Raw genomic sequence first — 70,810 nt, 5'->3', positions numbered from 1 at the left:
TTTAACTGTCTTGTATTATTTTAAATATATGTATATATATATAGAGAGAGAGAGAGAGATCTCTATCTGTGTGTTCCCTTCTGATCATCAGTCTCTCTCCTTTTATTTTCCTCTTTCTCTCAGGGCTCGTGTTTTGGAGCGGAGGATGAAGGACGTCTCTCTGTCCAGATCAGTCTGTCCGAGCGAGGTGAGAGGCCGGCTCACCTGGATAAACTGAAGCCCTATGTGCTGGAGAACATCATGGTGCTGCTCGTCCTGCCTCCACCAGGGGGCGTTTCATGTACGTAATCTCACGCCTTCAACATGGCCTAGACCACTTCTTCTTTCTATTTCTCCTTTATTCAAAACTCTGGACCTTTGTACTGTACCGCTACATAACTTTATCTTTCAGTACGACAGCTTACCCAGAATGCACTGTGATCCGATGTAGATTTATTTCCGAAATTAGATCTAACTTGCGTGTTAGTCCTGTTCTGCTGATTTTTCTCCCCTTTCTCAGAAATCGTGTGGCCCGGTGCTGCCCTCATGTGGCACATGGTGGTGTGTTATTTGTGCTTTTGGTTGCATGTTAGAGAGTAAATGTTGGTTTTGCTCTTCTTCCCCATATCCCCCCCACCCCCATCCTCAGATCCAAAAATAGGAGTGTACATGCTGAACTCAGGGGTCAAACAGCTCTTTGTCAAGGTCAGTGCACAAATAAAGAGGACGTGGTTCAGTAATATGGCGAAGTCGAGTAGGTTAATTATGTCTGTTAGAATTATATCACCGTTTACTTTGGCAGAATGTTTGTAGTTATTACATGACCAAAATCTCGCTGAGCCCCACTTAGCGTTTGTCAGTAGCGTTTGTTAGGACATGTGAAGTACAGTTCAAAGAAATAATTAGACATTTTTCTAACGAATAAAGGACATTTTGTTCTTAGAATGTTAATGCAAAGTCTTTTTTTTTATTAGGATTGGTCGCAGTTTTTGGTTTGGTTTTTATTTGTTATTTATTTGTTTATTTGTTTATTTATTTGTCTTAGCCAGTTTCATCTCAGGCCTCCCCTGTTCATACCACAGCTAGCAACACTGGTGTGAGAAACCCATCACGGGTTTCCTCCAGGACACGTGAAGCCTCGTCATTTCGAACCGCTGCTCATTAGGGGTCGACCCGTTGTATTTTTCTTCAGGGCCGATACTCATACCCATCCATGCGTCCATTCATCCATCCATTTTCCGTACCACTTATCCTACACAGGGTCGCGGGGAGCCTGGAGCCTTTCCCAGGGGACTCAGGGCACGAAGCGGGGGACACCCTGGACGGGGTGCAGACCCATCACAGGTCGCAATCGCACACACACTCACCTCACACACTATGGACAATATAGAAATGCCAGTCAGACTACAACACATGTCTTCGGACTTGGCGGAGGAAACCCTCGAAGCACATGGAGAACACGACGGCCGATATTCGCTTACCATGAATTCGATGTTTGTATTGTGAAAACGTACAAGGAATGTACAAGCAATTCTTATAACGTAACTTTTATAATTCAACGAGCGTAACGTTTAATAACATTGTTAACATGACGAAAAAATGTATTACTTTCGAGCGAAAGTATAATGACGACAGTGTGTGGGAGAGCGAAATTATACGACCGAGTTATACGGACTGCGACGTGCTCTTACCTTTTAACCTCACTGTAGAAGCGAATGTAGGCGTGGCTTCATTCCCGCGTTTCTCACCAACACTGAAAAGGAGCGATTTAGTGATTTATGATTTATTCTTAAAAAAAAAAAAAAAAAGGAATACTTTTAGTTATAGTTATAACGAAATAATTAAGCATGTAACGAATACGGGGCATATATTATTTGGATGCAAATGCATAATCTTTTTGTTTATTTATTTATTTGTTTGTTTGTTTGTTTGTTCAATCATTCATTCATTTATTATAGCTCCAAGCCGAAATGTAAACCGATGCCAGTCACACTATTAGGAAGTTGTTCATGTCATAATGTTAGGCTCAGTAACTTAAGAACCTGTATTATTGTATTAATAACTCGAATATAAGCCATTTTTATAAAGCTGTGAACAGTTTACGTGATACAAAATGTTTTAAAAAAAATTTTTTTAAACCCATATTCATTAACTTATCCCTGTTGGGATCAGAAGGGTGTTTGTGTGGGGTTTAAAAAACAAAAATTTAAACACTAAATAATAGACACTGTGTAAGTGTTAGGCCGTAGTATGTGATTGGAGACAGGAAGTAGGCAAACAGGAAATTGACAGTAGTGAACTATATTGGCATGATTGAAACAGGGATGTGTTTTATCTTCACAGGAAATCCAGATCTTGTCAAGGACGGACATCTCTGTAGAAATCAGCCACACGCCACTGAAAGCTTCCGCCAGTAACCTCACTCAGGTGGCCACGCTGTCCTGCAGACGTGAGTTCTTCACATATATAGCGCGGCATTTTATCATGGGAGCACAAACGTCGTCCAAACACACTTTCTGTATTCTTGTCCCGGAGCCTCGTTTAGTTTCTAAATGCCCTATATAAAGAGTTTTTTTAGTTAACTGTTTGCCGATGTAGCACAGTGTTACTGACCGCTATTTCGGATTTAATTAACGCTGCATGTCGTCAGACTCGTCTGTCGTCCGAGTAACTAATCACACGGGGTTTATTTTCAGCTCCGGCACGTTGCATATTCAGATCGTCGCCGTGCTCGAGCGAAGTGAAAACTCAGGCCGGATGCGACTCAGCATGACCGGATGCTGTTGTTTGTTTATTGTTGTTTTGTTTTTGTTTACTTGGTTGATTTGGGTTTTTTTTGCCTGTGTGATTTCAGGATCTTTATCGTCTCAAAGTAAAAAATGCACCAGTCAGATCAGTGTGCAGATGTTGGGCAACATCAGCGTGAACATGTTTCCCTGGCTACAGCACACACACAGGTGTGAGACACACAGCTCTCTGACTGTTTGAAAAACCGGTCTGTCTGTCTGTTAGTCTGTCTGTTTCTCTATGTCTGTCTGTCTGTATCTCTGTGTGTGTCTTTCCGTCTGTCTGTCTCTGTCTGCCTGTCTGTGTCTTTCCATCTGCCTGTCTGTCTTTCCGTCTGTCTGTTTCTCTCTGTCTATCTTTCCGGCTGTGTCTTTCCATCTGCCTGTCCGTCCTGTTTGAAGCTATAGTCCTGTCTGCTCACCTTTCTGTCTCTGCGTTTGTCTGTCTGTCAGTTTCTGTCCAGCTGTCTATCTGTGTATCTGTCTGTCTGTCTGTTTCTCTCCAGCTGTCTATCTGTGTTTCTGTCAGTGTATTAGCGTGCTTCCTTTCTCTCTGCATATCTGTTCATCTGTCTTTCTGTCTCTGATTTTGTCTGTCTGTTTTTTTTTGTCTCTGTTGGAATGTGTTTGTCTTTGTATGTCTGTATGTGTAATGATCTGTCTGTTGGTCTTCCTGTTTGTCTGTGTTTGTCCCTTGACTGTCTGTCTCGGTTTTGATCTGTCTGTCTGACTATAATAGACTGCTTGGCCTGTATGATATAAAAAGCTCAAGTCTCTCTCTCTTTCTCTGTGTCTCTATGTCTCTCTCTCACTGTGTCTCTCTCTCTCTTTCTCTGTCTGTCTCTGTCTCTTTCTCTGTCTGTCTCTCTCTCTCTCTCTCTCTCTCTTTCTCTCTCTCTCTCTGTAGGCTCAGTGATTCTGCTGACTGGTTTCAGTTCGTACAGAAGCGGAAAAGTGCGGTGGATCAGGTGGAATTGTGGCTCACTAACCCGCTCCGTCTGAGCTTCACCATCACCAACGTCTCCCTGAGCCAGCCTTCGCCTCGGCTCTTCAAGGTAACAACAACGTACTTAACAAAACGACGTTTGTTTACTTTGCTTTTGCGTGAATCCTCGTGCACGTTTCGCTTCTGCGGGTTTATGGGCGGGTCTTAAATGGCACATGCCTTAAACGTCAGGCTCGACGTCCGGTATTAAAGTAAAACCCCACGTCTACGTTTACCCTTCTGTAGATCGTAAACGTCAGCAAGTCAGTGGGCGCGGCCTCTGGGTGCTGGAAGCTGCTGAAGCTCCACCTCCTCAACAAAACATTGCCTGTCAACGTGGTTGCTATGGTAACAATCAGCACCAGCCTGGGCTTCTCGCTGGAGCTGCGTGTACACGCCTCATCCACAGGGTCAAAGGTCAGTGTTTATTCCTGGATATTATAATGAATACTGTAATAATAGTGCTAATATCTGGTTCTCTCTCTGTTCAGAGGGGCGAGGTGGTGTTTGAGGGCGGTGGTGAGTGTGAACAGCTCTGTCCTCTCCGCCTCTCCAGAAGCGGTGAGTTAAGAAGGTCATCGATTTTTTTGCTGTAATTATAACGAGAGTCAAGGCACAACGTGTATACACGTAAATGTACACAAGTACAATGCGCTTTTGGGGTGTGTGGGTGGATGTGTGGGTGGGTGTCTAAGCTCACACAATAACCTCTCTTTGCTCTCTCTCTCTTTCTCTCTCTCTGTGTGTGTGTGTGTGTGTGTGTGTGTGTGTGTGTGAGACAGGGCGTTTTGAGTGGCAGCAGTCTCTCCTCCCAGAATCCTTTTCTTCTTTGTGGAAGACAGACAGCAGTTTAGCATCGGCGCTATGCAGCCGCTGGCACCGTAGTAAAGAGCTCTCCTGCAGGTACCCACGTGTGCGCGCACACACACACGCACACACTTGTTCATTGTGCTCTATTTGACTCTTGCACTATATAATACATACTCCCTCTCTTTTTGTGGTGTTGTGTGTGTGTGTGTGTGTGTGTGTAGATGGCCCAGGCTTCCCACAGAACGTGCTACCGCTCTAGATTTTGGAGCAACACCAGTCAATGAGAGCAAGGTATGTATACACACACACACACCTCATCATTCTTACCTAAGCCTTTAAAGTTCTACTCGGACTTCAGTTCTCCCTGTGGAATTATTGAAGAAATTAAACTCACCCCTTTATGCTTGTTTCCTCAGATTAAAAACTTCACCCTGAAAAACCCGACCGGTTCTGCGGTTTCGGTGGAGATCCGAACCCTTTCCTCCTATCCGGCTCCGCTTGAAGCGTTAGATCTTCTCACCAAGTGGTACGTAATCACACACGCGCGTTCTGCTTTATTAATTCGGCGATATTTGACACAACGTTTCCCTGAGGTTTATTCTGTTATTAATAAACGTACTTGAATAACCTTTCCAGGTTTAACATCAGTCCTCTGTCAGTGAACATCACCACAGCGGAGTTTTCTCTGCTCCCGACCGATCCGAAGGTAACGATTGGTTTTTATCCGTCCGGCAGTATAACGATTCAAATGTCAACCGGACAAACGTTTTGTCAAGAGAAATACCTTGTCGAGAAATTAAATGACCGAAATGTCCGCCCTGTATTCGGTTGCATTCGGCACTAGGTGTCTAACGGGGTTAATAAGTAATGGAAGCGTACGCTGAATAGTCTCTGGACTGTAAATGAAATCTGCTGCTGTTCACGTGTTCAGTCTCGGGAGGTTCACCGAAGCGGCAGAGTGCAGAGGATCGTACTGCAGCCGTGGGAGACGAGGAGTGTTTCCGTAGCGTACACGCCCACTGAACACAAACCTGTCACCTCCATTCTTCTCGTCAGGTATGTCCAGGATCGCCTTTATTTTTCGTTTTCCAGCAGCAATATTAACGTTAATAATCCGGATCTGTGATGTCATGCTAGAGTAATAGTTATGTTGTATAACTTTATTATAATTAATAAATAAATAAATAAATAACTATAAATTAAAAAAATTAACCGCACACGCTACCGGTCAAAAGTTTGTGGACACTCGACCGATCTTAAAAAGCTTTTGATCTGAAGGTATATGATTAAATGTGTGAGATCGGTGTCATAGACACGAATATAATCGTGCCGACGTATTCGTTTCTTTCATTAGAAAACTAGCATTTTATTTACTTTTTTAATTTTTTTAATTTAAACGGACGACTCGGAGCGGAATATCCCGAAAAGCAGCCGATAACTCCTTTTAATACTGTTTAAAAAGCATCTCGGGGAAGTTTGTCGAGAAATCGGGTGCGAAAACGCCAAGAATACGTTTCTGGAAATTTCTAGGCGAAAAAGGGCGTCTACTTTGAAGACGCTAAAATACTAAATGATTTGATATTTATTTCGGAGTTTTTATCACAGCGTAATTCCCATAGTTCCATTTGTGTTACTCCAGAGTTTTGATGACTTTATTATTATTGTTATTATAAAAAGGTGGATTTTTAAAAAAATGAAAATAAAGAATAAGTGTGTCAAAACTTTTGAACGATAGTGTATGTGACTCCTCTTCTACACTTTTCCCAGGAATAACTTGACGGTCTTCGACCTGGTCTTGGTGAAAGGATTTGGGGCGAAGGAGCTCCTGCGTGTGGGGGGGAAACTGCCCGGTCCTGGGGCGTCGCTGCGCTTTAACGTTCCTCAGTCCACCCTGATGGAGTGCCGAGACGGTGAGACTGACACTCGGTCACTTATGAACTATATTAGCACCTGGTGCGGTGCATTGCGGTTTGAATCCGCCGTCTTATGGCTGTTGTGTCTCTCAGGTTTGCGCGGTCACCTCAGCAAGCCTCTGTTCGCCATCCAGAAGAGTTTTAAAGTGGAGAACGCAGGCGAGCTTCCTCTCACCGTCATGTCCATGAACATTAACGGCTATAAATGCCAGGGCTTCGGCTTCGAGGTGCTGCAGTGCCGGTCCTTCCGTGTCGACTACAACTCTTCCTCCGAGATCACCATCTCGTACGTTTACACGAGCGACACCCACAGGATTTCCGAGAGACATCTTTTTATTTTAGATATGTTTGTAGTCTTTACGTCTGGTACTAACTAGCTGAGTAACGTGACACTCTCGGAGTCATAAAGTCTTTACTGCGAAAGCTAGCTAGAAAAGAAACTTTATGTATAATGGTAATACGTTAAAATAAATAAGCTCATAATGACACGACAGACTAGACTGTTCTCACTGTCTGTGGAGCTTCTTCTCCTTCACTCTCTCTCACCCTGTCGTTCCAGGTTCACTCCAGACTTCACGTCATCCTGGGTGATCAGAGATCTGACGTTAATAACCGAGCGCGGCTCTTCCTTCCCTTTCACCCTGAACGTCACTCTGCCACACCACATGCTGCCGTTGTGCGCTCAGGTCGTCCCCGGGCCCAGCTGGGAGGAGTCCTTCTGGGTCGTCACACTCGTCTTCACCTGGTTAGACGCTCTCTCGGACACACACGCACTCCTAGACACGATTCCAAGACAGTTTCGAGTTAAAGTGTGTGTAACGATGTGTTGTGTGTTGTGTGATTTAGCTTCTCTTTGGCCGGAGTGTGTCTCATGGCCTTCCACCAGGCTCAGTACATCCTGAGAGAGTTTTCCACTCCGACTCCACGCAGCAACCATAACTCGAACCCGCGTGATATCAGCAGCCATAACACTCCTAATAACACCAGGTAACACTCAGCACTCTGCTTTTTAATACACACACAATGCCACGATATTCCCCATACGCTGTTTGATTATCGTTCGTAATATGATCACGAAACCGTATCAATAAACAGGACACAGCAAATAAGAGGGTTCTAAATGAAAATCTGCAAATTAACCTGATTATTATTATTATTATTATTATTTATACTAATATTATTTTAAAAGGTTGATAAAATATTTAATGATGAACGTAAATACGAAATGTTTTCTGTGTTATGTATATACGCTTGTATACGGTTAGTATATATCGTAAGTTATAGATGTACAGACATATATAAACATAATTTGTGTTTTAATGGCCGCGTTATATGCACCGGATTATTTCCATAATAAATGAATAAAAAATACATTTTTAGATCTTTTTGTTCCGAATGTCTTCAATTAAAACGCTGAGTAACGTACTTTTAAAGCGCACCTATTATGGTTTTTCGAATATTACCTTTCGCGTAGCGTGTTATACAGCCGTTCGTGAACGCAAAAACGTCTGCAAAGTTGAAAAAAAATCATTAGATGGGAGTTATTTACTCCCAAAAGAAGGAACCGGTTCTGAACGGCTGAAACGAGTCGTTAGTAATTCCGGATTTACTTCCTGTACAAACTTACGTAATTTGGTAACAAAAAAACCCCGCCTCTGGTCTTCATCGGCTGCTCGCGAACAGACGGAGCTGAAACACGTTACGTTAGTGGGCGTTTCCTTTTCGACACACGCTGACAGAGGTAGACCAATCACAACAGACTGGGACATCTGACCAATCAGAGCAGAGTATGCTCTCTGAAAGGAGGAGTTTAGAAGGAATCCTTTAGAACGGATCATTGAACGAGTCGTCTGTGACACTGGGAGGAAGAAAGGTAATGCTGCAATTTAAATTATGAGCACGTTAAAGTGTTTTTTTGACCTCTGATGCGTGTAAATCTATTTTATGAGAGCTTTAAAACAAAATTAGGCACGTTTCAAAACCATAATAGGTGCGTTTTAAATCTCTACATTGCTCGTTTAAATTGGAGTGATTTTTTTTTAATGTCTTTTCAAGTCGGTACGCATCGTTAACATATTTATTTTCTTTCTTTCCTCCTGCAGTAAAGGCAAAGGCAGCTGCAAAAGTTACTCCGACACAAGCCACACCTCCGATAAAGGGAAAGGGCGGGGCTCCACCGCCTTAGCCAACGGGACGGCTCGTTCCCAAACCGCCTCCAGAAAGAGCTCCGGAGGCTCCACCCAGCCTCAGAAAAAACAATCACGAGTTTCGTTCCTCTACAGATACAAAAGCGGCTCTGCGGCCAACGCTAATGCTGCTAATGCTAATTCTAACCCTCCAATGGATGAAGAGAGAGAGGAACAGATGTTCGACCCTGACCCTGATGTCTGTAACAACAACAACAATAACGACGAAGCTTTAATCGAGTCGGTACACCACGCGGAAGAGCAGAAAGAGCAGATCAGGGAGGACAAAACGTTGCCAGGAGATATGTTTCCCATGGAAACGCTTCCTATGTTTTCTGAAAGCATCACAGCCAATCGCATGCCCCAGGCTCACGTTGATGCACAGGCGGAGAGCAGGTGCAGCCGAAGGAGAGACGAGGAAAAAAGGGAAAACATAGACACCGAGGTATGCCTTTAGATCTTAGCCATAGCTTATAATTCGTGATATTTCGATAGCTAACGCGTGTTCCCGATCTTCTCGTGTCTAGCCGAGAGAGAGCGACGGCTCTCAGAAGAAGAGAGCGGAGAAGGACGCCGAGCTCACAGTGTCCACGTCCAACACAAAAACGAAGAAAACCTCAGCAAAGAACCGCAGGAAGCCTGTCGAAATCGTACCGGGGTGAGTCGACTCACGCACTCGACTCTCAAAACTGCCGTCAGTAATGAAAAACTAATCCAGTAAAGCATCGTGATATCAGAAAATAACACACAAATATCGAAGAGCGTCCGTTATGTTTTGGTTATAGAAGCACCGTCTATGGGCGAAATCTCACATCTGGCACAAACGGAGCTTCCTTAATATTAAGAAAACGCATTAACGACTAATTTTGTTTGGGTAACCAACACACAGGCTTAAATGATTCGATCTCGGAATAGGCTGTTGTCTTGGAGGGCGTCATTACCTTATACTTTTAAGTTAAAAGAAAAACACCTTACGCACACTATAGCCTGCAATTCACGTCATCCGGAAATATCCGCCTCGCCAAAACGGTGATTTCATTCTTGTTGTCGAAGTTACGTACCAACACGCTATCGAGAGCACTGACCTCTGAAGAAAGATATTCGGTTTAATCCGGTGTTCAGTTATCGTCACAAAACAATACTAAAAAGTTACGTGCTTGCTTTAAAAGTGTTAGCTTAGCACTTAGAGGGACTTCTTAAGTCATTAACAGTCCTGAGATTCAACCTCTCAACCTTCCCGAGAGCCACGATCGGACCTTTAGAGCGCAACCCTGTCTTCGTGTCTTAACCTTCATTCGGATTCATTCATATCACCTACAGGCTCCCGGAGAGCGGCGCTGTGATGATGGTGGCGGAGATCGAGAGGGAACCCGAGTACAGAGAACCTCGGAACACGGCTAGGATCCGCAACCACTCGGCCAGCGTGAAGCTGGAGATACCCAAAGCGGCCGCAGCGGTGGAGAGCCCTGTTAAACAAAACGGTGAGGAAATGCTTTATTCAGCACTGTATAGCCAGTGTAGATCACGGTTCGTCACATCAGACTTGTATCCTGTATTTTAAGAGAAGGGTTTTAGGCACATGCAGGTGCAGTGAGTTACGTGTGTGTGTGTGTGTGTGTGTGTGTGTGTGTGTGTGTGTTTGTTCAGACGTGTGTTTGGCCAGACCCCGGCGGAAGGCCCCAGAGCGACGGCTTCAGTGGGAGTCAGGCTCGGATTCGAGCAGCTCGTCGGGCAGCGTCAGGGCCAGCAGGGGATCATGGGGCAGCTGGAGCAGCGTGGAGGGAGAGAAAGACCCCAGCAGAGCACGACAGAGTGAGACGCGCGCAAAATAGCTGCTTTTCGGAATATTTCGCACGCGTGCGTGTGCGTGCGTGTGTGTCCATTCTCACTGCTTTCTAACATAATTGTACTATTTGTTTATTTCAGGAGATCCAGTGCAGTACAATATGTACACCGCCGACCGTGATTGTTACCCACCCGCGAACTGCACCTTTAAAACTCAAAGGTAAAAGAAACATGAACCAGTAAAGACACCATTATTATTTTTTTTTATAGGTTTATTTTATTTAAAAGTGAGACGTCATGTCGCTTCACCAAGATCTCTGTGTGAAAGAGATCTCCGGATCTCCTGCCCACACGTTACACTTTATTTCGAATGACACGTTTTACGCTCGATATTTTCCGTTAAATGAACGTCACGTTAATGTTGTGTGTTACAGCATGAACAATCTGTACGTGAACCTTGAAACTCCTGCTCTGTCTCCAAGTTTCGCCGACGTGGCTGCAGGTGTGGACAGAAGCTCAGGTGAGCGCTCGTTGTTTTGTCGGTGCCCTTGTAGACGGTAACGATAGGTGACGATAAACACTGATTCGTAATCTCCACTGTGACGTATTTAACCGATGTCGAACGATGTTGCGTACTCAGATATGGGTGGTGCATACATGCCGGAGGAGACGTGGTCCGCTCCTTCTGTTCCTCTGACCAATGGTTTCAGGTACAACAGGCCAGAACCACGCAGCACTTACAACCAGAACTCCAACTCCAACCCCTTTACCGGGTACGGCGCACACACCTCACACACTCCGTTAGCATGCTTAATGGTATGAATGAACGGATACGTGAATAGATGTAAGGGCAGTAGCTGCGTAGATATGCAGAGAGGTGGATGGACTGATGGATGCTTGGATATTGATGGATGTAAATAGACAGGCAGATGGATGTAAGTAGATATGTACTTGAATGATATAAAGAGTTCTGTGATGGATAGATGGTGGTTTGATGGATGGTATTTGGATGAGTGGAAGGATGGATGGATGGATAGATGGTAGTTTAATAGATGGATGCTGGTTTGGAAGGATGGATGTAAATAGGTTTGAGATGGATGGATGCTGGTTGCATGAATAGAGAGATAGATGCTAGATGGATGGATGCTGGCTGGATAAATAGATGTGTGATAGATGGGTTGATGGATGTGTGGATGCTAGTTAAAAGGATGAGTGGATGGATGGATGGATGGTAGTTTTATACATAGATGCTGGATGGATGGATGTAAATAGGTTTGAGATGGATGGATGCTGGATGTTGGTTGGATGAATAGATACCAGCTGGATGGATGCTGTGTGTGTGTTAATCTTAGGTTATTATCTGCTCTTTCTAGAAGTTTCCTGTGGAATAACGCAGCCAGTCAGTGCAGCAACCCATATTCCTACTGCCCCCCAAATAACTACATGCCATCAGGTAAAAGTCTCTCTCTCTCTCTCTCTCTCTCTCTCTCTCTCTCTCTCTCTCTCTCTCTCTCTCTCCATCCTGCATCTGTCATTCTGTTAGAATAGGAACAGAATATTTCATAATGCTTTTCTTTTTGCCCATCTAAGGGAACGGACATTACCAGAACAGCTTCCCGTGCCGTGAAACTCAAACACAGGCCAGCTGGAGTGAGGAAACCCCACACAAGGACACGTCCTCTTGGGACATGACCAGCTGTGTGGGCAGCAAGGTGAGCTTCCAGAATATTCCACTGTTCTGAATGGCACACACTCTATAGGTCACCTTCTCAGTCATAATTCCTAATTCGCCCTCATTTGCATGTCATTTACATAAACCACAGCCTAATTTACTGCAGATGATGTGATGGTGAGAAAATGAAGGGGAAGTATTCAGCGACAGTTATGCAATCTTAGAGGTTATGTTTTAATCTCTCTCTCTCTCTCTCTCTCTCAGCCTTATTTCTCAGGCACCCGGAGTCTGTCTCCGATCTCCTCCAGTCTGTTCGGCTCTATCTGGACTCCTCAGAGCGAGCCGTATCAGAGCCACTTCCACGCCGAGCGCTCCGTGCCCGTCTCTCCGGTGTCTCCCTTCCCTCCAGAGCCGCTTCCCCCTAAGCACTTCTCCAGCTTCAACCCGTTCGGCCCCCACATGAATCTGGACATCTGGAACAACTCGGCCTCGAACCGCAGCTCCAACTCTCAACTCTCCAACGACTCGGGCTACTGCGCAGACGCTTGACCTGGCAGGCCTGAAGCTCCGCCCACCGCATAAGGAAAACGACGAAGACAAACGATAAGAATGTGGTTTTATTGATGACGGAGGAAAAAATGTGAATGTTCTTTTCTTTTCTGTTTTATGTTCCATTTTTTCCTCGACAGGATTCTGTTTGTGCAAAATTTAAGCTTTTTGTTGTATATTTTTCTAGATGTTTTGCAAACTTGGCCATGAAAAATAAAAAAAAAAGGTTTTGTACTGGGCTTGTCCTCATTGTATTTATTTATATTAATTAAAGAAAACTCTGCAAAAAAAAAAAAAAAAAGAAACGTCCTCTCACATTCAACTGCTTTTATTTCCAGCAGATTTATTACCATGTTTAAATATTTGTATTAACATAAAAAGATTCGTGTTTGACACTAATGTAGAAGTCGTCAATCCTGCAGAGATGAGGTATTTTTGTAGGCCACCCCAGAAATCAGTGTCACCCTGGTTCCCTCGACAAAAGGCCAATAGGATTTTCCAATTGGCTTTTAGATTATTGCAGAAAATAAACTCTATGACCAAATAAGAGTTTATGATTCTTCCTTCATTAAGGTAATTTTCACAAATGAAATCATTTTTTATGAATTTTGAAGCCTAAATACAATCGCCAGAAGTAAAAAAAACTAAAGTCAGGCTATAAACGAAATGCACCACGGTCGCATGACTTCAACGTCACCACCGCTATGCTTCCGATAACTCTTTCAGTCTTTATATTTAAAAAAATATATACAACTGGAAAGTTTGAGCTTGTGTTGACCACAGACCTGGTGTCAGACCCGCCCCCCCATTAAGTTTCAGTAAAATTAGCCTAAAACACCTACCCAAAGTAAAATTAAAGCTGTTCTTGAACCATTTGGAGTACATGCATGGTTTTGGTCTCTTTTGAAAGTTCATTATTCCTGTCTAGGGTGTACCCCGCCTTGTGCCTAATGCTCCCTAGGATAGGCTCCAGGTTCCTCGGGGCCCTGAAGGATAAGCGGTATAGAAGATGGATGGATGTGTTAACCACACTTAATAAGGGCTGTCACTTGGATTGCACCTACATATTAAGAAGAGGGGAAAAAAGAGGCAGCTGAACAGACCGTGCTAAACATGTCAGGTGTGTCTTTTATGGTAGGATTATTCAAATACTGTAAGAACGATAACACTGAATACGTTTACATGGACAGCAGTAATCTAATTATTGACCTTACTCTGAGTAAGACAATATTGTGATTAAGGTGTGTACATGAGTCGCTTTTAGAATACTCCTTTCATGTACTCGTTTTACATGTTATAGAACATAGTTCGATTAACAGCACACGTCATTACATCACCGTGCCCCGACGTCGCTCCAGAATTTCACATGTCGACATACAGGTCGTCTTCGTTATGGTACCATATGCAGTTTTGGGTGTTTTTATTTAAAAAATTTATGATCGCTTCAAGTGTGGTTAATTATTTGTCATGCTATACGTGCTAATAGACAACTGCTTGAAGCCGTGGGCTACGTTCCAAACCGCGTACTCTACCATCTGTATAGTAGCCGAGATGCAGGTATTTCTCCTACCATAGTCCTACGGTAGGCAAGTACGCGGTTTGGGACGCAGCCGTGCTCTCTTGTTTGCCGTCAGACAGTTGAGCACTGCCATATGTATGTGTGTTCTGTCGCAAAATGCGGTGAAAACTCTCACATGACGTTAATAATGTTATTAAGGTGTGTACATGTCTGTAATGCACCTCGATAATGCGACTAAAACTGTAGTACTCCACATGTCTTAATTCGATTTGTGTTTACTTTGAGTATGACTTTAATCGGATTAAGGTAATTAAAAATTGCTGTTTACATGCTAGATTCTTAATCAGAGTATTGACTTAATTGGGTTAATATTGGATTGTTGTTGTCCATGTAAATGTACTGACTGTAGTGGTCTGTAAATCCCCATGGTGCTCTCGTTGTTGTTGTTGTTAGAATTTTTAATTTCTTATATGTTACTAGAATAAATGAATTACTTAAATAAGTAATAAGTCAGTCATCTAACACCAGCATCTGGGTAAACAAATGCGCACCGGTGATATGCATATGATTTAATATGAAGCATCTGTAATGCATTATTCTGGTGGTTCAGAGCAAAGAAGGTACATGAGTTAGTTGTTGTTCGTAGTTAGCATGGATTTATGATTTAGCTTTATGCAGAATTTTTTAAAAGTTATTAGTAATTATTATGTGATATAAACTTTAAAAGGCATCGCTGTTATGAGAAAGTGCATGTATTTATTTATCAGACATTTGTCCATCTTTCTGAAAAATGCTTATTGTTAATGTAAAGTTTTTGTTTTGTTTTTATTTTTAAAAAAGATGTTTTTGATCCCTCGTTTGAAAACATGAAATATAGCTTGTTGAAAATGCTATTTTAGTATTGGTGCACACCTCATATGTGGTAGATAAACATGTCAGGTTCCTTAAAATTCTATTACAGCACATTAATGCAGTAAATTAGAGACCTAAATTGACAACTAAAGTTTTTTTTTAAGGTAAGGTTGACATTTGCATGGAATTGCACAACTACACTTCTTTCCTTTTAAAAAAAAAATCTTTATAAAGTTTTATGGATATATTCATTACACAAAGGCATTGAGATTGAGAATAATATAAATGTGAACAATATAAACGTGAACAATGTAAATGTGAGGCCTAAATATGGCAATTTCAGGAATTGCTGCTTAATTAGTTCAACTGGCAGAGCAAAGCAACACCGCGACGAATCCAGTGCTCAGGGGGTACGTCTGTGTTGAGGCTCATGGCCATGACGTAGTTGGTGGAGTGGCCCGTGGTGGACAGCGTCCCCCGTCTCTCACTCGTCTTATACACGGGTGAAATGTAGCAGAGGCGCTCGGGGATGTCCTGCTTCTTAATGGGAATGAGCCAAATCACTGGCATGGTGTCGTAGAGGACCTTGGGGTACGACTCTGCCAGCAGCTTCTTTTTCCTGTCCCAGCGTGCCCCTTCCAGGAACAAACCACGGATGTAGACGCCATCCTCTGGAGGCTGTGAGTACTCCATTTCGTCCATGACTTGAAAGTCGAAGATGAGCAGGTCGATGGGGATGGTGTGTTTGCGAGCGTAGTTCTGCTGTGCACCGGTCAGGAAAGCCTGCGTGAAGAAGAAGCCTGACATCCAGAACACGGCCGGCATGCCGTTTTCATACCAGTCATGTAAGAATCTGAGTCTCTCCAGGAAGTCGTTGACGTATGCGCCGAGAGGTTTGAGACTCGGGTACGATTTTTTCATCCACGTTCCTGGAATGCGGCCCTTCAGAATGCTTGTCACTACTTCCTCTAACTCAGCCGACATCACCACCAGACCCTTGATGGCCTTTTGGACGTTGACACTTGAGTCACGGATGGTCTGGAGCAGCTTGTTGAAGCGGGCCATCTCCTGCACCAGGACCGTGTTCATGCTCTGATTGTAACTGGTGGGGAACCTGCGCATGGCTTCATCGATGTCAAAGTCTTGTGGCAGTTTGCTCAAAATGTCCGCCGCCACCTCGTACACCATGTCGTCAGAGGATTTAGCATCGCCGCCTGTGACGCGAGACTGAGTGAGCAGGATGCTATCAAACAGGAGCTGCGTCTCCACCTGGTCCTTGGTGATGTCAGCGTTGGCGTTCATGCCGAAGATTTCTGGGGACGGGTACAGTGGGAGTGATTTGGTGTACTCTATGTAGCTATTACGATCCCCTTCAGGTGGTGAATAGTAAATGCCGCTTGGATCGAACTTGTACTCCGGGTCTTCGACGATCTTACTGGTGTAGAAGATGGAGAGGATGGTGCGGAGTGTCCGCCGGTCCCAGTCATCCGTAACACGTCCTCCATAGTTACACTCTCCTGTCATGTAGCGCAGTGCGTCGAACGGCACTTCTTCATACTGGTCCAGGAACATATGCAGCTGTTGGACAGAGATACGCAAGTCCGTTTCGTTGAACTCGTAGGGGATGTTCCAGCCCAGGGGACCGAACTTCTTTCGCTCTTGGGTAAGAGCATGAAAGAAACACAGGCCATAAAGAAGTTTCTTGAACACCACCGGCTTTGAGCTGCCGTCGAAGAACGCCGGATCGGAGATGGGGTCCATATAAAGAGAGCCGATGATGTTGGAACGTAACCCCTTAGGGGCCTCGTTGGTCATCTTGACACCATTCTGAAGGACGGCCACGGGGAAGTTAGGCGAGGGGTAACTGGTTAGCCACAGACGGAAGTCTGGATGAGTGGTGTCTGGGTTGAGCTCCTCGCACACCCGTTCCAACGTGGCCATCCAGGATGTGGCCAGGTGGCAGTTTTGCAGCACCACCCAGGTGCCTTCCTTCACTCCCTCCTCAATCATATTCATGGCAATGGGACCCTGGCCTTGGCCCAGTGACAGAGAGGACAGCTTGTTCCCTGTGAAGCCCTTTTCATCTCCAAATTTCAGCAGAGCTGCCATGGGGTCAGAGCCTGGTGAGAGGATGAAGATGAGGGGAGCGCAGCAGTGGCTGTCTCCAAATGCCTTCCCCAGGTTAAAGGGTGGCACCTCGATAAACTGCGGCCCCAAGCTCTTTGACACAAACTCCTGCACCATAGGAATGATCTTGTCTGGTCTCAGGCAGCGTATGACCAACATTCTCTGCAACTGTCCCAGTTTCTCCTGCCACCCTCCAGGAAAAGTTGCGTGATGAGGATCCTTGCTGTCGTAAACTTCTTTCCAGCCATCTCTTTCCAGGTCCTCACGCAGGCCCTTGAAGCACTCCAGCTCGTCCAGGCGGCAGATCTCATCCCAGGATTTCTGGGGCAGCCACGTGTAAGGTTTGGAGTGAGGGTTATCCAGACCCACGCCACCCGTCAGCAGAAAGCGCCACTCGTTCTCATCAATAAGACTTTCGTGTTTAAGCAGGTTGACATTTAGGCAGAAGGAGAACAGCAGCTTGTCCTTCTCGAAGAGTGATCGGCACACGTTGACATAAAGCGAGTATGTGAAGTGGTCTCTTAGGATCTGCAATCTCTGCTCCAGAACCTCGCTCTTGTCCGAGTTGTCGATAGATGAGATAAAGAGATTGATGAACCAGCCTAGTGAGTACTGGTACATGGGTTCAATGTTGGCCAGGTCAGCGATGGAGAAGAACAAGATTGCAGAGTGGACTGCGATGGGTGTGTATCCCATACGTGTTTCATCAATCTTTCTCTCAGTCACCTCGGCCACAGCCTGCTTCTCCGAGATTTCATTGGCCAGCAGTTTGGAGGAGGAGATAATCTGGACAGCTGTCTCATCCTCCAGGATGTTCCCTTCAGATGCCGAGAGTACTTCCAGCATCTTGTCTTCGAGCTCCTGAAGCTGTCTCTTGTTTTCCGCTCCCTGCAGGATGAGGGCTTGTTTCTCCTCTTCTAGGTCTGGCCTCTCTCTAGCCACCACTATGCCAAGCAGCTGGTCTTGCATCCCCTCAGGCGTGATCATGAAGTTCAGAAGCGTTACCTTGACTGAAGTCTCTGGCAGATAGTGTGGGTTTCGTAGCTTGGTGGTGATGTAGAAGCGGAAATCCGGTGAGTACTCTATGGTGGAGTCTCCCAGGCGGATACACACACTCCCTCCCTGCTTAAACGTCTGCTTCAGCAGCAGAGGCTCCAAAATGGGGTCCAGTTCCTCGCCCACATTTTCCAGCAGCACTGGCGTGCCGAACTGAATGCAGTTCTCCAGCGTTCTAACAAAGTTGCTGTCGCTCAGCTTGATCACCTGCAGGCTGTTGGCCTTCTCCATATTCTTTACCCACTTGTTTGCTTGGCCCTGCGGGTCGATCATCAGAGGCCATCGCCTTGCGTTCGAGATGATGATTGCATTGTCAATGGAGAAACTATCTGATGGAAGGCCAGCGATGATCCAGCTTCTGATTTTCACCTGCTCTCCCAGAGAGCGCGTCAGAGACACGTCCTTAGAGCAGGGGATCGCTCTGGCCTTACACTGCTCGATCCATTCTTCCGTAGCACAATGCCTATAACTAGATGTGAAAGCCCCCAGGTAGGCTACTATAGCAGCCGAGATGAGAACATCTCCGGTTAGATTGGTGTACAATTCTCCCAGGCTCAATGCCGACTCACTCCAACGCGTCCTCTCCCCTCCCAAACCACCGATCAGCTTTTCTGCTCTCTCCAGCTTCTTACTGCACAGCTCCACCTGCTTTTCCTTGTCATCTTTCTCGTTCTTGCTGGCCTCTAGATTCTGCTGAAGTTGGGCCAATTTGTCCTGGACCTCCTTTAGAGCTGCCTGCTTCTTTTGAAGACTCTCCGTGGCTACCTTCAGCTCAGCCTCTGCTTGAGCCAACTTCTCTTTCTTAGGGGCCACAATTTTCGCGACATTGTCGTAAGAGTCCATAGCACAGACCCACTTGCAGAGACCTTCGGCTGCGGTGGAGGCCGTCCGGATCTTCGCGGGGTCAAACTCTGGGTTGGTGATGTATTTGTTGCGGATGATGGTCATGTAAGCAGGTGGAATGTCGTCTTTTTTGTACTCATGCAGACTCTGCAGGAACTTCATGTCACCCAGAAGCTTCTTGGCTGGGCCCCAGAAGTCCTCAATCTTTTTGCGTGGGTCGGAAGGGTCAGTGACGCGGTCAGGTTTTATGCCTTTTAGGATACAAATGGCCTCCATCACAAGTTTGACTCCAGCTGGAGGGCTCTTCATTGACTTCACCACTGTAATGTCCTGTTGAGTAAGTGTATTCAGTGCGGCCATAGCTGACTTCAGGATGGGCATAGCAACACTCAAGTCGGCGTCACACTCGTCTTTGATGGCCTTGGCAGCCATGGCCTGTTCATTTGCGACTGCCTCATCCATGCAAACTACCTTTTCTGTCTCTGCCACCTCCGCAGACTCGTGCTCAATCACCACCATCATCTTCTCTACCTCTTTACTAGCCAACCGGAGCGCAGGCTGAAGTGCCTCCAGCTCCACTTGCATGGTGGCCACTTGAGCGGCAGCAGAGTCCACTTTCTCCAGACCAACCTCATAGCGTCGTTTTTGCTTCATCACCTCAGCTCTTTTGCACTCCAGCAGGACTTTGAAGGTTGAGATGAGCTCCAGGTAGGAGGTCGGGGTGACGTAGTTGTGACGCTGCAGTTCAGCCAGAAAGCGTCCCGAGAGATTGATGATGGAAGTGTGGAAGCTCTGGCACATGTCTATGCAGCCAGCGCGAACGTCATCCGTCATCTCGATGTCCTCCAGGAACCGAGATGCCACAGCCTGTAGAGCATCATCAGGCCAGCTCTGGAACCAGTCTATGGTGCAGCAGTTGATGAGCGCAGGGAAACGTCGCAGACGGCCTCGGAAGGCGTCACCTATCGGACTCATGGCCAGCACCACGTGCAGCTGACTGCGACAGCGCTCTACAAACATGTTGAACAGTGCCAGTGGACTTCCGTCTGTCTGCTTCTCCCGTGCCCGCTGTCGATCCAGGACCCGCATTCGTTCGCAGATCTCCTGCTTCTCATCCACGGCAAAGAGATTAGGAACTTCACCTGTGTTGAGCAAATTGCTAACGTCCTCGAGGAATGACTCCATCTTTATCTGAGTGTCAGTGAAGAGGAAGACACCATGGGTATCACCCGATGTTGATTTGCGCATAATGCGTTTTAGGTCATCACGCCATTCTGTCATCCCATAACTCCTGGAGATCTCCACCTGGAAGAGCTCGGCTTCAGCCATGTGAGCAGCCAGGCGAGTCAGGGACTGCCGACCGCTCCCTCCAACGCCGACCAGAAGCGCATGACCCCTCGGCTGTTTTAGGATACGAGAGATCCTGCAGACATGTTCAATGGCGAATCGGAAGAGCACAAGATTCATGGATGCCTTGCTGATGTTGTTATACTCCTCTAGGTGGGCCTCTACCACTTTGCGTAGCTGATCAAGGTCACCAACTTCACGGTAGTTGCGGTCTTCGCCCTTGGGGTCATGGAAATCACAGAACATGAGGCTGCGCAAGTCATCTTCAGTTACGCGTCCGTCAGAGTCAAAGTCCAGGTGCTTGAAGAGCTGATGGAAGTCCTCCTTTAGGTGGGACTTGCAGACCTCCCGCAAGAAGTCCACCATCCAGGTGCGGTCTGATGGGTCAACCAAGCGGTCGTAATAAACTCTCTGCACCTCATGCACCCACAGGCGTTTAATAGCTTTGGGGTCTTCTGCAGTCTCTGGGCAAGATAAGCAAATGCCTTGGATGACACGAGAGAAATCCCGCAGGTTGAAAAGATAATGAGACTTGGCTGGGGTAGGCAGCAAGTTCTTAGTGGCCTCCTGATACACCGCCAGGGTGGCACCCACTATCTGAGAGGTGAGGCTGGCAAATGCCGGCGGAAAGGGAAGTCGTGTAGTCAAGTGCCAGTTTAGGATGCTGGAGAAAATGGTATGCATGGTCTTCTCATCAAACTCGTTTATAATTACGGTGTTAAAATGACGAAGGAAGCGAGGTGTCACTGGGTTTCTCCCACCACCGGGAGGCCCCATGGCGCACATCAGCTGGATGTCCACCAGGTTGATCATGGAGCAGTCCTTCATGTCATACCAGTTCCAATGGTCCAGCCACTGGCGCAGAAGCTCCACGGGAGGCTGAGCACCGTAGGTCTCTCTCGCGGGCATATTCACATCATCCACGAACAACACCATCTTCTTTCCCAGAAGGGGGCCAAACACTCCTTTGCGTCTCTTGTCCAGCTTGGACATGATGATGTCCTGAGTCTGAGCGGCTGTGGTTTGGGCTGAAAAGTTGATTAGCAGAGGACTGTACGTGTCCTTGTCGAGCCGCTTCAGCAGAAAGTCTAGGATGTACACGCTCTTGCCGGTTCCTGTGGGCCCCACAAAGATGGTGGGCTTCTGATGCGTGACGAGCAGCTCCATCAGAGCCGTGTAGCGCACTGTATTCTCCGTGGGCACGATGATCTCGTTGAACTGCACGTCTTTGGGGATCGGTGGCGCCAGTCTCATCTCTTCGGCCCACGGCTCCCAGCTGCCTGGACCCTCTTTGATGAAGCGGTATTCATAGAGAGTGCCTTCGGCAGGTAAGGGCACTGTGAGCTGCTTGCTTGGTGCCTCTATTTGTTCCAGGATGCCATGTCTTGCCCGCGTCTTCTCAGTCAGAGCACCTGTTAGCAGCTCCTTCACCAGACCATCAAACTTCACTCTCCCTGGCTCTGTGCAGGTGGCACCCACTGACCACACCAGAGAGAACACAAACATACCCTCAAGCCAGGAGCACACGTCTCTCTCGCTCATGACCTTCATCTGGCCCTCGTCTCTAAACTCGTCCATCATGCAGTCTATCAGGTTCATCAGGGAACGCACCAGATTGGTGTCTGATGTCGGAGACAACTCCTTGGTCCCTTTGCGGATGAGCTGCAGGCAGGCGGGCAGCATGCGGTCGAAGAGGCCGGCAATGAGGTCTTTGTGCACGGAGCTCAGTGCGGACGGTAAAGTGTTGAGCCAGGAGATCATTAGCGGCCTCCAGCCCAGCATATGGGGCTCCATGTAGATCATGCCACAGCGAGAAACCGTGGCAGGTGAAGCCACCTCCAGGTCCATGGGTTCAAAGATGAGACTCATTTGAGGAGACATTTGGATGATCTCACCGCTCATCAGGCACAGTTTCTTATTGTCATCAAGCACTGTGTTCATGTTCTCGATCCACACTGCATCCACCGGACCATCAAAGATCAGCCACTTCCTGTCTGGCGTCTGAGAGGTGGCAAAGTTTCTGTAGCTCACAGCAAGTATGCCGTCTGACCACTCATGAGAGACAGGGTCAAACTGACCATACAGCTGACCCATGGTGATAGACTTGGGGTTAATAACAGTGATCTGAACCCTGTTCTCATCCATCAGGTGCTTCTCACAGACATCGTTCAAGGCAGCGGCGAGGACTCGATAGGCGCTCGTCTTCCCACCGAAAGGCTCTCCCACCAGCATGAAGCCGTGACGCACGAGCATCATCTCGTAAATCTGCAGGATCTTCTCTGCAAAGAAATCTGTCACCTGCAGGTTCATCTTCTCACTGTTCTCTTTAATGGCCTCCAGCAGGACGGTATAGTCTGGTTTTGGTAGTTTTACACCAGGAAAAAGATCTGAAGTGATTCCCTCAAAGAGTGGCAGGTCATGGGCCAAAAATTTGGGAAGGTTAACGTCGATGATGGACCTCAGCAGTAGAATGTCCTCGTTCTCCTCAGGGAACTTCAGTTTTAAGTTTCCAGCGGCTGTCAGGACGGATTTGACGGCCCTCATACCGTAATCATAGTGGCTCTGAGAGGACAGCTGCTCGGAGCAGAGGCGATACGTGGCCACGATCTTCACTGAGAGAGGACGAGCTCTTACAAAACCACAAGAGTAGAGCACGATCTCGGCGATCAGGGCGTAATCAGGAACCATCATGGCCACGGTGCGGAACAGTGCCTTCAGGTTATCAGGCAGTTCGGAGCGGCCAGCGTATCCCGGGTTCATAGTGATGAAGACGGCACAAGACGGGTTGAGCCTTAACTCCGTACCCTCAAACATCAGCATCTCGGCATGATCTGCGATCCCTCTCTGAATAGTGAGAATTTGTTGCGCCACCACGGACAGCACCTCCAGGTCAATGCGGTTGAACTCGTCAAAGCATGCCCATGCGCCACAGGATAGCAAACCCTTAAAGAACTTTCCCAGGGCAATGTAATCAAGGCCATCAGAGCAGTTGAAGACAACACACTGCTTAGCCACAGCTTTGGCCAGATCCTTAGTCGTCTCGGTCTTCCCTGTACCTGCTGGGCCTTCAGGAGCTCCTCCTAAGTGCAAGTGCAGGGCTCCAAAAAGGGTTCTGTAGCAACGATCGGTGAGAGGGGTGATAACCAGACGTGGCGTGTTACCCAGGTACTCGTAGCCATAAGCCAGTCCCGCGTTAATCATTTTAGTCTGAAGCTGGTTCTCAATCCAGTAATAACGAAGCTGGCTGAGCCACTCGAAGTTGTTCTCATCATCCACACCCTTGCGCACAAGCGAGGCCAACACGTCGCGAGCGTGCACGTCCAATACCACCAGCGCTTCCAGAGTCACTCGGTTCTGTTTGGACAGTTTCCCACGCACCAACGCCACTATATCCTCGATCTGTGTGTTATTCTGATGCAAATAAGCTTCCAGAGCCTGTGGTCCCGTTGCGATGGCTTCGTGGATGTGTTTAGTCCAGTACACCTGAGACACACACAGTACTGCCTGACCTGGCCAGGCTCGTACCCAGTTGATCCGCAGGTCTTCAGGGTACGCCTTGATAGCCTCTTCTACCACCTTGTGTAGGGACGTGAGCATGCCACTCTCCAGCTCGAGGAGCCATTTCTCGACCTGGCCGCGGGCTTTAGAAGTAGAGATGATGTCCAGCAGCTCCACCATCTCACCCTCACTGCTCTTCATGTGTGTGATGTCCAGAACATCACTGAACACAACATTGGCAACGCCCTCGAAGCACTTCTTCAGATGCGGCTGCACTCTGGTTGGGTCCTTCGTCTCGGAGAGAATCTCCAATAGCTCATCGTTGGACAGAAAGAAGAAGCGAGGGAAGAAGAGTCTCTTTTTTTCCAGGTACATGTTCAGGCCTTTCAAGATGAGCTCCAGGAACTCGTTGCTTTTCTTAAACTTCTCCAAGATCTGATCAATGGCCACCACAGCCAGGACGTGCTTGTCCAAGCTGACTTGCTTAATGATGTCCCTCCAGGTTTTATCCACAGTGGTGAAGCAACCTCCCTCCTCTGGCATCTGGCTTATGATGTCTGGAGAACTGAAAATGGGCTCCAGGTAGAGCCATGTGGATTGCACAGTCATCCACTCATCTAAAATCTCCTGCAGCAGCAGCAGCTTGCCCTCCCAGTCTCGTATCTCAGCCTCCAAGGGTTTAATGAAGGGCGAGCCACGCATCGTCTGCGTTTTGACTATATGATCATCCAGTAGCATCTGGATTTCATCCAATGAGGACAGAATGGATGTGCCGGTTTCACGGTAGGGAAGCAGGGTGAACATCATGTCTGCCCATTCACCTACCATGCGTTCCATGGCCTTTTCCATTGAATACTCTTTGCTGGCTGCCTCGCTGATGTTCTCGAAGTTGGGCAAGTGGGTCTCAAGCTGCAGATGAATGAAGTGGGAAATGCAGGCCTCGTTTTCTGAAGGCTTCAGGGAGAAACCCACCACGGCTGACATGGCCTCCCAATGGCGGTCTCGCAAGCCTGGATTACACAGCACCTGCACTAAGGGAATGTGCGGCTTAAAGGTCTCCACCTCAGCCTTGACTTGGGTGGCGATGTGAAGAGCCTCGGGTGAGTCCTGAAAACCTTTTTCCAGTTTGTAGAGTGAGCGCCAGTAGTTGCTGACATCACCCTCCACCTTCTCTGGGTTGATTGAGGTGAGGGGGCCATTAAGCCACCGCTGGTGCTCAGCCTGAAAAGTGGTAGCTGTCTGGTACAGGTGAAGGTATGGGAGCAGTTGTTCGTGGACTTTCTTGCATAAAGGGTACTGGGAGACGGGCCATCCAAACGCTTCTTCCTCCGAGTTGAAACCCTCTATTTTCTCCATGGCATCCTCTAGCTTGGAATTGAGTGCCTGAGCCTTTTTCAGATACTTGCTGAGTTCAGATAGGTCCCCAAAAGCGGTAAACTCCTCCACCTGCTTTGCGCAACCTTCCAGATCTTTCACGAGCCTCTCGCAACGCAACTTAAGGAAATCCTGGAATTGCACAGTCTTCTCCTTAGCAATTTCTCTGTACTTGTCAAAGATTGAAGGCATGCGCAAATGCCACTGGAAGGGCTTCTTGTTCAGGCTTATGTCTGTTGGAGAAAACTCATATTCAGCCAAGCAGCAGACACGATTCATGGAGTTTCTGAGCTGGAGCTCCAGTTTCGGCATCTCTTCAGCTTCAACCTTCTTTATGTAGGCCTTAAGTGCAAAGAGCTCTTGTGTGTTTGAAGGAATGCTGAGGGATTTTTTTTCAATCTTCTCATATTCATCACATAATTTTTCATTGCAGTTCTGGTGGTCCTTCCGCAGACGTGTGACCAGTTTGTCCCTGATTCCCTCTGCACGATACACTAGTGTATGGATAAGCGTATCGCAGTGCACTTCGAACATACCGAGTCGCACCACCTCGTAGAAGTCATGCTGGAGTTCATCAGCCATCTGCTGGTAGCGTGTCGCCTCCATCAGAATCTCCTGGAAGGAGTGCTGCTCCACCAGAAACTGCTCTACGTCCTGCCCGGCCTGTTCCGATACCAGCGGTGCAAATTTGTCGTAGAGGCGTACATGCTCAGTTGGTCCACGCATGTCTTCATGCATCACCTGCAGAATTTCATACTTTTGTGCTTTTAGGATCTCAGGCAGGATGATGGGTTTCAGGGTTCTGGCATCCTTAGTGCCTGGCCATTCTGAGTACAGCTTTGTCTCGACTCGAGGCACCAAGCTGACGCATTTCAACATTTCATCATAGACATTCAGCAAAATGGTCTCAACATCTTTGAAATCTGGATGAAGTGTGATCTTGTTCTGCCTCAGGGTCAAATGCAGAACAAAGCCCGGATGCTCATACGCTCTTACTGAAGGTGAGACCTGAGCTATCAGGCGTGTGTAGTCATAAATAGATTCCAGGGCCAGACTGTGGAGCTGAGAGGACATTAGGGCAGCCACGCAGTTGAAGAAGGACTGAAGCTGTGGTAGATTGTTATTTTTGGGGATCAAGTTGTGCTTGATTCCCTGGTAGTAGATTTGTTGCACATCAGGAAACCACTTCTTCAGCAGGACGTCTTCAGCACTTTTAATGTGTTGGCCGGCAATCTGGTAAAAGTCGAAGATATCTATAGCTTCCTCTCTGTTGTGGAACTCTGTCACATCCAGAAGACGGAAATTCTTGAAGGACCTATGCCACAGGTTCAGCACAGACAGCATGGTGGGGTTGAAGGCGTGGAGATGCTGGCTCATCCTATTTTGTGATTGATGGAAGGATGCTTTCCAAGGCTTTGGCAAAAGAGCCATCTCTTCTCTGTGAGGCGGAAGACTGTTCACCTTCTGTTCTTCGTCCTCTCTCGAGCCACACAAAGCAAAATCCACTATTGCTTTCTTAACACTCTGCAAACAATCCGCTCTTATTTCATCTGAGAGAACCTCAACACAGCTTGTTAACGTTTTCAAGGGACTTGGCACCCGGCTCAAAATACTCTCTAGCCAGGAATCTTCCATAGGGGGCACGTTATGCGTGTCAATCCCGTATCTAATGTAATTATAATATTTCAACATACTTTTCTCAGTTAGCGCACCAGATGGAACTTGTAAGCTTTCACCTGTATCTGATTCCTCCTCCATGAACATGGTGACAAGAGTCTTGCAAAGCTCCTCGCGATCATTTTTTAACTTCGTACATTGTCTGAAGAATTCAGACACTCTGGCTGTCCTGTGTGCTCTCTCGCTGTGTTCCATGCTCCTGAGTGTTTCTATGAAACTCCTAGAGGATACTCCATGATCTGTGTTCTCTGATTGTGCCGGGACGATGAAGCTTGGCTTTGCATCCTGCCGCTTAGGCTTTTTACCCTCTGATGCAACCTTCCTTTCCATTGTAGAAAACTGGAAACGCACCCTTGCAAAGAATTAGTTGTATTTTATTTAATTAGTCAGATAAAATGTATAATAAATGTAACTAGTTGGTTATCAGCCTTGCCTAAAATCTCTGAACTGTTAAATACTAAGCTGTTAAGTTCAAATAATAGTAATAATAATAATAATAATAGTAATAATAAACTTTCTTTTGTAAATTACCTTTAAAAGCAGCTTCTTAAAGCGCTGTACATAAAATAGCGGTACACAGAAAAAAATTACTAAAATGTCCGTAACTCTAAATCGCACTTTACACGCATGTGCACAGCCAGACTTCTGCAGCTTATGTTTTCCACCTGAATTCTTAACTACTGTGACACGTATAGAATCTTCTTGGTTTCCATGGATACTAGACTCTTCATACCACAGATTCTACAGCTTCAACATGGAGGAGTAGTTATCTTATAATCTCCATGTTATCGTCATTTTGACAGATAACATGGAGATTATAAGATAACTACTCCTCCATTGTGGTGTGGTTGGGGGTGTGTTTGCACGTGTTTGCACGTGTTTGCACTACATACACTCCTGTAGTGTTTCTGGAGAGTGCGCTAAATTTTACAAGCAGCACTTAGCATGGTCGTCCAGATTGCACTTTAATTAGCTGTTAATCATCTATAGGACATAAATGACCGTGTACGTATCCTGTATAGAATGTCTTCCTAAAATTTAATCAATATGTCATTAACATTTGGATATGTTAACCAATTATCATCAATATGTACAACTGACATTTAGAATTATTACTTAGAAGCATAATCTACTAATCAATATTACTTAACAAGCATAATCTATATGTATAATCAATATTTAGATGCATAGTCTAAAACCATAGAACTCTTTCTAATCAAGTTATATTCTAAGTGTGTACTGAGTTAAAGGAATTCTCTCTCACTGCACTGTAGATGTTTTTCCGTATCATCCTGTACCTTTCTGCAGAGCAATACATTGGTATTAGACATTCGGTGAAACTGTTTTCCAATTAAGTCCACTCTGAAGCTTGCAAAAAAGTATCGGGCTGGGATGAAAGCCAGAAAATCATTAAGGTCGCAGAAGTGAATTGGGTGAGAGCCAGAAATTCATTAAGGTGTAAAGGTGAATTTGGAACAGAGCAAAAAACAAAAACAAAAAAGCTTTGCCTTATAGAATTTTTTTTTCCTAAGAAGCAATTAACTACGCATGTGCCACAAATCTATGATATCATATAGGCATGAATAATTAATTATCAAGAATGAGATTGGTCTGTTTTTAATGAGAAAAGGTAAAACCCTGTCTAAGATGAGCTCGGAGTAAGGTATAAAAGGGCATGTGTGTGTTTGCATAATTTGGATTTTCTGCAGACTGTCTCACTTTATTGTTTCAATAAAGTTTGAGCAATTTTTGGCATCTCCAAACCCTTTTGTCTTTGAAGTTTGTTAACTTATGGCTGGACAGGTTGTTTCCACCACACCTGCTGCTCCATTAGCCATGTGCGCCTGACATCGGGTGTGTCTCACTACAAATCTCCCTCTGTAGCAGAGCCGCACAGCTAACTAGACCTAATGCCATCTATCCATCGTCAAACACACACACAAACACACACAGTACCACATGACCGTCTGTCCTTTCAGAATATAGCTCATTCTGAGAGAGAGACAGAAACAGATAGACAGATAAGGACAGACAGAATCATAGATGGTGTGGGTGGGGCTGTCACATAAGGGGTGGGTCTATATAGAAAAATAAAGTAGAGGGAGGGTCTTATGTTGTGGTTGGAGGTAGGGAGGAAAAACTGTAAAACAAAGTTCTATACCAGAGAACTGTCAATATAGGAGGATAGTGGGTGTGGTTCTAGAGAAAGACAAGGATCTCTAGTGTAGTGGGTGGGGCTCTAGAGTAAGACAAGGCTCTCTAGTGTAGTGGGTGGGGCTCTAGAGTAAGAGAACATTTAGATATAAAGAGGTATTTGATCATAAACACTTGCTGTGAGTGGGCGTTACCTGTCCCGGGCAACCATAACAATCTGCCACACCCAAATTGATCATACACAGCTCTTAGAGCACAATGACCTTGTTCTTTTATTGTTTCTGAATATGTGTGTCCAGCAGCTGTGTTGGGGGTTCCGGTGTGTGTGTGTTTGGGGGTTCTGCATCTGTGTGACAAATTAATTAATGTGGGAGTCACATTCACAGATGGATCACATCAGTTCTGTAATGATGCTGTGAAACAGGTCACCTCTCTCTCTCTCTCACACACACACACTCTCTCTCTTACTTAACAGGAAGAAAGTGCAAATGTGACCATGACCTGAACATTATATCCACACCCTTTTAACATGATAATGAATATTTAAAATATTAAAAATGATCCGAGGTCAGGGAATCTGACTGGCTGAGACCAGCACAGCTGTCCAATGAGATTTTGAGATTTTAATTCCACTTCCTATGACACAGTGACAGTGATATAGTGATCAATTCATGATTAATCGCTAGTCATCAAACTCACAATGCCATTAGCAAGAGTGTGTATGTATATATGTTTGTGTATATCCTGTGTGTGCGTGTGTAGATTTTATGTCATTATCTACTCTTTCTAGAAGTTTCCTGTGGAATAACGCAGCCAGTCAGTGCAAGACAATTGTGCGCTTCTGACAGTGTCCTAACACTTTAGGGAAGAACCACATATGGGTGTAACGCTCAGGTGTCCACATACTTTTGGTCATACCATGAGTCTATACTCCGTATTGTGCACTCCCAGATAGAGCCACTAGGCGGATCATGGCGACCGAATATCACACGAAGAAGTAGAAGAAAAAAGAGAGACACACACACACACACACACACACACACACACACACACACACACACACACACACGATGAGTGTGCGCCGGAAGTAGGAACCAATCACTTCCTGAGTGTTGTGTTTGTGTGCGCGCCGGAAGTAGGAACCAATCACTTCCTGAGTGTTGTGTTTGTGTGTGCGCGCGGTGTGATTTTCCTTCATTTTAGCTTAAAGTTACTGAGTTGAGGAACGAAAACGACATCGAACATGACGGAGGTTTGTCGTTTCTTACTTTTACGTGTGTTTTCTTACGTTTTAAACACTTTTAAAACGCATCTTAGTGAGTTATAACACTCGGCTTTAGCAGGCTAGCTAAGCTCATGTTGGGAGAACAGTAACGCAGCGCGCGCTGGATATTCCTAATACCAGTACAGAATAAAAGAGTATTGTTGTGTATTAATAGAGATTTAAAATTATTATTATTATTCAACTACAGTTTAAAATGTATTTACATGTCATTTTTTTGGCATCCCCCCCCCTTTTGTTGCGTTCATGCACATTGTTTACACACCGGTTTGTTAGTGCGCTGTTTTTAACTAAAAGTCTGTACACAAACAAATACTCTGTTTGCTTGTTTGTAAGATTTATGCGCACTACTGGAAAGTACTATGTCTGGAAAGCTCATCCTGTCTGTGTGTGTTTTTCCTCACATTCAGGAGGTGCAGAAGCACTCCGTGCACACGCTGGTCTTCAGGTCTCTCAAGCGAAGCCACGACATGTTTGTGTCCGATCACGCCAAACAGGTCTCTCTGGACGAGGAGAGGTGGGTTTAATATCAGCACCGAGACTGGGTTTTATTAACATATTCAGGAGCCATAAATGTGACATGATATTTTTCTTAATATATATTTGACCAAACAGCACACTTGGAGGATTCATATAGCAAGTATTACTAATCAGCTGACTGCTTGGATGTAATAGGATGTTTATGTGTGTGTGTGTGTGTGTGTGTGTGTGTGTGTGTGTTATGTGCTTTTGTTTCGCAGTCACAAGCTGAAGATGGGCGTTAAGCTGAGGGCGGAGTACACCCCGGTGTTGCACATGCCCGTCCTCAAAGAAGGGAAAAGCAAAGTGGCTCCAAACGCCTTGGATCTGTACGACAGCTCGGGTTACACGTCAGCCGGTGAGTGTGAATATCCTTACATCACAAACACACAGCGCGACTTAACTGTCTTCGAAGCGATCGTCAGGTGTGTGTGAGTCTGTAAAGGCACAACGACAGAGACGGGAAGTTCTGAAATCTTTCGTTCGTGCCGTCTTGTGAGAAACCGTTGAATTGTTTGTGTTCTGCAGTTTTGTACCAATAACTTGTGTATAATTTTAAATATTGTAGTAATTTGATGATCATAATGTTTTATGGACTATAAGGTTAAGTGTAAAACACAAAATATGACCCTTTTTATTTTTACGCTTTTATGTAAATTATTATAACTTTATGTCCTGCATCAAAAACCTCTCTTCAGCATACTGTATTTTGTAGTGGTTTAGTTTTTGTCCTGTTAGTCTTGCCGAAGATCAGCACTCCAGTCATTGTTTGAAAAGTGTGAGGTGAAATTTGCAAGAGTGCATTGTTGTCCAGTCACTGTGCTGTGTCGTAGCACGGATGCCGTGAACACGTTAGCAAACAGGGGTCTTTATCTCTTGTACTTTTTGCAGAGAGCGATCCGGAATACCTCATCACAGGAACACACCCGTACCCATCTGCCCCAGGTATGTCCTGAACACTGAGGATAATAGCTAAGGTTTACAGTGTAACGTCATGTATTAAGCTAACGCAGTGTGCTGCTGATGTTCAGGAGTCGCCCTCACTGCTGACACTCAGCTGCAGAAGATGCCCAGCGAAGCCGCGGTTCACTCCATGGCACTGGCTCTTCCTCCGGCTCAAGCAAGGTACACACACACACACACACACACACACACACAGAGCTCTGGAAAGACTCCCTGTAGGTGGAAAGACTGCTTTGTGTGACTGTTTTGTGTGCGTGTTTGTGTGTTGCAGGCAGGATATGGCACGAACCGCAGCGAGTGTCGGAGATATCCACAGACACGCCGGGGCAGCAGAGCGATCCCAACCACCACAACACTCACTGGTGAGCAGACCGTGTTCACTTCCGTGTCTATAATTCAATGAAGATGCACACATGGGCAAGAAATAATGTATAAAATATTTTAGGATAATTTAAGATGATGCTCCGCTAATTTGTCGACTGTGTGTTTGTTTGCAGGCGTTAATGGAAGCAGGAGGGATGAAGAATTCAGCGCTGATTCCTCGAAAATCTCCAACAATGCCCAAACCACAGTGGCACCCACCGTGGAAACTCTACCGGGTGAGGAGAGCGAGAGGGGGATTGAGGGAGAGCGAGAAGCGGGGGGGGGGGACCTGTTTCTTAAACAACAGGAGAAAACATTAATGTGAATCTGGGTGGGAGTATACTGTATTCTGCTAGATAAGTGGCCTAACTAGTGTGCACTCTGTCCTCTATCTAGGACACTAAAATGAATGTCTGTGACAGAAAGCACTTTTAAAATTTGCTCTTTAATCCTTAGGAGTTAATGCGGGATGTTGTGCAGCACTTGTGTGTTTCTTATGCATGCGTGTGTGTCTGTGTGTGTGTTGCAGGTGATCAGTGGCCATCTCGGCTGGGTCAGGTGTTTAGCAGTGGAGCCTGGAAACCAGTGGTTTGTTACTGGATCTGCAGACAGGACCATAAAGGTGTGGATTATGAAAGCACAAAGTGTACACTCAAGACTTGAGCTTATACCTTGAAGAGCGTCTACGTGAACTTATTTTGGGAGCGACGTGCATAGGAATGCCATTGTTAAGGAAGTTGGCGTTTGTCAGTAGTTAGAGAATGAGAGTCTGAAGGTGATAATGTTGTGTTCCTAAGTTTCCTGCCTCCATCAGATTTGTAAAAATCTTAATCTAAAGCACAGTGTGTGGTGTTACAGCACACAGACAGTGCCCAAACTGTTTATGTTGAGGTTTTAAGTGCGTGTATAGTGATTCGGTTAGAATTAGGGCTGTCTAGGTTTTTTTTAAATACTTTTTAAATGACATTTTTAATGTCAGTTTAGTGTTAAGATTTGTACATAGAGTGTAACATAATGGCCTTGTAGATACTAACTAGTGCACCGTACGATAGGCGGGGCGTGTGTCTTTGGGATATTATGTGCAGGATCATTTATTTTATATATTATATAAAATGATATCTTTTCCTACGTGAAGCAATGTGTGTTATGTTAGGCTTCTTAAGCATCCAAGGTATTCAAACAGGGAAGGATGGATAAAGCTATATTCACACATACAGAGACTCTCGGGGACAAAGCAACCGGAGACCATTTATTTTCAATGAGATGTGGGCGTGTCCAGTTGAGAAAAGTTTAACTTTATGCAAACTTTATGCAAATTTATAGCGGATCGGTTCAGCAGTGGCAAAGGGCACACACTGCTTCTCCTTCATCTCGTAGGATATGATGCATGTATACACTGCTGACTTTTATATACAAACAACTGATTTGTCAAAAGTGGACTTAGTTGCACGACCCACTGATAACCGTTACTATGGTCACCAGTAATAGGAACGCTTACTGACGACTTCATAGTGCAGTGATAAAACCGCTGTATGTGTACCTTAATGCTGACTGTGAGATTGTGTGGGTGTGTGTGTGTAGATCTGGGATCTGGCGAGTGGGAAGCTGAAGCTCTCTCTAACAGGTCACATCAGTACAGTAAGAGGAGTGGCTGTAAGCTCACGCAGCCCGTATCTGTTCTCCTGTGGAGAGGACAAACAGGTCAAGTGCTGGGATCTGGAATACAACAAGGTACACACACACACACACACACACACATAAAGTAGCTATGGAGCAGATGTATAACCTCAAACTCTGCAGCACCCACATGATGAGAAAACAGTGATGGATAAGTAACCTCTATTGTCACTAACGGTTTCTGCAGGTTATCCGTCACTATCACGGTCACCTGAGCGCTGTTTATGACCTGGACCTCCATCCCACCGTCGACGTCCTGGTGACGTGCAGTCGTGACGCTACAGCCAGAGTGAGTCTCTCTCTCTCTCACGTGTGCACACACACACCTAACATCATTAATCATTAAGGAAAGGCTGATTGTGAAATGCTTTGTCTGACCAGGGGAAAAGCATATTCTTATAACAGGATATTAATATAGAATGTGTGTTTTGCAGGTTTGGGACATTAGAACCAAAGCGAACGTCCACACTCTGACGGGTCACACCAACACGGTCGCCACGGTGAAGTGTCAGAGTGTCGAGCCTCAAATAATCACAGGTGAACACCCGCTTCTCTTTTTACATCCACCTCTTTTAGTGGCTGTTTGTGTTCAAATGATGGTGATGCGTTACGTCACGATACATATCACTAGGCTGTGGTCGGGATACGTTTAGTACGTATTTTTTTTCCCGCAGATATTACGCTTGTCGCTATTGTTGAACCGGTTTCCACTGCGAAACTGCTTTGGTTCTGGTACTAAAATGGCCAAGATCTGCTGGTCCCGGTTATAAAACTGCCTATTATGTGTAAAGCTACTGAGGGATTGGAATGATAAAGTAGAAATACATAAAGCTTTCATTCAAACTGTTGAAAATGTGGCTTGATTCCTCAAAAAGCTGTCTGGCGTCGTCTCTGCGGTCAAACGAGTCTTAAGAAAACGCTGCTCGAGACTCCTCCAAGTGAAGAGTCCTGTTTAGTTTGAATGGCTTTTGAAATAAAACCGGTCCTTGGCTGTTCGTTTTGGACCTGGGTTATAAACCAGTACAGTTTGTATTGGATTACTTTTACAGACATTTAAGCTTTTTTTCTACTCATTAAAGTGGTTGTTTTTGTTGCCGTGGTGTTACAGGTAGCCACGACACCACCATCAGACTCTGGGATCTGATCGCTGGGAAGACGAGAGCCACGCTGACCAATCACAAGAAATCTGTGCGAGCCCTGGTGCTACATCCGCGACAGTAAGCATTGTATATTTGATCTTATGGCTGTTAATTTAAACTAGTATTAAGTAAAAACAATTATAATAATAATAATTAATTCATGATTATTATTATTATTATTATTATTATTAGACAGCTTGTGCTTTAGGTGGCGTAACTCTTTTCCTTCCTGTTTAATGTAGATACACGTTCGCCTCGGGATCTCCAGACAACATCAAGCAGTGGAAATTTCCAGACGGGAACTTCATCCAGAATCTGTCGGGACACAACGCCATCATTAACACGCTCGCAGTGAACTCGGACGGAGTTCTGGTTTCTGGAGGTTCGCTTTTTTTTTTTTTTTTTTTTTTTTTTTTTGCTTTTAACGAGACATTGAACTCAGGAATTAAAAATATAATTTCTGCCATCTTTTTCACGTCCTCCCCGTTCAGCCGATAACGGTACGATCCACATGTGGGACTGGAGGACGGGGTATAATTTCCAGCGGATCCACGCGGCCGTGCAGCCCGGCTCCCTGGACAGCGAGTCGGGGATCTTCTCCTGCGTGTTTGACCACTCCGAGAGCCGCATGATCACAGCTGAGGCGGACAAAACCATCAAAGTGTACAAGGAAGACGACACGGCGGTGAGGACGCGCTTTGTTTATTTAGCATTATAATCATTCTGTTTTATGTACTACACGAAATTCACTTTAATACAAGCCGGTCACTGACAAAATAAAATGTATAGACACAAAACACAAAACTTTCCTAGCCTTAAAGGCGGTTTTTAATTATAATCTTTTATTAATATTAATATTTTTTTTAATGTGTTTCAGACCGAGGAATCCCACCCTGTCAACTGGAAGCCAGAAATTCTCAAGAGAAAAAGATTTTAACGCCTTCAACATTGTGTTTTTGTTATCTTTCTTAATGTTTTATTTTTTTTTAAACAGTACCACACCTTGCAATTTCTTTCCCCATAAACGTCACCGATGAATGTTGCAGTAACACGTGTCCTTGACATCTCTTGGTCTCTTGCTGCAGAATCTTTTCGGTATTGGTTTATTAATCAGTGCTAGTGATGGATATGGAAATAAAACAGTTATATGCAGTTGAACGTAGTTCCGGATGTGAAATATAAAGGCTGTCTTACTGTTTGTAAATATGTTTTGCTTGCAGCAGCGTTCATAAGTTAGATTTTTCACCCTAGAGAAGGCCATTAAACCTCGATTTTCAAGGAGTTAAAATTGAATTGGATCATTTCTTTATCAGGAACGCAGCATTTTGCTGGTTTATAATTCGCAGACTGCCGCAGACGACCAAGCATGAAAGAAATAGATGGAGTAAAGCAGGATAATATAATACACGGTAAGAGGGAATATAATGAAATAGAAGTTTGAAAGAGTATTAAATATGGATGTGTGCAAAATTCTAAGTGTGATAGTGTCATTATATAATAAATAAATAAATATTACTCAACATGTACACCTCTAGATGACAAGGATTATATCCAGATAGAGATTTTCCACAACAGAATACAGGTGGGAAGGGACTTAAATATTTAGGACACATTTAAACATGATTGATCTGCCTGAACTGGAATACAGCCCACATGCAGTACCACGACTGTACACTAGGGACAGTGCATTATGACTTCTCATACTTAAAACATGCGCTCAGCTGAATAAATATTATACACAACTAAAGTAATGTTCTTGCTATATCACCTGTGATCTTATTTATTTATTTTTTAATTTTTGAGCTTTTATTGTAAATGAATTTCAGGGGTGCTACAGTAATTAGTGCAGCCTATCAGTGCAATATTGAAAGAAGTGCACGCACGTGCGCGCGGGAATTGATTACAGGTGTCTGGAATCCAGTGTCGATTCAAAGAGTCGATTCTGCACAGTTTTCTCGATTTTTCTTTGTCAAATCAAAGTTGCAATAAATAAATATATAAGCGAGTAAATAAATGCAGATACGCTATAACGATATATGGTTATGACAAGTGACCTTGGCACATTTATGCAATTATGTTAACATTCATCTCGATGACTGCTAACGCTAGCTGGGGTTGTGTAGTTGACGTTGTTTGATTTAAAGGCAGCCTTTCCCTACATTTTAAAATAAAAATACTGGCACAATTCGGTTTTTTGTGGTATTTTTACTCCAACAGTGACAATTTAACAAATCTACTTTGTTAATTCACGAGGTTTTGTGCCGAACTTTAACTGAATCGCTTTTACGCAGTAGAATCGACTCCGCAACGTAGGACTCGATTCACTAACTGGAGATTCGACTCTTTTTGGTATCGACTCCCAGGCAAAAGCAGAGCAGAAGGCGCACCTCTGTGTGGATTATTCGGTTCGTACTGGAATTACAGCACTACAAGTCAATTTATAGATACGAAAACAACTCGGTAACCTACTAGAATTATAAATATTAGAGTTAATCATGCAGGATAAAATGTGATGAGTGTAAGCTTTGAAAATATCTGTGTTTGAAGTTGAACTTTCAGAGGTTTCACATGTGAGTGACTCTCATTGACTAAAAATATGAAGAAAAGCTCAAATTAGTACTTTTGTGAATTATTTCATACATGGTACATAAAAATGGAGCATTGTGTAAGGATTTTATTGCAATTTCTGATCATTTTATTGCTATTATGTGTAAAGTCATGGGCACAGGTGTATAACCTCAGTGTGTCTGTTGAGGAGGGTTTACCTGTAGGTACCATTGTAGGGGATGTAAGAGCCACTTTTCCTCCAGGTGTACAAAGCAGTGGGTTCTTCATATCCGAGAGCACAGATTCGGATGTTTTCCGTGATCTGAAGATAGATACGGAGACAGGAGTCATTTCTACGTCTGCAGTTCTGGACCGGGAGCACAGAGACAGATATGAATTTTCCATTACATGTTTGACAAGACAGGTGATTAGGGTTCAAGTTGAGGTGAAAGACACGAACGATCACGCACCTGTGTTTCTTGAAGGAATTGTGATGCTAAACATGTCCGAATGGACTCCAACTGGGACGACGTTTCACCTGGATGCTGCTGAAGATCAAGATGAAGGCACGTTTGGCGTTCAAGGGTATAGAATTTTGGAAAGTAGCACAGATGGAGTTTTCAAACTGGACGCCCAGAGTTTGGATTTGGTTCTTGTGAAAGAGCTGGATAGAGAAACTGTGGATTTGTACAATCTGACCATTGAGGCTTTTGATGGTGGAGTACCACCCAAAACCGGGCACTTACAAGTTAATGTTAATGTTTTGGATGAAAACGACAACCACCCTGTGTTCAATCAGACTGACTATCAAGCTTTTATTTGGGAAAACACCCCTTTTTTAACACCTGTGTGCCAGGTAAACGCTCACGATCTGGATTCGGACTCTAACGGCCTCGTCACCTATGAGATCGACCAACTCCTGAGCAACTCGGATGAGTTTTTCACCATTGACAAAAATACAGGGGTTCTTCGGGTGAACAAGATTTTGGACTACGAATCCAGGTCGTCTTTTGAGCTGGTCGTGACGGCGCAGGATCATGGATCACCTCCGAAATCCAGCAGCACGTTTGTGGAAATCAGGATTCTGGACGTCAATGATAACAGCCCCAATATCAGCATCGTGTTTTTGAGCGAAAGTGGAGATCCAGAGCTTTCTGAAGGCGCTGGTTATGGAGATTACGTGGCCAGAATCACCATTTCAGACCCAGATTTGGGAGAACCGAACAAAGTCAGCGTGTTCCTTGAAGGTGGAGAAGGGAAATTCAGCTTAAAGTCTGTAGATGAGTTTGTGTACGCTTTATGCGTGGATGGCGCGCTTGACAGGGAGGAGAAGGACCAATACAAGCTCACCATCATCGCTTCGGACTTCGGTTCTCCTCCTCTGAGAAGCGAGAGAACGTTTGTTCTACGAATTTCCGACGTGAACGATAACGCCCCGATTTTTGAGCAAAAAATCTACCAATCGAACGTTTTCGAGGACGCTCCTGAAGGAAGCTCGGTTATACAGGTCAAGGCCCACGATGATGATGAGGATTCTGGGATATCGTACTCGATTTTACAGTCGGATCGAAGCTTTCTGGTGAATATTGACCCGCTGACCGGTATCATCAGCACTGCTGCAGGTTTGGACCGAGAGCGAGAGTCGGATCTGGTGTTTTTGGTGGTGGCAGTGGACTCTGGGTTTCCTCCCTTAACCTCCACAGCTACCATTAGCATCTTCGTAGACGATGTCAATGATAACGGACCTGTATTCCAACAGCAGGTCTACACCACCACCATCCGGGAGCATCTGGCCATCGGAAGCTGCTTTATCCAGGTAAATATACCTGATGTTTGTTCTCTCGAGAAAGTGATCATCACTTTGCAGACATTATTTGGGTTCTATAAGTATACATAGTGTTCGAGACCCTGACAATGCTGCTGTACCTTGATACACTCATATCAACACCACACACTACCAATGCTGGTGTCAGTGCTTCAAACACACACACACACACACACACACACAGAAAGTAGTTCTTTATGAATTAGGAGACAGCTCTAACTGACAGCGAAAGAGCGAGAGTGTTTACTCTTCTCAGTACAAAGACTACAGTGTTATTGCAAGGTGGGAAGGGTGTGTGTGTGTGTGAATGACTGACTTGAATCCTGGCAGTGTCTTACTGGAACAAACAGCAAAACAATGCTAGAATAATCACCCCACACCATGTTTCTTACAATATAGAAGAGAAAGATGAGAAACACCATGAAATTGCAAAAAAAGACCGCTTCAAACCATTGTAGTTATTTGTTATTATAATTCAAAATTATTTATTATATTACCTAATTACTCCAAATAATATAATAATAATTCTTACATGCTGAATACCTTCTAAATATTATTCTATATATTATAATTTGTTATTATCGTATTACTCCAAATAATAATTATTCCATGACGCATGCCCTCTGAATATAATGAACATTATTTTTCTTTTATATGTTATTCCTTGAAAGAATAATATTTCGAGTGGGTTTTATTTGGAGACTTTAATAATAAAGTAGTGTTTAGGTCTCCAAAACCTTTCACATCGCTGATCTGTCCAGCTCTGTTGAACGTATCGGTTTCACGCACATGATTACAGTACGGTAGTTTTTAGACTTTGATCAAAGGTTTCAGACACACTCTCGCCCACACAGGCTATAAAATCCAGTGTATCACATTTATTATAGGAAAGGATTGATAAAACGATGCCGAACGCAGGGCTACACGACATGAAAGACAGCGAAAAGACAAACAGCCATAAACTGTACGTGACAAATGATAAGAATGATGATCGTCATGGCTGTAGTATAGTTTGTAGCAAGGTTATAGTAATGTTTTATATCTGTATTCTTCTTCTTCTTCTTATTATTATTATTCATTGTAGCTTCAAGAAGTCAAATTCAGGTTTGTACCCTGTAATAGGTAAAGAATACAATGCTTGGAGGTGTGTTGTTATAGGAAAATAATCAGTGATGTTGATACGTTATACTTTTTATCCATTTATAGTTACATTTAATGTTGTCATTTCTCATGTTAAACAGTCCCCTCTGAAAGTATTGGAACAGCAAGGAGCATCCTGTTGTTTTCGCTATACATTGAGTACATTTGGGTGTGAGATCAAAAGATGAATTTGAGACGATGGATCAGAATTTCAGCTTCCATTTCCTGATATTTACATCCAGATGTTAAGTGTTAAACACTTAGAACATGGCATCTTCACAGCTCTCGCAATGATTCGGTCATCAACTGCTGCTGTTTTTCTTGGCCGACCTGTTAGTTGTCTGGTTGTTAGTACACCAGTGGTTTCTTTCTTTTTCAGGACATCCGAAATTGTTGTATTGGTTACGCCCAATGCGTCTGCAATGCCTCTGATTGATTGTCTCTCTTTTCTCAGCTTCAAAATGGCTTGCTTTTCTCCCATAGGCAGCTCTCTGGTCTTCATGTTGGTTTATCCATTTTTAGCAACAAATGCGGTCTTCACAGGCGAAACCTAGGGCTCAAACCAAAAGTAGACATTCAGAGCTATTTATTCTTTAAACAATCGATCTAACAGGGCACATCTGGGGCAGCAAGAAACACCCGTCAGTCACGTGTTCCAATATTTTTGATCGCTCGAAAAAAACGTGTGGGTTCAAACAAAAGGTGCCATGTTCTAAACTGTGTAACACGTCTAGATGTAAATATGAGGAAATGAAAGCTGAAATCTTGACCTGTCGTCTCACATTACAGCTGGTGCTCCTGTCAGAGCTGCTGCTATAGGAAACGAATCAATAACTTCTGACCAATCAGAACTGAGAGTTCAACAGAGTTGCTGTCTCATATTTTATGTCTCAGATGACTAGATTCTGTCATTTTCTGTAGAAACAGGAGAAAGAAGTAAAGACAGTAACATGATATTCATGATATTTACTCTTATACATGGGTTTTTTTTTCATAGTTGCGTGTATTTTAAATAGTAAAATGAATGCATTAATGTTCTCTTGATTTATAAAACTGTCGTTGTGTAGGTGACTGCCGAGGACGCTGATGGTGGCGAGTTTGGAACGGTGCGTTACGATTTTTCTGACGCGTTTAACACGGAATACACACGCAAACTGTTTCACATCAACGCCGTTACGGGAGAGATCTGCGTGTCTCATGACATCGACCGTGATGCAGGCCTGGTGAACTTTGACCTTTTGGTAAAAGCTGAAGACCAAGTGAGTATGTTTTATACTTTTACATGAGGACAGACATTATTGTTATTATTCTTTAAGTGACCTTGATAAAGTGAACGACACTTGTTTTCTCTCACTTTATAAGTTCATTTCTTCCATTTTATCTCGTCCTCTTCAGGGAGGCTTCAGCTCACAGACGTATCTTCACATCGATGTGGATGATGTAAATGACAACGCTCCTGTATTTCGCCCAGAGAAATACAAAACAAACTTAAGTAGAAACACTCAACCCGGCGCTGAAATCCTCACCGTCTTTGCCACTGACCGAGACTCGGATGACTACGGACGAGTCTCATACGAGCTTCTCCCTGGAGACCACGCCTCTTTTTTCTCTGTGAACGAATCATCAGGTGAAACGGACGAAATCGAACATTTATGTTAAAGTTCCGAGACTGAAATGCATGATGTGAAAAGAAAGCATTATTATTAGGATTGATAACAGCTTTGTTAATACTTTTTTGACTACTATGTATAAATCTCTGGAAAACACACTTATTTGGTGTGTGTGTGTGTGTGATCTGCAGGTACACTCTCTGTGTCCTCGACTCTCTCCGAACTGCGCACCAGCACTGTGCGACTCACCGTCTCCGCCCACGATGGAGTGGGTGTGGCCTCTCTGAAACCTGCGGACATCATCATCAACGTTTTGAACGTCGACCACGCCCCTGCGCTCTTCCAAAAGTCCCTCTACAGCTTCTCGGTGTCTGAGGATTCTCCTCGCGGCACCTCGGTGGGGGAGGTGCAGGTCGTAAAACCTCACGGTGAGTTTCCGTTCACTGCGTTTACGCCGCACAGTTTCCACACAAAAATTGGCCGATTTAGCGTCATTGCAGCCAAAAAACGACAAAGTTCTGGCATTGTCAGAAATTTTTGATTAATAGGAAGTTGGCATAGGATTGCGTAAAACTCACGGGAGAGCTACAAATATGGTCGTGGCAAAGGCAAAAACGTAAATGAACCATGCTAATGAACAGAACAAAATTACCTCTCGCCTGTCAATCACAGAGGTTATGTTTTTTGTTGATGGATATTAATGCATTGATAAAGGTATTATACCTTGCAGATTTGGTGGATGCTCATGTATATCAAATCTCCTCTGGTGACCCCGAGGGATTTTTCTCTTTGGATTCCCAGTCTGGTGTGATTTACACCAACATTCCCCTGGATCATGAGTCCCTACCAAGTGCACATCTCACTGTTCAGGCTCATACTGGTACTCCGCCCATTTACAGCACTACTCACGTCCACATAATCATCACTGACATCAACGACAACCCACCAGTCTTCCCAATGACCTTCGACCTCATCACGATACCCCAAAAAGCTCTTCCTGGGACGACGCTCTACGTGGCACACGCTCACGACAGCGATAGCGCCTCTAATGGACAGATTCGCTACTCTCTGCATCCAGAGAGCCAGTTATTCACCATTCATCCTCATTTTGGGACTCTAACGCTAAAGAGCAGCGTTACAGAAGACACTCCACAGAGATACGAGCTCAACGTAGTGGCCGAGGACGAAGGAAATCCGTCTTTAAGCTCCTCGATGAGCCTTACGGTGCAGCTCGACTCTTCGACGAACACAAAGGACGTGCTAGCCTTCGAGACGCTAATCTACCAAGTCGAGATTGGAGAAAACGCTCAAAGTGGCACCCGTGTGATCCAAGTGCGCGCGCATGGGATCAAATCGCAGCCTGGATCACGTTCACACAGAATCCTCAGCTACTCTATGGAGCCTGTGTCCACGATGTTGCCGTTCCTTATCCAGCCTGATAGTGGCTGGATCTTCGTGGCTCGCAGTCTCGATTACGAGTCGGAGAGGACGTACAGATTTCACATCAGCGCCGCAGCTCAAGGCGGTGATGAAGAAATGAGCGCTTCAGCCACGGTAATCATCTCGGTGCAGGATGAAAACGATAACACTCCAGTTTTCAGTAGAGACAGATACTTTTTCAGCGTTCCGGAGAGTCTGAACCCGCACGGCCTGATGGGAAAGTTGAGCGCTACAGATAGAGACTCGGGGAAAAACGGACAGCTCTCCTACATCCTGCTGTCGGACACCAAGCACTTCCGCATCAACTCTAAAACAGGTGCGACGGCAGAATTCATCCTTTAGTAAATCGTTTGAGCTTTACCCGCAGAGGCAGCCATTTCTAATCATTAATAAACTTTTTTGTAATGAAAACACTAGACCCGTTAGTCTTTAGAAAATGGCTGTATGTTTAAACAAAATGTTTTTTTTTACAGCAATTTCGTAGCCTTTAACAAAATTTGAGCACAAACTATACACACTCTTATAGCAGATGGTCATTTATACCCTTTATAAAGTCTTGTTCTTGTCTGGGCTCAGTGGCTCTTTAAGTTCTCAGTAAGGGTTTAAGCATGATGTAGTTCCTTAAAATAACTTGTACGGATTTGTATATATATTTAAAATATTGTAATATGTAATGAATGTGTTGAGTATGATGTTCAGGACTTGAGCATTACATGATATTCATTCCAGTCCTGTGTTATCTTCTCGCTTATGGCAGGAGAGCTGATTAACTGGGTGGCTCTGGATCGGGAGCATCGACCTCATCACACTCTGAGAGTATTGGTGACGGATCACGGTCATCCTCGCCTCAACTCCACCACAACCGTCCACGTAACCGTGACCGATATCAATGACAATCCACCTCAGTTCACACACCAGGAGCTCACCGTGCAGGTTCACAACGTTTAACTCACTTTAGCTCTCTCATCAAGAAATCAAGGTTTCAGTAGAAGTAGAGTCGGAATCCTTGTACCTGCCAAATGTAATACGTTTAATACCGGTCCAGAACATCTTCGTTATATGACTATATCAATATATACAATATGAATATTAAATACATAGTATTTGTATTCAGTGTACATAATAGCTTAGTTTTATCTGTGAAGAGTAGGGTAGCAGTATTGATGATATAAATGTCTTTTTTTTTTTTTTTGTTATCAGGTATGTTCCGACCTCCCTGTCCGTTCAGTGATAATGAGCATGTATGCTCAGGACCTGGACGCAGGAGAAAATGGGACAGTCACATTCTCTCTAAGAGAAGGTGAGCCCACAGTACATACGTTCGTATCTTATTTATCCGTATTTATTTACAGCGTACACACACATATTCAGAGAAATTTCGCACGTCAGTATTCACATCTCGGACATAACTACAGACGGAAGGAAAAAGTAAGAAGTCTATGGAATGCCATTAAATACATAAATATGATACTATTCATTAATTAATAGCACCGTCTCTTTAAAGTCAACATGGAGGACGGCATCAGGGACATTGCTCATCTCAAGCAACAGATATCTTACGGATAAAATTATGAAGTATACGCTCTTACAGTGAGATGTAAATGTAGCACGTGACTGTTTGGTCCGATTATCTCTTTCTTCTTTGGATTTTCTTTATAGAGTTGCGCACCGAGTTAACCAAATCATTGGCATTATTTGATTCATTTGATAAATCAAGATAGCGAATCGGAAGCGTCCTGAAATCCTACATGAAATGAAAAAGAACAGTACGTGCTGGATCAAGTGCTCTTTTAAATAAGCTGCCCAAAATTGATGGTGGATGCCATTTTTCGTTCAAGCTTTTCCTGTAGATGATGGAAAGGCTCATTTTGAGATTGACAGTCAGAGTGGAGAGATCGAGGTTTCAGCAAGATTCGATCACAACCACCAGACGAACTACACCATCGAGGTGGTTGCTACGGACAACGGTGCTACCCCTGTAGAACAGACAGCGCTTGTGCACGTACAGGTGACACGTCAGGGTTCACGACAATATCTAAATAATTACGTTTAATACTGCTCGGAAAAATAACATTTTTAACGATATTTAATTTCAGGTCCACACTTGCGCACAAGGACGTAAAGTGGGCCGTCGCGATTTTCTGGGTCTCCGACGTTTAACTGTCAGAGAGGATGCCAGCGTGGGATCTCTGATTGGCTCACTTGGAATTTCCAGGGGAGCCAATGAGCGGTTGCGCTACACCGTCGCTAGCGGAGATGGGAGTTTGTACTTTACTACTGATGCAGCGAATGGCGATATTTATTTAGCGAAGCCTTTAGATTATGAGACGAATCAGCAGTACTGTTTCAAAGTTCATCCCAATTTTAACGCCACCATCCTAGTGGCTGTCAGCGTCGACGACGTTAACGACCACGCCCCTGGTTTCCCTGGCAACAATAGCATTATGGTGTTCGGGGTTCAGGAAGATGTTGCCGTGGGAACCGTAGTCTACGTCTTTAAAGCAGTCGACGGCGATGCGACTCTTCGTAACAGTGCTATTCGTTACACGTTGACCTTTGACCCAACCCTTTCTATGGAGACACTTCCGTTCAGGATTGACCCTGATACTGGGGCAGTCTTTACGACTTTGTCGTTGGATCGTGAGCGCAATCAAAGTTTTGCCTTCACTGTCACCGCCAGCGACAGCAGACACGTCGACTCGGTGACGGCTCAAGTGTTCCTCTTGGACGTCAACGACAACAGCCCTGTCTTTGTTTCGAACGACACGGTTCACGTAGCAGAGGACACAGAGGTCGGGAGTCTCCTGCATCATATCCTGGCCAGAGATGACGATGAAGGAGTGAACAGTCACGTGACCTTCAGACTCACGTCTGGAAATGAAGCTGGAGTGTTTCGTTTGGAGAGATCAGGTAAAATTCTGTGCTGTGGTATTTGGTATAAATTCACAGAATGTGAATTATAAGAATCTTTTACTCCTGCTCATGTCCATGACACCTGTGTTCATTAATAGACTACGCCTGTGTCCCAAATGATGCCCTACTCCCTATTCCCTAGAAATGCTTAAGTGCATCACGGGTATTTTGTACTATTTCGTATAAATGATTCGGGCACAAACAGTTGCAATGCATTGTGGGATTTCACCAGCACACTGGATTTTCAGAAAAACTTTTTCAGTATGCTTTTTGGCATGGATACAAAATGTAAAACTACCGAAAGAGTCCACTAAATAGGGTGCACTATAAAGGGGTTTGGTTTAGGACATACCGTAATTGGCAAAGTTTGCAAAACCAACCAGAGACGAGTTTCTTATTGAGCATCTTTTCTAGCTTTTGTTTCCTTATTAGCAGCACATGCAGTATAACGTACCGTATGTATGTATTAAATTGCTAGTGGAATAAAAGTATAGTCATTTTACATTGAATAATTAACGAATAGATAGACTCATTAAGTAAATCATATTTATATTTAAGTAAGTGCAACATCATGCAATATATCCTAAATCTGGTTTTAGCAGGTTTGATGTTAATCAGTATGCTTGCACTATCCCCCCTGCCCCGCCCCTTTATTTCTTTCTAGGTCATTTGTATTTGAACTCCTCGCTGGACTACGAATCCCAGCATGCCTTTGCGCTCACAGTGCAGGCCTCAGATGGCGGGACACCGTCTCTGTCCTCCACTCAGACTCTGACCGTGCTGCTGTTGGATGTGAACGACGAGACGCCGCTGTTTGAGCAGAACCTTTACAGAGCCAGTGTGATGGAGAACAGAGAGCCAGGAGAAGCAGTGATTACAGTAACGGCAGTGGACCTGGACTCAGGTACGGTGCAGGAGGAAAGAAACACGATTGGAAAGGTGGAAGACTAGCAGTTCATGTGCCGCTTTATATAAGTGTGTTTTCTTCATCCCAGGTGAGAATGCTAATATAAGCTACAGCCTCTTGCCTGGTCCTGGCTATGAGTTTTTCACCATTGACTCACACGCTGGTCTTATTAGCACTTCCACACAGCTGGACAGGGAACTGCAGCACAGCTTCTCTCTCAGAGGTGAGATATTCTGGGTCATTAGAGCTTTGAGGATTAACCACCACGATGTCCTGTTTAAAATTCCAGCCCCGCTGTTTCATATTAATATTACAGACTGTCTTAGAAGTAAGACCGTTTGTTTGCAGTTCTGTAGGCACGTACGTTTACAATTGCAGTTCAAACATATAATACGCTATAAATCTCCTACAATAAAAGTGCTGAGAAAGTTTCTGTTTATTCTGTCTTTAACTGGTCTTTGGGCTCATCACATGACCTAACGCTGCTGCACCTGATTGGCTGATCTGCAGTTCAGGTAGAGGACGCGGGGATTCCTGCTCTCTCCAGCACAACTACAGTCCTGTGCTCGGTGCTCGACGACAACGATAATCCTCCTGAATTCTCCCAGTCGTTCCTCCACATCGTTATACCGGAGAATCTCCCTCCAGGGGTCATTCACACCGCTGTGACCTTTGACCCTGACAACGGGATCAACGGAACGGTGTCCTACACTCTAGAGAGTGAGTACACTATATTTATGAAAGAAGCTCAATGTTCATGCAGTTCCTCGAAGGATATTTAACCACGCTTATGTTTGAAGGTTTCGCCGGTCATCTGATTGCAATATTGATATCTTTTGTACACTTTTCTGGCCACAAGCTTCAGAATCTTGACTTCACTAAAGTGGGCTCTAATGAGGAAAACACTTGTGAAGACTGTGGAACAGTGAGCTCTTGGGAGCAAGATCTAATGGCTTACAGCAGCAAGTGTTTAAAAGTGATTAGAGAGTTTTGTTAAATGACTGTAAACATGGTAGTAAGCATGAAATTAGATTTCTAGTTAGAATTCTACTATATTACATATTATATTGTTATGTTATAGAGTTGTTTATGGAGTGTGTAGCTCAGTGGTTAAAACATTGGACTACTCATAGGAAGGTGATGAGTTCAGTTCCCAGCACTGCCAAACTGCCACTGCTGGGCCCTTGAGCAAGGCCCTTGACCCTCATTTGTATAAAGGAGATAAATATACGTTGCTCTGGATAAGGGTTGATAAGCCTCTGCAAAATGCCATAAATGTAATTACTAAGCTTATAAATTTCAGTTGAATCTGTATCTTTCCATTCTTTAAATGCCTGTTCTGTTTCTCTCCTGTCTTGATTAGACACTTTCGGAGATTTCTTTATCGACTCTGTGTCTGGAGCTGTCAGCACTACGAACTCTCTGGATAGAGAGAAATGTTCTAATTACACACTCATCATTAAGGCTGCTGATCAGGGCGCCGCTTCTCTCACCTCCACTGCCACTCTTTCTATAAACCTCTCAGACGAGAACGACAACAATCCCACTTTCGAGCGAACTAGCTACCGCGCCATCGTCAGCGAAGACCTTCCTCCTGGCACTGAGATTCTCCGTCTTAATGCTCGAGACCCAGACGAGGGTCCAAACGCCGAAGTCACCTTCTCCCTGATCGAGGAGGCATCCGGGACATTTTCTGTGGACGCCTCTACAGGAGCCGTACGTTTAACAAAACCTCTGGACCGAGAAATTCAATCGCAGTACAGTCTCCGTGCTGTAGCGACAGACGGCTGTAGTCAGGGTCCGCGTAGTTCTGTCGTAACCGTCAGCGTTCAGGTGGAGGATGTTAACGATAACGCGCCTCACTGCATTAACGACCCAATAAGGGCATCGATTAGTGCAGGACAAAAAACAACTGTCGCCACGGTGACAGCATTTGATCCAGATCAAGGTGAAAACGGTTCGGTGGTGTACAGGTTAATGGAGGAAGATGAGCAATTTCAAATCGACCAATCAACCGGAGAGGTGCAGACGAAATCCCCCATGAGGGCCAGTGTATCAGGGACAAAGGTGTTGAAGATTTGGGCTGTAGATCAAGGCTCGCCTGCTCTCACCTCCACCTGCCTGGTGATAATTACCCTCAACGGAAATGAGCCTCTGCTACAGTTTACCGAGAAACACTACGAAGTGAGCTTACCTGAGAACAGTGAGACAGGTACTGAACAATTTATTCAGTATTTTGTCAGTGAAATCATTAAATAATATCAATGTTAATAAACCGATTGCAATTAAATCTTGAATTTTTTCATTATACAATACATATAGTATGTGCTTGGATATACTGACAGTATGAAATCCTGTATTTCTTCAGTATATGTCTCTCCTTGAGATATTTCTAGTGATTTCTAGATCCTTGGGTTAATACTTAAAAAAAAAAAAAAATCAACCACATTCATGAGCTTAATTAAATAATATTTGTAAAAAATATTTTTAATATTTAAAAATATTCTTGTTGTTGTACAGGATCCTGGGTGGGCAATGTTGTAGCTCACGATCAAAGCGCTACAGAAATCACGATGAAGTACAGTATTTTTAGCGGCAATGAGAACGGAGCGTTCCGCATCGATTCTAACACAGGTGAGACCGAAACCTTTAATGCATATGTAACTGTCCTCCTTCTACCTTTAGTCATCTAACATAAATCTAATACATTCTTGGAAATTATGTAACGTTTTTAGTTTTTTTTTTTTTAATGTGTCCTAAATGTAATATTACATATTACACAATATTATATCAATTTTCAGCAGTCGACGATCTTCATGAATAAGCTTGTATCTACTCTAAAGATATAGATGATATGTGGATAATATACCAAAATCCCCGTCACACTAAGATGACTTTTGACTAGTGACAAAACAGATTTTTTTAATAATGCGCAAGATGAACTTTCTCTCATCCTCCCAAAGGTGATATAACAGTTAGAGATCAGCTCCTGCTGGACTTCGAGAGGGAGCGTGAGGTTCACCTGGTGGTTTTGGCAGAAAATGGCCGCCATTCAGGCCACGCCAGAGTGACCATCACTCTACAGGATGTAAACGACAACGCTCCAGCGTTTAAACAAAGTTATTACAGAACTGCAGTCTGGGAGGGACAGATTCCTAACACTTATGTCATGCAGGTATGTGTGTTTGTCTTGTTGTTATTGAGTGATGGAGAGTATTTTTTTGAAGAACATAAACCAAACGGATTATGAGTGTATCCCAAATGCTACTGCATGAGTCGAGAGCATAATCCAAAGATTAGTCACTACAACTTTTATTCTCAGGTGTTAGCAACGGATGCTGATAGCGGTCTGAATGGGCGGATAGATTACTCCATAGTGGATGGAAATCCAAACAATGCCTTCATTATCGACTCTGTACGTGGGATTCTTGCCACCAGTGCAGTCCTTGACCGAGAAATCATCTCCTCTTACAGGTACGCTCAAGAATTGCACCCATAAAGGGATATGCTGTATGTTTTGCTTTGTGCACTGTGTCTCATTCACCCATTCACACACACACTCATACACCAATGGTAGCAGAGCTGCCATGCAAGGCGCTAACTTGCCATCGGGAACAACTCGGGGTTCAGTGTCTTGCCCAAAGACACTTCGGCGTGTGGAGTCACGTGGGCCGGGAATCGCCAACCGCCAATCACGAACCGCCAACCCTACGATTAGTGGACAACCCGCTCTACCACCTGATCCACAGCCACCCCATACCGGATACCAGACAAATACAGGGTTTTTGTATGGAATTTAAAAGCATTTAAAGAATTTAAGCATTTTAAAAGCATATTACAGTTATGGAAATTCAGGAAATGAAAGGTTTTGGACAAAGTATGGATATTCTTTTGTCAATGTAATGTAGACACCAGGCTTCTGCAGAAATTCCTCTTTAATGTTCACGGTGGTTTATTATCATGAAACTATAGCAGGACAACTGAACATAGAAAAATCTGAAACCCGAAATACGAGCCCGGATGTACGAATATTCTTTATGGTCTTTTAGTAAGTGTCTTTTTCTTTGTGTTAGTTAGTTGATTTTCAGTTTATTGTTATATTCACATTTGATCTATTTGCTATATTTTGCTATACATATGATATTTTCCTCATTTATTAACATTTTTTGCTAATTGACAGGTTGATTGTTGAGGCTAAAGACAGAGGAAATCCTGCTCTGACGGAAACATGCACCGTTCAGGTTCAGGTTGTGGATGTTAACGACAACCGGCCAGTGATACCAGCGATGGAACCTCTAGTGGTCCCTGAGAGTAAGATATCAATCAGATTTCAGAAGACATAAAACACACAACCCAAGGTTGTCTTCGACTTTTTGTATTGCTATATGGATACGCTCAACGCTTTGAACGAATTCTTTTTTTATTCTGTTGTTGATTTAGATCTTCCACCTGGCCATATTGTCATCCAAGTAACGGCCGCTGATGTCGACCTCGGTTCTTCAATCACCTACAGTTTAGCACAAACAGAGGAGGCAAATGGGAGCTTTGTCATTGACTCCTATTCTGGAATAATCACAGCTCTTAAAAGTCTGGATTATGAGGAGCAAATCCTGCATATACTGACAGTAGTGGCGTCAGATTCAGTACATCAGACAGAGGCGCAGATAACTGTTGAGGTCTTGGATGTAAATGATAACGCACCAGTGTTCTCTCAGAAGTTTTACCAGGTTGGTCAGATATTTAATATAAAACACTTATCTGGTATTGTAATGTTGTGCATGGTTAGAGTTTTTTTTTTTTTTTTTTTTTTTACATGTATGTTTTCTGTATTGTAACAATATGATAAACTTCACTGTTTGTAATATACATTAGACAGTATAAATACACTTTAAATGCCTTTAGTAGATTTATTTTTCACTGTTTGTCTTGCAGGTAGTGTTGCCAGAACTGACACCTGCAGATGTGTTTGTGGTGGCTGTATCAGCTACAGACAGAGACTCGAGCTGGAATGGCAAAATTTCCTACAGGCTTCTCTCCTCCACAAAGACTGGCTTCTATATCAATAATGAAAATGGTAATATTTGTGTAAAATTCATGCTTACACTGAATTCATAGTGTCACAGCTGGTTTTTACCCTATGGCTCACATTGTTATTGTTACAATGAACTAGCTGAGCATCGCATCTTTCATCCAAAATCTTTCATTAATTTCACCTGATTATTTGTCAAACTGATTGACCAAGCAGATTTCGTTGATTTGAACTCATTCGAAAACAAAGTATTGCAAACCGTTAAAAGAATTAATAGGAGACAGCTCACCCCACATACATATAAAGCTGTAAACTTCAAGGTGTTTAAAAAAAGCATATATTTTACTTAACGCCTTTTCTATGCGCAGGTTCTATATATACCGACATGCCTTTGAAGTACGTCGCCAGTAGCAACATCGTTCGGCTTCTGGTGGAAGCACGGGATGGAGGCAGTCCTAGTCTTTCAAGTGTCACGTCTGTAGATATAGAGGTGCTGGATTTCAATGACCATGCACCTTTTTTCCAGCACAACACATATCAGGTGAGTGTGTGTGAGGACATACCTGTCGGAAGTGTACTCCTTACCCTACTGGCTCAGGACCAGGATTATTCTGAGGAGAACACCCGCCTAGACTATACCATTACCGGGGGAAACGAGGAGAGCCGTTTCTGCATCGAATCTGGTGCAGTGCCTGCAGAGTTTCAGAAAAGTACTGTGAGTTATTTAGTGCTGTGTGACGCTCTGGACAGAGAGACCACAGAGACATACACGTTGACTGTTACTGTGATGGATAGAGGAGTGCCTCGCTTAAACAGCTCAACGACAGTCTCAGTCATGGTGCTTGATATCAATGACAATGAACCGGTTTTCAGCAGCTCGGAATACTACTTGCAGGTCAGTGAGAACAACCGGTTAAGTACTTTCCTGGTCTTGGTGTCCGCTCAAGATCTAGACCTTGGGCCAAATGGCACCGTAAGGTATGACATCATCTCTGGTAACAATAAAGGTTTGTTCCGCTTGAACTATCAAACAGGTAATCTGGAAACCAATGGTACTCTGGATTATGAAGATGAAACTAAACACATCTTAACTGTTCAAGCATCAGATGGTGGTGGTCCAGATGGCAGGAAGGTGTCCTTTGCAGTGATATTCATCACAGTGCTTGATGAGAATGATCATTTGCCATTCTTTAGATTCCCTACCATCAGTTGTTCGGTAGCAGAAAACCTACCTGCTTTTACTCCAGTATGCATGGTCCATGCTATTGATCAGGATGCAGGAAGTTTTGGGTTGCTTACCTACTCCATCCTGACCTCTTGTTTCATGGACTATGGTAGTGGAAACCAAGACACGAATGAGGCCTTCACCATTGACCCTCTCACTGGAGAAATCCATACCAGACAAATATTTGACTATGAGAGAACAAGTGAATACTGTTTTGTGGTAGAAGCCATAGACGAAGGCGACGAAGCTGCTACGGTGAAGGTTCAGGTGGACATCGAAGGTGTGGATGAGTTCAGTCCAGTGTTTACCCAGAAGCTGTACTATTTCACTCTGCCAGACAATGCCATAGTGGGCCAAAGCATTGGTCATGTGACCGCCATGGATTACGATAGGGGTCTGGATGGCACTGTGGAGTACAATTTAGTGAAGCCATCCCGCTTTTTCAATGTCAACAAAAACACTGGCAGTATCTATATCTCAAACCCAGTGTATCAAAGAAGAGGTAACATAGCCACGAGTGAGACTGTTGAAGACTTCTTGATTCTGGCAAGTAGTCCAAAGCTTGATTCCAGGTCAACGGCTTGCCGTGTTGTTGTGAATATTTCCAATTCAGCAGAAGCTCTAACCAGTGTTGCTTTTCGTGTCCAGACTGTCGGCCTTAGTGTTTCATTAGCAGTGTTCCTCTTGCTCTTTGTAAGTATAATTGCTCTCATACTGAGGTACAAAACTAAAAAGAACAAGCTTAAGAAGACAGCTGTATTAGCTGCGAATATCAAGTGTGGATCTATAACGTATAACAATAACCATGGCCTAAATCAAGACATGCAAGGAAAGAGTGACCTGTTCAGGAACTCTGGCTCAAGTGGACGAGGTTCTGCAGAAGGTGAGACAGCTGAAGACGTGATGATGATAAGTGAGTACCAGTGTCTCAAGCAGCCTGATGCAGTCATGCCTGAAACAGAATTTGGGATCCCTCTTGACACGGACCGGATTTCCTGCAATTCGGTTGACGCATATCTAGGAAAATGCCAAATTATGGGAATGCCCAGTGTTGAGAGTCTCTGTCATTTTAAAGAAGAAGGAGGAGGTGAAGGGATGCTGCCTCACATGGTCAACATGATGGAGATGGATGAGGTCATAAGAAGCTGCATGTCTTTATCTGAGCACCAAAATATCATTAAGGGATCCCTCACTAATCTGATTTGCCCAGAGAAGCACTTGAGTGGGAACCATAACTGGGACAAACTTTCAAATCGGAAGCCTTATTTCCAATTCCAGCCAACTATCTTTACCAACAAAAGCAGGTTTCCTGAAAAAGAACCTAGGGAAGGTGATCTTAACATGGAGCTGCATAGCTTTCTACACCTGCCTTCTCAGCCAAACCTTCGTGCAATACCTTCTAGAATGGAATCCTTTGGTAAAAAGCCCTCGAACCCCAAGTATAAATATTCATGTTTGGCAAAAAAACCAGGACTAAATAATTTTACCATGACCTCTGACCTCTCTCCTTCTCCATCCCTTCTAACTCTGAGGACAACTAATGCTTCTCCTGTGGTCTCAGAAACTGGACTGGACTTTACCAAAATCGCATCACCGCCAGTAGATGTTTTGGACGATGCAGAGATAAAAGTGTAGTATTTGCTGTGTCATGAATTTAACTACTATTAAAAAAAAAAAAAAACATTTTATTTTTGAATATTAAACTAGATAATGAAAGAAAAGGTCTACATTTTTTGCTTTGCAGTTGGTTTCTGTTGGTTTATTAAGACTAGTCGATCATTTCTCATTAAATATAGAGATTGCTACAGTGTTGGAAGAACTACATATATTATGCATTAAAGTAATACTTGAATTTATTATTCAAACCAGACTCGAAATAAAGAAAGAAAGAAAAAACGAGTATATTTGGCACGTTTTTATAGAAGTGGCAAAATGTTCATTAGGTGCATCAATATATCCCAGATACCAGAATATTCTGATATTCTTTTTAAATTTGAATATCCGACGAATGATTAAATTAATATGACCGTGTAATGCAGAACGTTTGAATCTATTCACTGTGCTGTATTTCTGAACGTCATTGTAGCAAAATGTCAGACGTGTGAAGATCACCTTACTGAGCAGTGATTAATATGTGAAATTGATGTCACGGTTTGTCTGAACATTTGGTCATTTTAACTTGCGTTATTTAGCATTTTTATAAAATGCAATACACCATGTCCCAAAAGTTTCCATGCACAGGGGACGTGTGTGATGTGCTCACCATGTTTCTTGTTAAAGTCCATCGCGACCTTGCGACAGCTTCCCGATCCAGCCATGAGAATGATTTCAATACGTTCTTTTGTCAGAAGCATTCTTAAAGGTTATGAGAAGAAAAACGCATATAATATAAACTAAGTATGAAAGACTTTGGAAGACATTTTGCTTAAAAGTCTTCATTTCCCCTACGTATGGAGACTTTTGCGACTCCCTGTATATTAATAAATGGCTTTAATTTGAATTGTGTGATCTGAATTAGCTTGCCTATTCAAAACATACCTGCTCAAAACATAAATGCTTGTCCTTAGTTATGTCCTTTCTGGGAAACAGCTTTACAAAGCCATTCTAATTTTTGTAATGAATATGACATTGTATTTGAGATAACAACATGAGGAAGAAACCTTCTTTTCTGGGCAACATCAGATAGATGGATTGATAAATAATTACTCTTCTACTTTCGTATAGCATACCTTTACAGTCTGGTTCCTCTCAAAGTTTCTTCCTTATGTCGTCTCAGTAAGCATTTCCTTGACTTGGATCTAAATATTAATCGACATCCAGATTTCTGTAAAGCTGCTTTGTGACAATATCTATAGTTAAAAGTGCTGAACAAATAAAATGAATTAATTCAAATCGAATTAATACATGGCCCTAAATGTGAGCACTTTATTCCCTATACTTCTGATCACCCATATTATTACTGGATGTAAATTGTATAGGCTGAATAGTATGTATGAATTTTGTGGATCCCGGTGATAATTGCTGGTCACTGTTGTCTCCCTCTATATACCACTTTCCTTCAGTTTCTACATGACCTGAGGAACAGAATCAGGATTTTATTCCAGAATAACACAACTTCATTTATTTTCATTCATACCACATACTATAACTGCTGAAGAATTCTGAATGGAGATTTGGTGGAGAATGGAGTCGGTGGCGCGGTGGCTTAGAGGTTAGCACATTTTTCACCTCCTGGGTTGGGGGTTCCCTTCTCCGCCCTGTGTGTACGAAGTTAGCATGTTCTCCCCGTGTTTCCGGGGTTTCCTCTGGGTACTCCGGTTTTACACAGTAAGTTTTCCACCATGGAAGAGTCTTCGTTATCGAGGGTGTTGTGGTTTCTTGATAACATGACGAGCTGCATTTTTTTTGCCTTATTACCCTAAGAGACAAAACTTAATCATAAGTATTAATTAATTATAATTTTTTTATTTAATTAACTCAGAGTGAACAAAGGCCGGTGAAAGAACGACTGTTTGTAGCCGCTATAACGTAACTGATATCAGGAATTAACTTGTCTTGTGGACGTTCCACAACGTTAAATGTAACTTGAAATACCGTAATAGTTGGCAAATTGCTGTGTAAGAGAATATACCTCACTTATGGACTTTACTTATGGCAGACACCCATATCCAGAGCCACTTACATTTATCTCATTTTTAATGAGCAGTTGAGGGTTTAACGGACCTTGCTCAAGGGCCAAGCAGTGACAGCGCTGGGATTTGAACTCATGACCACCTGATCTACCACTGCTCCCAAATTTATAGTGCGGCCTTCAGTTATTGCTGTCCCAATGACGCAAGGGCTAAGGAGTGGATTTCTGTTACATTGCAGAGAAAATCATTTTAACCTAATACTGGCCTTAATGTATATTTAATGTAAAATGTGGGACAAAATGTCCCATTCTTTTACTATTAAGCCATTAAGAAATTTTTAACACTTTAGCCTTTTCTTGGCTTTTGAAGTGATGCCAGAGACATAGAACTACTATATCAGAAAGTGTACATTGTTTTGAAAACTGTAAAAATTTTAAATCTTGCATCTGTAAGCCTATTAATACTAGTAATGAGAAATGTTTCAGACACTTTGCGTGAGGTACCTGCTGTAAAATGGCTGACAGAACATTAGGAACAATAGCACTCCCATCAACTTGAATCTGCAGTTTCATGACTTGCTCCTTCACTCTGTACGCTGTAGAAGACATAATTTGGAATGCCACGTCTCCACTAGAGACTCCTCTGTGCGGTCTAGTCCGACCGTGTCCAACTGCGCCTAGGTAGGCCAAACCCAAGAAGTCCCCTGGAGTAACGTCACTAGTTGTAACTGGTTGTTCTCTGTTTCAGTGGTTGCGTTGGCCAAATCTGTGCGATATGTCTGGCAGTAAGTCTGACCTTCCCACCGGCTCACTGTGTGAAGAGGGACACCAACAAGCCCTCTGAAGCTAGCTGCAAAATAGTAATATTACAATTATAATGATAATATGATTATAGTGAAAGACAACATGAATGAATTAAAGAAATCGAAGATTAGAATAAATATTTATTATGAGAATTTATTAAAGAAGTGGCATGTCATCATGTTGGTTATACTCATCCCGTCTTTCAGGAGTGTCCATGTCTTTATGACAGAATTCATGCATACATTTTGTGCTTTTCATGACATATGATTAGACTTACAAGGCTCAGGATTTTAGGCTAAACTTGTCCTATTCAAGGCAAACCAAAATTCGAAATTGCTGCAGATTTCCAAAATGTAGAAGGCCTCTGTGGGCTAAAGAATTTATAGCCTAAAGACTTTTGAAGATACCTGCGTTACTGTACAGTGTTACCCCATGAATTACAAAACTAGTAAGTGAAATCATATGTTGAGAAAAGCACAAATTTTACGCTTAAACTGGGCTACGCTCAATATGTTTAGGACAAATTATTTATTGCATATCAATCTTATACAAATAGCGTAGTGGTATAGGTGAGCTTGGTTAAATTCCGTTGGTGCAGAATGTGGCATACGGACCATTCGAGAGAAAGCATATGTTGATATGAAACATATGCAAATTTGTGATAACATATTCATCGTATACTGTAAGAAGGTGCTGCAGGTAAACTGCATACGAACATTTTTTTTCTGTGAGACTGGGTTGGCAACAATAAAAACCTCTTTCCTCAGCATCACAAAAGTTAAATCAGGACATAACGTGACTCGTTCAGTATAAGTGAGGACCAGGGGTCGGTTCTCTAGGCCGCAATGGAAAAGAAAAAAAAAACCAAATGTGAAAAGTGGACTGCCAGGACACCCGGATATTCAGGTTGACTAGAATGAGCAGAGGATGAATGTGAGATAATGAGGACCTCTTATAGGTCATGATGTGATAACTTTTCTATTTACTACTCAGCAAGGAAACAAGCATATGGGAAAACGTTCAAACAACACCATCCTGTAGTCATTGAAACACAGTTGCATATAAACTTCAGTTTTCCAATTAAGTTGAAAGATGTGTATATACACCAATAAAGGCAATTGGATTTTAATAGCAATGTAGTAATTGATATCCAGATATTGACATACCATTTTAAAGTATTGTTGGTCTTAAAGATTCCCCAGGATCCACTTGAGTTTCTTGCACCACAGGCTTCGTTCCGTTATCAGGCTGTCCAGGGCACCAAATGGTTAGCCTGAAATTCAACATTTGTCTTGATAGGACCAGCGGTATGCTCTGTTGTACGGTCCGACCCAGCCAGTTTCTGTCAGACCTTTTCTTGCCGTCTCAGCGTTCAACTTTTGTCCGTCGTCACCAGTCTGCACTGTAGCTAAGTCTTCATACGTGTTCATGCAATAAATTGTCCATGTCACCGGTGTCACGATCAGATGATAATCATGGTGGACAACTTGCAGAGCGATTGGGACAACATCTGGATCGATATTAATTGAGATGAATTTTAAAAAAAAAGAAAAAAAAAAAAGGGGGGGGAAGATCCTGTATTCCAGACCTACATTCTGCCCCATCTGAGCAAGCCCAGATCATATGCTGTATTTTTGAATGATAAAGTATTTAATTACTTAATTAATAAATAAATAAATAAATAAATAAAGAGACAGAAATTGACTTTAGAAACCCTACAGGGGTTTATATATATATATATAATATATATATAATATAGTCAAATTAAAATAATATTGGCAGTTTTTATTAACAAGCTTTTTTTTTTTGCCTGATTTGTTTGTTCTTTAAGAAATAATTAGTATTGTTATGAGCACAAATGTGATTTATAAATACGCTCTTAGCAGTGAGACACAGGAGGAAAAAAAAAAAGACTTCATGATGGATAGAGTTTTTTTGGACGCACTAAAAGTAAGCACTAAACGTCATGTTCAAACGTTATGTTCATTTGCTCCAACATTGCGAATTTAAGTAACACATGAAAGCAGCTACTTAAGGTCTTCTTATATGTTTAACGAAACTCAAATTAGACACTTATACAAAGTTGATGTATAACTATGTATTACTCCTTATTCATAAATACCTGTTACATATGTGGAGATCTGTTATGTGATAATGACTAATAAAAGCATTATTTGTTGTGATGATGTACGACCTTGTAATATAAACTAATGTGTGAATTAATAACCTAAATTAAACCTAACTACAAAAATCCAAACCAATAGAAAGAGAAAGCTATAAAATGTAAAACCATTAAACCAGCAAAGCTATTTAAACAGTAAAGAGAAGAAGGCAACATCAAACCATACCTTGAATGTAATAATTCGACATGTTTCTTCAGTAGCTCTGCATATGTCTCATCTCCTGCTGACACGCTTTGTCTTTCTTAAAAACCTGACTGGCTATTTTATCACACAGATGACAGAAACTGATTTCCATTTTGACATTGAGTTCTGATGAGAGTCTCCTTATTTGAACAAAACCAAAGAGAAGGGAAATAAAAGGAAATGAACACGCCCTTGTGCGTCCTCATATGCAATGGAGAGGTGTCCTTGATGACTGCTGCAGGGTTGTTAACTGTGTGACCTTTAAGATGACTTTAAGGTGTGTCAGGTGAATCTCAGCATTCTGTTCTCTGCATCTCCAACGGCTGACGCTTTTACAGATACAGTAAACCTTCCATAAAATGATGTGTTTTATCTACTTAAGATCCCAGGAAATCTCTGCAGTGAGAATTCTCTGATCTAACAGTTTGGCGAGCCAGGAGCGAGAATATCTCACCATGAACCTGGGGAATTCAGCCAAAAGGGTGAATACATTTTCGATCGATTTTCTACCACTCTACATAGGTTAGACGTCGACTTTACTTGGGTCAGTGTTGCGTGACCTTGGATGGGTCACTTTTGTAATGCGTTGATGGTGGATATCTGTTTTGGCATGCTGTAGTGCGGTGATGTTTAGTTATTTTTAAAGCTTAACTAACTTTGGTTATGAGTTTCGTTTAAGTAAGAGTATACAGCTAATATTGTACACTGGTTTTGTTATAAGATAAGAGTTTGTCGATGGGAGACTTGCGGTGTGGAAAGGTTTAACTGGACAGATTGCGTACTGTGTGATGTTTGCGGTGTAGTTTGCTTAAATGGAGAGTTTCAAGACTTTATGGTTAATGCACTGGTTGTGAACGGAACTTTTAGTTGATAGTGTGAAACGAGATCACTGAAGAGTGATAAATTTGCCCTAAATTATAAGGTTTCATTGTATATGTTATACACACTAATGTAACATTATGACCACCTGCCTAATATGCTCCTGGTCCTCTGTGTGCCAGCAAAATAGCTCTGACCTGCCAAGGCATGGACCCTTCAAGACCTCTGAAGGTGCCCCTGGTGTCTAGCATAAAAACATTAACAGCAGATCCTTTAAATCCTGTAAGCTGAGGTGGAGCCACTGTGGATCTGACGACTTGTTCCAGGACATCCCACAGATGCTTGACTGGATTGACATCTGAGGAATTTTGAGACCAGGGCAACACCTTGAACATCTTTGTCATGTTCCTCAAACCATTCTCATACAGTGTGTGCTGTGTGGCAGGCAGCATTATCCTGCTGAAAGAGACCACTGCTGTCAGGGAATGCCATTGCCATTAGGGGGTGTACCTGGTCTACAACAATGTTTACGTAGGTGGCATGTATCAAAGGGGCATCTACATGAATGCCCAAATCCAGGGTTTCCCACAGGACATTGCCCAGGGCATCACACTCCCTCCAAAGCCTTGTCTTCTTCCCAAAGGGCGTCCTCGTGCCTGCTCTTCCCCAGGTAAACAGTGCACATGTACAGTATCTCACAAAAGTGAGTACACCCCTGACATTTTTGTAAATATTTGGTTATATCTTTTCATGTGACAACACTGAAGAAATGACACTTTGCTACAATGTAAAGTAGTGAGTGTACGGCTTGTGTAACAGTGTAAATTTGCTGTCCCCTCAAAATAACTCAACATACAGCCATTAATGTCTAAACCGCTGGCAACAAAAGTGAGTACACCCCTAAGTGGAAATGTGCAAATTGGGCCCAATTAGCCATTTTCCCTCCCCGGTGTCCTGTGACTTGTTAGTGTTACAAGGTCTCAGGTGTGCATGGGGAGCAGGTGTGTTAAATTTGATGTCATCGCTCTCCCACTCCCTCATACTGGTCACTGGAAGTTCAACATGGCACCTCATGGCAAAGAACTCTCTGAGGATCTGAAAAAAAAGAATTGTTGCTCTACATAAAGATGGCCTAGGCTATAAGAAGATTGCCAAGACCCTGACACTGAGCTGCAGCACGGTGGCCAAGACCATACAGCGGTTTAACAGGACAGGTTCCACTCAGAACAGGCCTCGCCATGGTCGACCAAAGAAGTTGAGTGCACGTGCTCAGCGTCATATCCAGAGGTTGTATTTGGGGAAATAGATGTATGAGTACTGCCAGCATTGCTGCAGAGGTTGAAGGGGTGGGGGGCCAGCCTGTCAGTGCTCAGACCATACGCCGCACGCCGCATCAAATTGGTCTGCATGGCTGTCGTCCCAAAAGGAAGCCTCTTCTAAAGATGATGCACAAGAAAGCCCGCAAACAGTTTGCTGAAGGCAAGCAGACTTAGGACATGGATTATTGGAACCAAGTCCTGTGGTCTGATGAGACCAAGATAAACTTATTTGGTTCAGATGGTGTCAAGCGTGTGTGGCGGCAACCAGGTGAGGAGTACAAAGACAAGTGTGTCTTGCCTACAGTCAAGCATGGTGGTGGGATTGTCATGGTCTGGGGCTGCATGAGTGCTGCCAGCACTGGGGAGCTACAGTTCATTGAGGGAACCATGAATGCCAACATGTACTGTGACATACTGAAGCAGAGCATGATCCCCTCCCTTCGGAGACTGGGCCGCAGGGCAGTATTCCAGCATGATAACGACCCCAAACTCACCTCCAAGACGACCACTGCCTTGCTAAAGAAGCTGAAGGTGAAGGTGATGGACTGGCCAAGCATGTCTCCAGACCTAAACCCTATTGAGCATCTGTGGGGTATCCTCAAACGGAAGGTGGAGTCGACATCCGTGATGTCGTCTTGGAGGAGTGGAAGAGGACTCCAGTGGCAACCTGTGAGGCTCTGGTGAACTCTATGCCGAAGAGGGTTAAGGCAGTGCTGGAAAATAATGGTGGCCACACAAAATATTGACACTTTGGGCCCAATTTGGACAATTTCACTTAGGGGTCTATTCACTTTTGTTGCCAGGGGTTAAGACATTAATGACTGTGTGTTGAGTTATTTTGAGGGGACAGCAAATTTACACTGTTACACAAGCTGTACACTCACTACTTTACATTGTAGCAAAGTGTCATTTCTTCAGTGTTGTCACATGAAAAGATATAATCAAATATTTACAAAAATGGAAGGAGTGTACTCACTTTTGTGAGATACTGTTCCTTGCTGTGCATATGATGTAAAAGAAACCAGGACTCATCAGACCAGGTGACTTTCTTCTATTGCTCCATGGTCCAATTCCAACACTTGCGTGCACATTGTAGGTGCTCTTGAACTTGGACAGGTGATTCATGGTTTATCCATCCTTATCCATCCTTAGACCAGTGTTAGTAGATACTCACCACTGCACCCCACAAGCCTTGCCATTTCAGATATCACTCCGACTCTATCTTCTGGCCATAACGATTTGGCTCTTGTCAAAGTTGCTCAGGTTGCACAAGCGACTGTTGGCTTACCGCCTAATGTATCTCAGACTGTGACGTGCACCATTCTCACATGATAATCAAAGTTATTCCCTTGATCTGCAAGTATCCATGATATTTTGGCTCATCTGTGTATGCAAAACTATGCCTGTTGAAGTAGCATAACTGGTAACATATAGAAAGAGATTTTCTGTTAGGCCATTTATTGTGTAAGACCATTTTCACTGAGGCAAGAGCTTAAACACTCAGTGGTACGGAGAAAACTAGGCCAATTAATTAAAATAACACACTTTAACCCACTCACTTACTTTTTTTATTTTTTTATTTAGGACATTTATTTCCTGCTGACAGTTTACCTTTCTACAACCCCAATTCCAAAAAAGTTGGGATGCTGTGTAAAATGTAAAACCCATAAACCCATATGTTATTCACAGAAGAACATAGAAAACATATCAAATGTTTAAATTGAGTAAATGTACCATTTAAAGAAAATAACAAGGTAATTTTGAAAGACTCTGCCTCACTAAGATACTCTTTTTATGTTACTGGCCAGTTGCCAATTGAACTCCAGCTGTTTATTTTTAGTAGCACTTACCTTTCCAGCCTTTTGTTGCCCTCGTCCCAAGTTTTTTGACACATGTTGCGGCCATCAAATTCAAAATTATCTAATTTTTTGCTTAAAATTGTACATTTCCACATTTGATATATTTTCTATATTCTACTGTGAACAACATATGGGTTTATGAGATTTTCAAATCATTGAATCATTGCATTCTGCTTTTATTTACATTTTGCACTGCGTCCCAACTTTCTTGGACTTGGGGTTGTACAAAGTTTAACTGGCTTCTGAGCCTTTACTATAACAAATGTCATATGCAAACTGGGGCTGTTCTTGACAGCCTGTTGACCTTGGAATAGGGACAATCTTCAGCATACAACAGACTGATTTTCATTTCGACCTTTCCTAGGTCTTCTGACCAGAGTCTTCTTATTTGAACAAAACCAAAAGGCATGGAAATGAAGGGAAATTGATTTGTCCATGTACATCCTCAAAGCTCAGAAGAGAAAAGCAGCAAGAGATGGTTTACTTTATTGTTCAATTATTTCTATGCCTGCTGTAGCAATATGCTGCGGTTATCTGTGTGACCTTTAAGATAAATAATAAAAAACAAAATGATTAAGGCGATTCCCACCGTGGCCCTGTGTGTGCGGAGTTTGCATGTTCTCACCGTGCTGCGGGGGTTTCCTCCGGGTACTCCGGTTTCCTCCCCCAGTCCAAAGACATGCATGGTAGACTGATTGGCATGTCCAAAGTGTCTGTAGTGTATGAATGGGTGTGTGAGTGTGTATGTGAGTGTGCCCTGCGATGGATTGGCACCCTGTCCTGGGTGTACCTCGCCTTGTGCCTGACGCTTCCTGGAATAGGCTCCAGGTTCCCCGTGACCCTGAAAAGGATAAGCGGTATAGAAGATGGATGGGTGGATGGATGATTAAGGCAAATAGTTCTTTCATAAAGCTTAGCTAATCAACTACAGCTATTGAAGTAGCATATCTGTTAACATATGGAAAGGGTTAGATTTCCAGAGATTTTCTAATGGCTGAAGTTCGTGCCCGAAGGCGTGTTTTGCAGGTTCCCATTCCTAAACCAGATTCAGAAGTCACTTGTGTCTTCTGAAATGATCATGGTTATATCTGTAACCCAGTAGCTGCCAAGGTCTGATGTAAATGGATTTATCGAAAAATGGAGTTTTATTCACATCTCTTAGTGAGGTCACATTCGTGCCATAGCTCAAGACAACGATGAAAAAATGAGCGCTTCAGCCACCGTAAACATCTCACTGCAGGATGAAAATGACACCACTCCAGTTTTTAGAAGAGGCATACACCATTTCAGACAGTCCGGACCCGCAGTCTGTTTTACCTTGATGGGAAAGTTGAACACCACAGATGTCTGCTGTTTGCTGTCTGACACCAGACTAAAAAACAGGTGAGATTTGGAAATAATTCTGCACCATTTTTAACAATATTCTGTGCTGTAATACTGTGACACTATGTTGTAAATAATTTTGGCATTGATAACCATTTTACACTTTACTATAATATTTTCCACTACTATTGAATGCTAGATTCTGATTGGTCAGGTTTAGTGTAGTTCAGGCTGCGAGGTTTGTATTAATACGCCGGTTCGAATACGTTACCTTTCTATAGTAAGAATGAAAGAACTTGTACTGCACAGATTTGAAAAACAGGTCTGATTGTTATATTGTGAAGTTTTCTGTAAGGAGAGGCTCTTTAGCATTTTCTTTTAAAGTCTCAGATAATTTTATTTAAATGGGACATCAGTTCAATGGCTAATGTTACATCATCAAGGTGGGAAACAGTAATAATTTACTCATAATCTAATGGAAAAGCTTGATTTCCTTTCAATTAATTGCCACACAAGTAAAATACACACCAATATAATAATAATTGGAAATGCAAAGAAGGATAATACAGGTTATGTGAATGTATGTAAACTAATGGTATACCACACAAATGGAAAATATGGAAGAAAGAAGAAAAAACCATGTCAGTTTCAAACCTAAAGCAGAGCTCAGCCATTATAGCATCAAACTTTAGCAAATAATTTCTAGCCAGTCCACCATGCCAGCATTAGGAAGGTGAAGTAGGAAAGCTTGATATTTGCATGTGTCCTTTGGTCGAAGGTTGTGGAGGAAGACTAACAACAGCACACAACTCTCTAGTGGTGATTGCATACATGCATTTGCATACGTCTCTTTCTTAAGACAAGGAAAACTGACTGAAGTCAAGGTTATAGAATTACAGAAATTCAAGAAATGTTTTGGAAAGAAGTATGGATATTCTATTTCCATAAAAATTGCAAGGCAGATGCTGTCTGCATGCAAATCCAGACCACGGAGGTCTATAAAATTATTATTATTTATTATAAATAAATGCAAAAAACTGCACCACATAGTTATAGAATGAAGTCAAAGAAAACATGAAAGATCCATCTCTTCATTCATGCCATTAGGGGTTAAATAATATAGCTCCAAAATCCAAAAGGCCTCTCTTTTTGTAATTGTTTCTTGTCTCGACTCCCCCCCTCCCCCCCTCCCCCCCTCTGCTATGAGGAAGTATCCTATCAAAGCCCAGGAACTTTAAATCTGAAGAAGAATGCTTGGCAAATTCAAAATGTCAGAAAAAAGGAGATGTGTGGTTTCGTCTCCTGATGGAACTCATATCTTCTATAATTCTCATACCTAGCACACGTTTGGTTTTGCCAACAGATAACAAAGAGCATGGGCACATTATTATACATTTGACACACAGTGACGTACGTATGACAAGTGTAGTTCTATTTCATTTCTACTGACTGCCAGAGGCGGTGCTTTTCAGCACCTGGATGTCCATCACATGTACGTGCAGGTCGAGTGTTTATATCAACAAAGTCACCTGTGACCTGGGTGATGTGTGCCTTTTGCCCTGGTACTAAAGGCACGTTCACCCCGGAAAGGACCTCTTGTATCTTATCGCATTGGTAAGCAGGTTTCAGGAGTGCAGACACTGCTGGTAGTCTTGTAACCCGAAGTAGGGTTGGAGCTACGAACTTTCGTCCTCTAAAGACTACGGTTAGCCTTTTTTTGTCTGATTTTTTCACTTCAAATAGTACGCTATCCAGCGAAAGGTAAGTGACTGCTATCAACGCCGTTTAGGAGTGGTCACGCTCTAATTCGGCAATCGGCAGTTTACAGTTAATTTTCAGTTTGTGTTTCTCGCTTTAACGCGGATTTAACGCTGAATAATTGAAGTCGGGTTGCAATCCCCTCCCGTAAATTTTTGTTTATACTTATCGTGGAGTTATTCCCCACGATTTTGGTTGTTTCATTTTTTGAAAGCGCGCTGCCGATAGGCACCACACCCCGTTTGGGGCTTCACTGAATTGTTTTTCATCCCCATGATTTAGTCCGTGAATTGACTTATTGGCTATAGTGTGAGCATGTTTGCTCTTAACTGCTCCATATTGGACCATAGTGCATAGTTATCATAGAGGGATCATTCCCCATTATTGTTATTCTTTAATACTCATTATTGACTCGTTGTGATAGGACAGGCTACACAACACCCCTGATTGGGGTTGATTGAAACGGGTGACTCTTTCGTCCCCATGATTTAATTCCTGAACTTAATTATTGGCCACAGTTTGAGTGTGTCCGCTCTTAACTGCACCATATCGCTGGTTGATCTGTTCCCAGTCAAAGGTAGATGCCCTCAGAGATTCAGCATTGCTGGACTCTGATGTTACCAAGCTAGGGCTTACAGTGAATTATGGAAGGAGCTCTCTGATGCCCAGTCAGCGAAGACTGTTTATTGGCATCCAGTTGGACTCACGGTTGATGAAGGCTACCCCCTCTCAACAGCGAGTCAACAACATCCTCCAGCTCATCAGTCACTTCAGAAGATGCAGGGCTCTGGTCCTCAAAGCATTTCTGAGACTGCTAGGTATTCTCACAGCAGTCTCATCGGGGGTCCCTTTGGGCCTTCTGTCATTACGGCCTCTCCAGATCTGGCTGAACGATCTCGGCTTGCATCCCACTCAACACAGGCACAAGCTGGTCAGAATCACTGCCAGTGGCCTAGGGTGCCTACGCCCATAGAGGAGAAGAGCATATTTTACCCAGGGGGTTCCCTTAGGCTGGCATAGCCTCCACCCTGGCGAATGGAAGCTGCACCCCGAAGTAGTGCAAGCGATCTGGCACAGGCATAGCAGGGCAGCGGTGGACCTTCTCACCTCACTGCCAACGACACACTGTCCCGTCCCCCCCCCCCGGTTTTCACTGGGGGAACCAACAAGCCTCTTGGGCCAAGAGGTGCTGGCCCATGTGTGGCCAAATTGACTACTGTATGCTTTCCCTCCACTACCGCTGATACTGCCCTCCCTAGACAGGATCCTCAGGCGCAATCACAAGGTGCTACTAGTAGCCCCCAAATGGCCAGGGAGGGTGTGGTTGCCAATATTACACAGATTACTGTACAGGGAGACTTGGTGCCTCCCTGTGAGGAGGTATCTCCTCTTACAGCTGGAGGGTTGAATCTGGCACCCGAACCCATCCTGGCTGCAACTTTGGGTCTGGCCTCTGAAGGGCCAGAACAATTACTTAGACTGTGTGATCCAGCAGTTTTTCACACCATCCACAACTCCTGTGCACCTCCCACAGGAGACAGATGGAAGCTCTTTTCTGAGTGGTGCCAGGCACAAAATCAGGAACCAACACACTGTCCCATACCAGTAATCCTCAGCTTTTTCCAGTCCCGTCTTGATGGAGGCCTTGCAGCCTCGACCATCAAGGCATAAATAGCTGCCATCTCAGCCATGCATAATAGAGTAGATGGCATGACGATTGGGTCTCACACCCTTGTGACCCACTTCCTTAAAGGTGCTCAATGTCTGAGACCTCCTCGACAAAACCAAGTATCCTCTTGGGACTTGTCTTTGGTATTAGAGGCACTGTGTCAGTTCTGGAGTTCTGGAAACACAGGGGTAATTTTATGGCCAAACCCTTCATTTCTCCCAAAGACCTTTTCTTCGTCTTAAATGAACCAACCCCTCAGTCTGTCAGCTTTTGAGCCCCCAACTCAGGAGGATGAGCAGGGGTCAAGTGCAAGTCTGTTGTGCCCAGTGCGAGCACTAAAGTGTTATACCCAAATGACTGCTGAATTCCGGCAGTCAGATTCACTGTTTGTCTGCCATATGGGGCATAGGCAAGGTCACGCTTTGTCCAAGCAGCGTCTGTCAAAATGGATTGTAGAGGCTATCGTTTATGCCTATAAGGGCAGGGGCCTCTGGATCCCTCCTCAGGTTCGAAGTCACTCAACCAGGAGTGTGTCTACTTCATGGGCAACCCTAAGAGGGGTCCATCATTCAGATATTTGTGCAGCTGCATCATGGGTATCAACCTGCACATTTGCAAGATTTTATAGGGTAAATGTGATCTCACGCAACCCAGTAGCTACAGCCAATTTTTCCCTGGCTTTACAACCATTGTTAAGGGGCGCGTAGAATTTCCTCGTGACCTTGTTGGTATTAGTCATCCAGGTGCTGAAAAGCACCGTCTCTGGCAGTCAGTAGAAATGGAATAGACGATGGTTACGTATGTAACCACGGTTCTATGAATTTCGGATGACCGAGCCACAGGAATATTGCCAAGAGGTCGTTTCCGGGGTGAACGTGCCTTTAGTATCGGGGCAAAAAGCACACGTCACCCAGGTCGCAGGTGACTTTGTTGATATAAATGCTCGACCTACACATACACGTGATGGACATCCAGGTGCCGAAAGCCATCGTTTTACAAGTAATCAATTGCTTAGTTTGATAAATTTTGGAAGTGTTCGGATGTGTAAAAGATTTGCATTTGATGTAATGAGAACAGGAAATGCATGGAAAATTCCCTAGGGTAAGTCTGGAATTTAAAAAAATATGCCTTGCAAAGGGGATCAAAGAACCTTAAAATATGAATATTCTTCGTTATTTTAAAAAGTTTACTTAAATGATCACTTTTCAAATGATGTTTAAATCTATAAATTATCTATTAGCTATATGTTGCTATAATTTACTTGTCCGTCCATCCATCCATTTTCTGTACTGCTTATCCTTACTGGGTTGCTGGGAACCTGGATCCTATCCCAGGAGGCATGGGGCATAAGGCAGGGGACACCCTGGAGGGGGTATAATTTCTTTATTTTTCACGTATATCTTTTAATTGACAGGTTAATTGTCGAGGCTGAGGAAATCCTGCTCTGATGAAAACATGTGCTGTTTGATGTAAATGACAGCAAACCAGTGATGCAGTACCAGCAATGGAACCTCTAGCCTCTAGTGGTGACAGAGAGTAAGACCTCAATTCACAAGACATAAAGGACACAT

At 43.6% G+C, this 70,810-nt stretch overlaps 4 protein-coding genes across 4 annotated transcripts in view; 3 read left to right on the top strand and 1 right to left on the bottom strand.

Annotated features, from left to right (window-relative positions):
- tmem131l (transmembrane 131 like) overlaps positions 1-12,899 on the top strand; it is a 41,200-nt gene extending 28,301 nt beyond the window's left edge. Inside the window, exons 9-34 of the mRNA XM_053618852.1 lie at positions 124-280; positions 629-684; positions 2,323-2,428; positions 2,834-2,936; positions 3,673-3,820; positions 3,997-4,167; positions 4,242-4,311; positions 4,533-4,653; positions 4,782-4,851; positions 4,977-5,086; positions 5,197-5,266; positions 5,492-5,616; positions 6,328-6,470; positions 6,567-6,759; positions 7,033-7,218; positions 7,320-7,460; positions 8,576-9,104; positions 9,187-9,317; positions 9,980-10,140; positions 10,307-10,471; positions 10,586-10,664; positions 10,879-10,964; positions 11,085-11,217; positions 11,818-11,897; positions 12,035-12,156; positions 12,381-12,899. Coding sequence (XP_053474827.1) covers positions 124-280; positions 629-684; positions 2,323-2,428; positions 2,834-2,936; positions 3,673-3,820; positions 3,997-4,167; positions 4,242-4,311; positions 4,533-4,653; positions 4,782-4,851; positions 4,977-5,086; positions 5,197-5,266; positions 5,492-5,616; positions 6,328-6,470; positions 6,567-6,759; positions 7,033-7,218; positions 7,320-7,460; positions 8,576-9,104; positions 9,187-9,317; positions 9,980-10,140; positions 10,307-10,471; positions 10,586-10,664; positions 10,879-10,964; positions 11,085-11,217; positions 11,818-11,897; positions 12,035-12,156; positions 12,381-12,665 — 3,741 coding nt within the window. The 3' untranslated portion in view covers positions 12,666-12,899. The remainder of the gene's footprint in view (positions 1-123; positions 281-628; positions 685-2,322; positions 2,429-2,833; positions 2,937-3,672; positions 3,821-3,996; positions 4,168-4,241; positions 4,312-4,532; positions 4,654-4,781; positions 4,852-4,976; positions 5,087-5,196; positions 5,267-5,491; positions 5,617-6,327; positions 6,471-6,566; positions 6,760-7,032; positions 7,219-7,319; positions 7,461-8,575; positions 9,105-9,186; positions 9,318-9,979; positions 10,141-10,306; positions 10,472-10,585; positions 10,665-10,878; positions 10,965-11,084; positions 11,218-11,817; positions 11,898-12,034; positions 12,157-12,380) is intronic.
- Positions 12,900-15,251: 2,352 nt separating this feature from the next.
- LOC128604072 (dynein axonemal heavy chain 7-like) lies at positions 15,252-27,699 on the bottom strand. The gene is made up of 2 exons (XM_053618851.1): positions 27,490-27,699; positions 15,252-27,310 (listed from the first exon to the last, which is right to left on the bottom strand). The coding sequence occupies exon 2, from the start codon at positions 27,286-27,288 to the stop codon at positions 15,394-15,396; it is 11,895 nt and encodes a 3,964-aa protein (XP_053474826.1). The 5' UTR covers positions 27,289-27,310; positions 27,490-27,699; the 3' UTR covers positions 15,252-15,393.
- Positions 27,700-29,952: 2,253 nt separating this feature from the next.
- On the top strand, positions 29,953-36,207 carry plrg1 (pleiotropic regulator 1). The gene is made up of 15 exons (XM_053618853.1): positions 29,953-30,364; positions 30,805-30,911; positions 31,135-31,271; positions 31,805-31,858; positions 31,945-32,038; positions 32,148-32,238; positions 32,374-32,475; positions 32,769-32,861; positions 33,821-33,970; positions 34,104-34,205; positions 34,351-34,453; positions 35,025-35,133; positions 35,298-35,437; positions 35,547-35,740; positions 35,933-36,207. Exons 1-15 carry the CDS (start codon positions 30,356-30,358, stop codon positions 35,990-35,992), a joined length of 1,545 nt encoding a protein of 514 aa, XP_053474828.1. The 5' UTR covers positions 29,953-30,355; the 3' UTR covers positions 35,993-36,207.
- Positions 36,208-37,318: 1,111 nt separating this feature from the next.
- On the top strand, positions 37,319-55,326 carry dchs2 (dachsous cadherin-related 2). The gene is made up of 20 exons (XM_053619550.1): positions 37,319-39,418; positions 41,635-41,826; positions 41,963-42,194; positions 42,369-42,605; positions 42,908-43,933; positions 44,375-44,550; positions 44,818-44,917; positions 45,468-45,625; positions 45,714-46,527; positions 47,195-47,434; positions 47,526-47,660; positions 47,948-48,157; positions 48,801-49,649; positions 49,958-50,071; positions 50,401-50,612; positions 50,760-50,911; positions 51,618-51,748; positions 51,878-52,164; positions 52,370-52,511; positions 52,835-55,326. The coding sequence occupies exons 1-20, from the start codon at positions 37,709-37,711 to the stop codon at positions 55,324-55,326; spliced, it is 9,609 nt and encodes a 3,202-aa protein (XP_053475525.1). The 5' UTR covers positions 37,319-37,708.
- Positions 55,327-70,810: the final 15,484 nt, after the last annotated feature.

This window comes from Ictalurus furcatus, chromosome 29, assembly GCF_023375685.1.
Source record: "Ictalurus furcatus strain D&B chromosome 29, Billie_1.0, whole genome shotgun sequence".
Taxonomy (NCBI): Eukaryota; Metazoa; Chordata; class Actinopteri; order Siluriformes; family Ictaluridae; genus Ictalurus; species Ictalurus furcatus.
This window is presented reverse-complemented; position numbering and strand designations above follow the sequence as displayed.

What these genes read in the sequence shown, in the direction of transcription:
- LOC128604072 (XM_053618851.1), bottom strand. Translation starts at nt 27,288, where the DNA reads ATGGAAAGGAAGGTTGCATCAGAGGGTAAAAAGCCTAAGCGGCAGGAT.
- plrg1 (XM_053618853.1), top strand. An exon ending in CCCGTACCCATCTGCCCCAG is followed by an intron (nt 31,859 to 31,944) that starts GTATGTCCTGAA and finishes GCTGATGTTCAG; the next exon opens with GAGTCGCCCTCACTGCTGAC. An exon ending in CGGAGTTCTGGTTTCTGGAG is followed by an intron (nt 35,438 to 35,546) that starts GTTCGCTTTTTT and finishes CTCCCCGTTCAG; the next exon opens with CCGATAACGGTACGATCCAC.
- dchs2 (XM_053619550.1), top strand. Translation starts at nt 37,709, where the DNA reads ATGGAGCATTGTGTAAGGATTTTATTGCAATTTCTGATCATTTTATTG. An exon ending in TCGGAAGCTGCTTTATCCAG is followed by an intron (nt 39,419 to 41,634) that starts GTAAATATACCT and finishes GTCGTTGTGTAG; the next exon opens with GTGACTGCCGAGGACGCTGA. An exon ending in CTATATCAATAATGAAAATG is followed by an intron (nt 52,512 to 52,834) that starts GTAATATTTGTG and finishes TTCTATGCGCAG; the next exon opens with GTTCTATATATACCGACATG.